Genomic DNA, 72,089 nt, shown 5'->3' with positions numbered 1-72,089 from the left:
TGCGAGATTGGAGAAAGGTTGAGAAGAGATCGTGAGAGGAAATGACAGCGTCGTGAAAACGAGGCGGGCTGTGAACGGAGAGAAGCAGAAATGCTCCTACACCACCACATAATTACTATTCGGACAGTGATTCCGAGTAGGCCGTTCCTATTGAATCAATATCCAAGGATTTTCTTTTGTATTTTTGTTTCCCTTATAAAAAATCATAATGCTGTGCGACAAAGGGCCCAGTTCACGAGTGGCAGCCGCGTTTAAACAGGGAGCCCTTCACAGACAACTTTAACACGCGCAACGTAGTTGGGCGCACATGGCTAGTGTAATATATAAAAGGCTTTCTTTGATTTCTAAAAACTTTTGCTTCCATTGCCTATGTGAGCAAGAATCTCGTCTACATTAGCCAGGGCTAAAAGTTCTGTTTTTATATCTACCATATCACAACACACATAGTCAGTTGTTTCTTTTACTGTTAATAAATCCTGACTAAAACTAAATGTTTTGGTTTTCTTTAATACTTATACCTGTCATTTTAAACTTCAAATTGTGAAAGTTTGTTCACTAAAATTCATTTTCACAACACACTTTAAAATGGGAGATTTCAAAGAAATGTCTTGATGAGCATCATCTGGCCTCATCAGACTATTCCTTTTTTGCTTCTTCTTTGGAACAATTACAGTACTTTGAATTCCATTACATGCTAAATATAACAATATTTGTAATACTTCGTATTAGTTTAAGCATGCTTTTGTAAGTTTAAAACTTGGAGAAATTTGATTGGTCTTTATTTGCTTCAAAGAAATTGATTTTCTGTTCAAGTGGAAATTAGGAGTTGAGCCCACTCGAAGAATTGAGTTTGGTGTGGTAGTGGTGGTGTGAACATTTTTTTAAAGAAGGCCTGGGGCCTATTATCAGATTAACTGAATTTTGGATAACAGACAACATGGCCTGCATTTCTTATGCAAATTCAACACACAAAATATAACGATACAATCATACTGTATGGAAAAAGGGCACCTTTGGTATTTCTTCAGTATTCTAACTTTTACAGACACTAGATCCATTCATTCTTTACTACACTTACCTTAGTCCTCGTCACCAAAATTCCCAAGTCATACATGAAAACCTTCTGCGTCTCAGACAGGAAGCCAGTCTACAAGTATATCATAACTCTAGGAATTATACTCAGGGTCTTTCTATCCAAAGGGGACTTATTTCTTCAAGTTTCTCATATCAGAGCACATATCTCTATGCTGTAAAGCTTAATCACTTTGAAAAGATGTAAGTAGAGGGCAACAGGTAGGAATCAGGGTGGCTCCTATAATAAAAGAGAATTGGAAAATAACACACATATGTTGTGATTTGGACAATGTGGACAGAACATTTGAAAAGTAAAAAAAGAAAATGCTTAACCAAAAATATTCTTGGAACATCAGTCTGCTACTAGTTCCAGTAACAGTAACATAAATTTTAGCATTTAGTCAAAATGTTATTTGCTTTCTTTTAACCAACAATTTATTAAGGCTAATGTGGCATTCTTCATTGTTAACAAAAATGTATTTTTGTCAGCCCTTACTAAAAAAGTTTGATCATTCATAAATAATTCACTAAGTAAAATAGACAGGTGGGTAAATGTCATATTTTCCTTTATGTACTCTATTACTTTATGTGAATAATTTTCTGACAGGCTGAATAAATAGTTTAATCATTTGTAGCAATTAGTGTATTTAAGGCACATTATTTCCATTTCTGCTTTGAGATTCTTTGTGGTTGACTATTAAGGAAGGCAAGTGTGGTGTTTGAAGCATTAGGTCCTTTTAACTATATACAAATGTATTTTTCAGTATTGTTATTTGTAAAAGTGATATCAGTCTATCTTTTAAATACAAACTTTATCACTCATATTATATTGGTGACCTTTTATATTTTTAAAAAATGCTAAAGGTAACACTATTACTCATTTAATAGCTTTTATGTTAATAGAAAATTCCAATGCTATTGATGTTTTGTGTGTAATCGAGAAATTAAACTTCCAAGTGAGGGTGGTTTTCCAACTTAATTTTAGCTTTGTCAACTGTCTAAAGCATGCTGTTAGGTTAATTGTTCTTACTTCTTCGCCTCTAGGGTTTAGTCCTTCATTGAACTCACTGATATTACTAGATCCACCATGACCTTCTTTTAGATGAAGCTGTGACTGAAAATTGATGAGTAAACTTTAAATTACTACTGAACTGCTAGCATGAAATCTCTAGCTTTAGTCATTTGTGATTTTTATTGAGGTATATTTATAACTAGTTGTAGACAGTATTTGAATATTTTGGTATAAATGAAATTATAATTTGTAGCAAATATTTGTTATCAGTTACCATGTTATTTTTTTCATTAAATGAAAATCTAAATACAGTTTGAGCATCCCTAATCTGTAATGCCTGGAACCAGAAAAATTTCAGATTTGGGCTATTATTGGATTTTAGAATATTTGCATTTCCTTGAGATATGTTGGGGAATATGACCCAAGATTAAACAGAAAATGTATTTATTTTCCAGACATTATACACACACATTACCTAAAGATGTACCTCATGTTATACAACAGATTTGTGCACAGTAGCATCAGCAGAATACCTGTATCAGCTTGCAACTTCAGCAATAAAAACAATAGGCATTCAGTTTCTATGATGTTGTGCTTTGATTAAAAGATTACTGAACACAGAGAATAAGCAAAAAACACACTGAGTAATGCATGTCAGTCTGGCAGTGACACAGTGTAAGAGCTCCACATGGGCAAGTGTGGTCAGGTGTAGAAGTTTTCATTTTTGGTGTCATGTTGGAACTCAAAACGTTTTGGATTTTAGAATTTTGGACTAGGGATGTTAAACCTGTAAGAGGCAGAGCATTACAGTACATAATTTATTTCAGTTTTGCTTGCATATCTATATGCATGGAGAGCAATGAAGTGTAATCAGTAGTGAACATTCCGTTGAGTGTAAGTTACTCTTCATTCAGGCAACCAGGTAAAATCCTTGGTTAACCACTCTAGGAATTTACAAGAACTTTGCTTTTCTTGGTTAATAAAATTACATTAGCGAAAAGCAGTTGTCAAGTGCTGAATTCATTGTATTTATTTCTTGTCTCATATAATGCACTTGAAACAAAGGTATATTCGAGTCAAAAACAGGCCTGTTTATCTGATGTTGAAAAACAACACAATTAAATGCAAAGCAGCAAGGAAATGAAGATATACTGTAAACAACTACATTTATGTTATTACAAAAAACTTCAGTGAACCGAGTTTCTACAAAATGTGTCCAGGGCTCTACATGACCCAGTTACCCCAGCTTATCCCCTGCTTTGCTACCATTATAACCTCCCACTCTTTTTGGTTTTGGCAAATAGCATCTACAGTATAAAAGATGTGTATGATTGGGTCTGGTGGTACATTTTTTTTCCATGGGTTGGATCCATGGGAGGAACAGAAAGAACAGTTTTCAAAAAAGTGAATATTTTCTTTTCTTTGTGTATTATCATTTTATGTGTGAGAGCCTCTTAAAGAGCCCCTGTCAATAAACTGGCTAAGTGTTGCACATAGAAAATGGTACCTAAGATGTCTTATACCTGAAAGCAATGCACATTGCCTAGTTCAGTGCTATCCTTAGCACATCTGATAATAACGTCAGCATGGTACACCATAAGCATCAGTACATAAATTGAGAGAAAGAGAAAGACATTAGTGAAATTGCCTAAAATCATAATGGAAACAGTGTGACGTGTCACTCAGTGGCTTCCTGATACTTGAATAAGACACAGAATGACATAGAAAAACCTGCTTTCAAATACAGGTAATGTGATCTTGATCTTTATGGACAATTAGCATGAATTTCATTACAAAATAATGCTTATCTTTTTAAAGATTAAGATTAACGCTAGCACCAACAGAAAGGCAGCTACTGTTGTCATGTAGAAGATACATGAAACTAGCAATAAGAACCTTAACATGAAGTATTCACGGTGAACTATTTATTAACCTTCCATATGAAGAATATAATATTGGGTTTGCAATACTGTAAACATACATTTTCAATATAAATTGATGACCAAAATAAGGAACTAAGGACTTACTCTTTATGTGCTCTAATCTGAAAGACACTGCATGAACAATGCAACTCTTAGACAAATGTAAATAGCAATTTCTTTAAAACACACCACTTCACAAAGCAACTTGAAAATGCTTGTTTGTACTTCTTCTCTCCTCTGTTTATGGTTCTCTATACTTTTAGTTATCATATCAGACATAAAGCTGTTGAATTTATGCTAGCTTGTTTTCATTTAACCTTGAGATTTACCGTTGTAATCATCTTGGGATTAACCTTAAAATTTTCTCATCAATTTACTAACATTTTACTATAATAACATGGTCTTAAAATCTTTACAAATCATCCCATTCTCATTGGCAGTGGGAATTTGTTTGGCTTTGCCAACATGTAATTTTATATTAATATCACTCTCTTTGTGACAGGAATTCCACTGTCTGTGTCCATATTATCTACTTTGTTGGCACAATTGCCTAAAACAGTGAGGTGCAACAATGATTCAGGTCACCTCAAAAAAGTGGGAAAGTTTTTAAATATTGTGTTAAAATATTCCAAGTTTATCTTTCTACACTTTGTTTTTGAAAATGTTGAAATATTTTATCATTATGCTGGTAATGGCTATTTGTTTCTTGTGTCATGGCCATTTTGTGCTTATCATTGCATGGATACAGCCATGTTGTGTAGAGTTATGTCCAATGAGGATCACTTAACACAGATGTCGCTTCATCCTGCCTATATAAAGTGATGGTGCTTCTACCATCTGAATATTTATTATATTTTTTACATTGATATTTTATGTGTTCCTATAATAAAAGATACATGTTAAATAATTATGAACTACTCACACATATTTAGTACAAATTGTGAGGCATGTAAAGGCTCACAGTGTTCCAGTTTATATAACAGCTACTGGTAAGTGACATTACGTGTTGTAGCCACTGGCAGTAATCATAGAAGCAGTAATTTAAGCATTTTTGACCAATAGCTTGTGAATTACACAAGATGTTGTGCACTGAATTCATGTTTCTTCTGGAGACATTTCCTAATGACCATCGACAACAAAGTGATAATAAGTAATTGTTGAGGACGTTAATTCATGATCTTCTCAAGTTTCAATTGAAAGTTAAGTTGGAAGCATCAGAACATGTTCTGCTACATTAATGGACAGTTAAAATGTTGTCTGTGGGGCCTGAAGTTTTAAAACCAATAGGAAGAAGCTGTGGCAGTAGATGGAGCTCTAACCTGGTGGCTCTGGAGCAAGAGTACAGCTGTAACTGATCTGTGGCACTATTTTTGGTGATTGCCTGCAAGTGACAATTGGAAAGAATTTAAAACTTCTACATGTCCGAAGTTATAATTTTCACACTATTGAATAAAGGATTCGTATTTTTAAATACCTTTTTACAGTTTTTCTTTTAATTTAAACATAATATTTTTATATTTTAATGAAATTATCTCCAGCATTTTATGTTTTGCTTATCTCTGTATGTTTCATAGCCATTTTTTGTGTTTTTGAGCAGCTATGGCAATAGCATAGCTTTGCAGGCATGTGATCACCATGCACATATCAGTGTGACATCACATCCAAATTCCTGTTTACTGTGCTGGTGCAAAGCTGTTTGTCCAAGTTTGTGGGCAAACTCAGAATCTTCCTAGCAATAAGTGAACAATGACTCCTTGCAATCATTTCTGTCAGCTACAGTTCTGTTTATCAATTAGCTAATGAAGTGACTCAAGCATGGCTTTAAATTTTGTTTTAAACCTTCATCCTCTGGTCAACCTCACTACTAAACTGGCCATTTCTTACTGGCCTAGTGCATTATGGGCCAAATATTATGATCAAAGTTGTGGTGAAGGCTTAGCAGGTGAAGGGGAAAGAAGCCAGAGTCCACTGAAAGGAGGCGAGAGAAAGTGTGCTTTCAAGCAGCTGTTAGATAGGTAGGTGAGTTATTTCATTTAGCAGTTTTTTGAGCACTAAACTTTATCTCTTACAAGTTTTGGCCCTCTTGGATTCATTTTGTTATGTCTGAACTGGACACAGCAGTGTATCCAATACGACACAATTAGCTGCAGGCAGCATAGTCGAGCTAATGTTTTCCTTATCGACAAAACAAAAAACAATCAAAGTCATAATAGGTTTATTTTCACAAGAAAATATTGTATCTTTTAGCCAAATTAAACCTTTAACCAGAATCAGAAGTCAAAGTAAAGTTAATTTAAAACCAAAAATGCTCTTAATGAAGCTTTTTAATTTGCTTAAATAGAAGTCTCATGAAATCTTTCTTTAAGATATTTTAAATTAAAGTTGAGATACTTGCTGTACTCTAGTGGCCATCTTATTTGCAGTATCATGTCTTCCACCATGTCACAGCATCATAATAATAATCCATCCATTTTCCAACCCACTGAATCCAAACACAGGGTCACGGGGGTCTGCTGGAGCCAATCCCAGCCAACACAGGAACCAATCCCAAGCAGGGTGCCAACCCACCGCAGGACACACACAAACACCAATTTAGAATTGGCCAATCCACCTGACCGGCATGTCTTTGGACTGAGGGAGGAAACCCATACAGACACGGGGAAACATGCAAACTCCACGCAGGGAGGACCCAGGAAGTGAACCCAGGTCTCCCAACTGAAAGGCAGCAGCGCTACCACTGCGCCACCGTGCCGCCCATCATAATAATCAGATACACAAAATGAAGGTACCCATACAAGAATCACACTAAATAGCAATGTGATGATAATAATAATAATAACATTAATGTTGTTTATATAGCATATTTGTAACCTACTCAAAGTGTTTTAGTTAAACAGCAGGGAACCTGTTAAACCACAGCGACCAATGTGTAGCACCCACTTGGATGATGCAACAGCAGCCATTCTTGCACCAGTATGCACACTTTCCACATATTAGTAATTAGGAGGAGAAGGGTTGAGAGAGATAGTTAGTCAATAAGGAACAGGGGATGATTATGCAATGCAGAATGACTAGGCTGTGGTAAACAAATTAGCAGGATGCACTACTTTTTTTCAAAAGATGACCACAAATCTTTTATGACTGCAGAGAGTTAGTATCTCATTTAAAGGATGAGCACAATGTCCCTGTTACCAAATGGGGGCTTTAGTATCCACACTTAGACCACAGAGTAAGTGCCCTCTGATGGCTTCACCAACACCTCTTCCGACAGCAACCCAAACTTCTAAAAAATGTTCTTCCTCAAAGTATCATCCCAGGCCTAAACACACTTAGCTTCAGGAGGATAACTTGTTCAGAAGTGTGGGCGGTATGGCTGAAACAATGACAAATATAAAATATATATTGGAATATCATAACATATATATACTGCATATATATGAAGATATATAGAAAATGAAAGCAGAAATACATTATATTTCAAAAACAAAACCGAAAGAAGAACACTACCTAATGCCTTCATAACACATTATGGATAAGTACAGCTGCTACAAAAGTTCTCCATCCAGTTACTGTACATGGTATATTGCTTATTTAAACAGAATTTAGGAATTAAATACAAGCAACTGTTTATTTTAATGGCAGTTTATGTTATTTGTAAAATAACTGCATTATATTATTAAGTATTTCTTTCTACTACTGTTATTTTACAATGGAATAAAAATACACTTCACAAAGTACTTTGAAATTCTCAGCAAAGCAATATTAGCACAAAATAAAGTTATGCATTTAGTTTGGCTTCTATGCTTGTTTCCAGGAAGGGCTATAATCAGGCATAGAAAATCTTTACTGATTTTTCTTGACATACAGCATTATGGATTAGTGGGAAAGCTAACTTGCTTTGATACATCTTGTTATTTTCAGTATGATCTACAGCAGCAAGAGAAACTCCTTGCAATCCACATTCTCTGTAAATCCACCAAAGAATTCTTTGAAGTAGTGAAGAAATGCAAACATAGTGGTATTGTAAATAGTATTTAGCATCTCTATCCTAAAACCAGCAATGTTATAATATTCATAATTTTCACAGCAAAACTCTCATTTATGTTGATGTTAAAAAGTATTTCTCTCAGAGCCTAAAATCAAACTACACAGACAGCCATGAAGAAATTATTATGTAACCAAAGTCAGAAGCATTGGAAAAGTAGGTTAATCAAAGAAATATTACATCTTTGAGGAAGATGAAAAGATTGAACAGAATCAAAATAATGTGCTTCTAAGGCATTTAAATTGCTTTAAATGTGTACTTTTCAACCATCAAGGTCCTTGAAGAGAGTTTGAGGTGCACCTTGAAAGCTGAAAGCCTATTTTATGGCAAATGTGCTTTATTCCAAAATTGTGTGGGTAGGTGGCTGAAACAGAATGACAGGTGCAAGTATTTACCGGTTTCTATTCAATTAAATTGCACTGTGATCTGTTTAAAATCTTTCAGTTAATTAGGCCAGATCAAGGCATATAGCAAATGGCAAACTTAGTGATATAATTTCAGATCCACATAAATTTAAGAATTCATAATCTCATAAATACTGTGTGTGCACACATTTAGTGTCCCAACCCCTTCCTTTATGGGTAAAAAATAGTACAATTTAATTCTGCTGCAACTAAAGAAAACTGCGGCTTAACATATTTCATAAGCATTATAATCATTAATCTCAGGATTGCCAAGCTTTGTTAGGCTGCATGGCCTGTTTTTGTCAAAAGTTCCTATAATGTTCTATTTGATGGCCAATTTCATAGTGGACTTCTGTTAATCCAGAATAATAATGAGCAAACCTCGTGGAGCTCTCTTTGCCATGAGTTTGGCGAAATTATGGAAATGTTTGGAGACTTCACCAAACTCCATAAAATGCAGAGAAGAAGAAGCTGAACTAGTCTTAAAAGGATTATAAGGGTAAATTGTTCTTTTAAGTGTCCCCCGAGAGCTTGGGAAACAATGTTGGACCAATTATTGTGGCCAAAAATGTGATCTGAGCTGCAAGGCAGAAGTGCCAACCACTGAACCACCCTGCCTCAAAAAAGAAAAGACACGGACAGAATACAATAAATCAATACTGCCCCCATTACCTCCCCTTGTTGAAATAAGCTTGTTTGGTATATTGAGAGTAAGGGGTCCCACTTTATGAAATGAGCACACTTAGGAAAAGGGAAACATACTGCACAGCACTGTCCTTCGCTTAGGTTACCCACTGTAACACACTCGTGAGCCAACAACACCAACCCGCGACCCAGTGGTTGACTTAAATGTACCCCTCAATTAAAATTACTGCAGATTTTTGTTTTTTCCATCTGGGAATCTGACTGGAGTACTGATTGGGTTGTGATGGCAGCAATCTTACAATATGCCTGTGTGAAAGTCCTGCAAATGACTGCTACAGCTGTGTGATAACAGGCTGGCCTTAGAAAGCATCATGAGTGCTGGGAAAAAAAATGTTCACCTAAGTGGGCCCATAGTGAATTTCCAGGAAAATATTCTGCGAACAAGGCCACCTGTGAACACTCCATATTCACTGTGAAAAATACTCAGATCAACAGTAATGGCAATAATGGATTCAATGAGGTTATCAGAAATAAACTTGATGCACTAGGATTAAAAGTTAAGATGGAAGTAAAAAACTTAGGGGTAACCATTGACTGTAATCTGAATTTTAAATTGCATATTCATCAGACCACTAGGACAGCATTTTTTCACTTAAGAAACATAGCAAAAGTTAGACCTCTTATATCATTGAAAGATGCTGAGAAATTAATTCACGCTTTTGTTTTCAGTAGACTAGATTACTGTAACGCACTCCTCTCAGGACTACCCAAAAAAGACATAAATCACTTGCAACGAGTGCAGAATGCAGCTGCTAGAATCCTAACTGGGAAAAGAAAATCCGAACACATTTCTCCAGTTTTGATGTCACTACACTGGTTGCCTGTGTCATTCAGGATTGACTTTAAAATACTGCTTATGGTTTATAAAGCCTTAAATAATCTTGCTCCATCTTATATATCTGAATGCCTGACACATTATATTCCAAATCGTAACCTTAGATCTTCAAATGAGTGTCTCCTTATAATTCCAAAAGCTAAACTTAAAAGAAGTGGTGAGGCAGCCTTCTGCTGTTATGCATCTAAAATCTGGAATAGCCTGCCAATAGGAATTCGCCAGGCAAATACAGTAGAGCACTTTAAAACACTGCTGAAAACACATTACTTTAACATGGCTTTCTCCTAACTTCACTTTAACTTAATACTGATACTTTGTATGCTCAATTCATCATAATAACTATTCACAGTGGCTCTAAAATCCGTACTGACCCCAACTCTCTCTTCTGTTTCTTTTTCCGGTTTCTTTGTGGTGACGGCCTGCACCACCACCACCTACTCAAAGCATCATGATGCACCAACATTGATGGACTGAAAGCCAGAAGTCTACGTGACCATCATCATCAGGTCCTTCCATGAAAACCCTAAATACAAAGAGGACTATTTGACTTATGTTAGGTAGATTGCCCAGAGGGGACTGGGCGGTCTCGTGGTCTGGAACCCCTACAGATTTTATTTTTTTCTCCAGCTTTTGGAGTTTTTTTTTTTTTCTGTCCACCCTGGCCATCGGACCTTACTTATTCTATGTTAATTAATGTTGACTTATGTTTATTTTTTATTGTGTCTTCTATTTTTCTATTCATTTTGTAAAGCACTTTGAGCTACATTTTTTGTATGAATATGTGCTATATAAATAAATGTTGATTGATTGATTGAACAGTAATCCAAAACAAGGACATATGATGTAGAAACAACTTTATACAACTGAAGAAATCCAGTTCTTTTACCATGTATTAAAAAACTCTGAATTAGTATATAAGTAATCCATATATGATTTTTTTCCCTAGACTTGCTTAAATTAGTTTAAAATAGTATCCAATGTGCATGAAACCTGCTGATTGCAACAAAGTATTCAGCAGCATGAAGGAATTGCCCTTTCATGTGTGTATAATCCAACAAAAAATGATTATCTGAGCCATAATTGACCCTTCTTTCTGTGAGTTTTGAAGATTGTATAAAAATTTGCCAAGTCTCTGTTTACAAACAGGAAAGGAAAGTACTTCTTGTATAGCATCCTTTACTATATTCATCACTGTTTCTGAGACCATTTGATCAACATCACATCTGAAAGTAAAAAGTTTGACCGTGTATTTTTTTTTCTTTCAAGATTTTTCTCATTTTTGTTTTAATCACCTTTAAACCACACTGTTTTGCAAGTTCCTCTAGGGCAACAGATATTTCCAATGTGATTCCATCCTAACTGATATAACAAAAATATTATGAAAGGATTAAGTGGAATAAAAATAAGAACACATGCTTTTTAGAATGTTGATATCAATATTGGCAATTGTAGGAGATGAACACCATTGCCTAGAGAGCTTATTAGTATTACACACATTGCCCTATGTGTAGCAATTCTTATACTATTTTTAGTTCAGTATAAATTCTAGATAGTCTGTTGAATGATTAGCCTTTTTATTAACAATGCAATGATCAGTGTCCATGGAAATACTTAACTCTTTACCTAATAATTTGTCAGCAATGGATGGCTGTAGGGAGAGCAAGACCTGCTATTACAGTACATCTGGAAGACATTAAAGGAGGCAATGTAGAGTTCAGAAATGAAATATATGGTTATATAAAATCCTAATCATGTTATCAGATACAGACTAACAAATAAAGTGTTGAGTGACTCTTTTCCTCAATTCCAGGTCACTCTTTATCTGTCGAAATTTTGCTACTTTTGTTACAATGATATAATTGGAATACTGAACCAAAATAAGATTTAGAAAATATAAAGTACATCGAAACACAGGTGGAGACAGTCCAAATTACAATGAAATGCCTTAATCAATTATAAAAAAATCAATTATAAATAATCTTTTATTTTTAAATTGAGACAAAAACCTGTGGTCAAGTGTTTGTTTAGATTACCTCTGATGTGATTATTTGGTGTGTGGTGGGTACTGAGTTTGTGTGTCCAGCAGTGATGAGCAAACACTACAGAATTTGCTTCCCTGTGAGTTTGGCAAAATCACAGAAATGTTCAGGAACTTCACAGAACTACATGAACCGCAATATAAGTCAACGGAGGAAGGGGAAGGTGGAACTGAACAAGGTTTGAGTGGATTATAATGGTGCAATTTTTTTTAGTGTCTCTTAGGACAAAGTTGCATCTGCCAACTATGCTAGGATGACTATTGTGGCCAAAAATTTTATCTGAGCTGTGAGACAGCAGTGTTAATTACTGTACCACTGTGCATCAAACAACAAAAGACACAGATGGAAAGATAACCACATACAAAGTACAACAAATGGTCACAAACTAGCAATAAGTAAAAAACAAAGCCTGAATATATCATTGCACCAGTGTTGGAGCACACTTTGGTCATGCTACAAAGTGGTGGCGTGTGACTGGCTTGTTCCATTGTTTGAAGTCAGTGCCCCAGTTGTAGCAATAACCTTGCTTTTACTTCTGAACCATTTGTGCACTTTGAATTTTTTTCCATGAAGAAGTTAGAAATGCTTTGTAAATAAAAATAAATCTTTTGTTATTATTATTATTTCTAAGTTTCTCATTCTGACTTGAGGAGGACACCTTTAAGGCTTATTTTGACTCGTAAGGGCAGCACATAGCTAATTTTATACACAAATTAGCCATGCAGTGCTGTGCTCTCAGCAAACAGCGTTCAGTTTTATATATCTGGTGGCAGTACGCATAATATTCCCAAGGTTCAAATACTGGATTTTTTTTTTTTATGCATGCTGGTGCATATCTGGCTGAATACTTTTGTGACATCATGAATGTCTGCAGCAGATCATGCAGCAATCTTATAGTAAGCATGTAATTATATGCATAGTTGCTACAGGTTTGTGATATCACGCTGTCCTTGGTGGCTTAGAAAAAAATTGTTCATCTAAGGGCTCATTTATACTTCACGCTCAGAACTCGTATGCGTCCGCATCATGGCTGCCACGCGTTCCCAGCGTTCATTTTACGCGTCCTCTGAGCAGGTCCTCAGAAATTAACGCGACACGTGCGCGAGTTGCAGTACCAGCAAAAAGTCGGGGGGCGCAGTGTGCTAAAAGTCGGAAAGTGACGTCAGAGTCTCTGTTTACTATCTACATGTGACAGCAAGCCTCTATGGAGATCCTTCGGGGATAGATGTGCGCACTTTGCTGTTTGATGAATGGCTCAAATACAGCGCTATACATTATGTAGCCGATGTGAAGTTGCAAAAAAAATAAAAAATAGACGGCACAAAAGATGGTATGTGAGACTTTTAAAATGTGTCGTGTCATTTATATATGTCTTTTTTATGTTTTAATTTTTGCAACTTAACAACAGCAACATAACGTATAGCGTTATATTTGAGCCACTGAGAAAAAAATAAAGGGCACGGTGAAAACGTGTATTTTGTGATTAAAGTGGAAATTTCGGCTTTAATCTCGAAATGTCCACTTTAACCTCGTAGTTTTCTTTATCATTAAAGCAGACGGTTGTAAACATCATCCCAGTTTTTAATCGCTACAAGCTTCTTGGACCTGACAGCAGGTAAAGTAAAACAATAAAAAATAGATGGCACAAAAGATGGTATGTGAGACTTTTAAAATGTATTGTGTCATTACGATGGGGAATATGTGACGCTTGAATATAAAAGCACCACGAATGCATCTGTATGTCGGCATTTTGCTTCAGCAGCAGAAAGCAGCAATAGATCGTCAAACAGAACAAATTAAATGTATGATATTCCAACTCTCTGCACATTTAGAATCTTTAGATTTATACTTGATAACACTTTCATGATGAAATGCATTAAAATGTGTATGTTACATTTTACATATAATTTCGTTTAAATAATGAATACTGTTAATAAATACACACATGGGGGAATAATTACACACACGGGGGTGTCACGGTGGCGGAGCGATAGCACTGCTGTCTCACAGGGAGTTATATTGCTGGTATTTCCTGCTTGTATTCCACACTGTGCTCCGGTTTCCTTCCAAAGATATGCAGATTTGGGGATTTTGTGCCGCTAAAATGACGCTAGTGTATGTGTGTGCTTGTATTCACCTTGCGATGAGCTGAGGCCTCGTCAAGGGACTGTTTCTCACTCGTGCCCAATGCTTCCTGGAATGGACACATACATCCCTGGATTTATGGATTTAATCAATAAATATCCTTTTCAGAGATACTGCGGTAAGGTGTTATCGGAATTTAATAGGTGTTTTAGGCAATTCACAACACAGAGAAGCCGAACATGTTCTCACCGCGATAATATCTCGCACTGCCACCTGGTGAATTCCTCCAGATTTACGTAAAGTACGCGCGCAAGTATAAACACTACAACGCTTGCGTAGCAGGAGCGTCCGCTGCAGCATGCGTCGCGTCTCGTGAAGTATAACTCTGGTCTTAGACATCCTCACAGTGAAATTTCCAGGAAAATATTCAGCGAGCAAGGTCAGCATATTCACTGCAAAAAACGCTTTGGTGAATTTTGCTGATAAACACTAGAGTCAAGGGAATTCTAAGTTTCCTTTCCTTGTGTATCTCTTTATATTACTGACAGACTTCACCCTCCTTCCTTATTTATTGTCAGAGTGCAGATTGTTTCATGCAGGTGTCTACTTCTGCTGCACCGAATTATAACAGTACTAGCCGCAGTACCTGTGGTGCCTTTCTCACCTCCAGTTCGGTTTTATACTTTCTATTTTTGAAGGCAACTCTCTCAGTGTGTGTCTTTACTCCTCCTCCTGCATCTCACACTCGTCTCTTTTGTCATATCACCGTAGCCAAACTGACCAATCAGATTTTCCTGAGGGAATGGACACACAGAGCTAGTTAAGGTTTAGATTGATAGATTGAGAAGAGCAGGGGTGTATGGTCAGTAATTGTGCGAGTGAGGAGTTGTGGGCTCTACATTTCTATTGTTTGAATACTCACACCCCCTTTTAGTTTTTGTAGCCATCCCCAGATCTGTGTCTCAACACTATCCTGTCTCTAAGCTCTGCAGGCAATTCCACCAACTTCATGGCTTGGTTTTTGCTATGATACAATATTATCAATTGTGGGACCTTATATAGACAGGTGTGCGTCTTTCCTGATGATATGCAATGAATTGAATTGACCATAATTGCCACTGCAAAAGGTCTGAATATTTGTGTTTATGTTATATTCCAATTTTTATCTTTAATAATTTTGAAAAAACTGAGTGTTGCTTGATGAGGGAAGTTAATTCATTTAAATGATTTTAATACAATACTGCAAAAAAGCAAAATTTGACAAAGGTGAAGGAGTCTAAATACTTTCTGAATCCACTGTATACTTTTTAATTGGAATTCTACCTAGCAAGCTTTTATTTTCCAGTTTGCAATTTTTGGTCTGAATTCAGAAATTATAAAACTTGGACTGCTACATTTTTATTGCTACAAAAAATTATTATGTATGTCATGTGAGTATAATTCTGTGTTTTTGTTATCTTGTTTTTTCAGATTTTCATCATCATTATCATCATCATGATTTATTCTTCTCTTCAGTTGTTCTGGCTATTTCATCCAATTAGCAAGCAAGCTATTGGGGTTTGACAGTGGAGCAGCTGTAGCCTTTCAGCATTTGATACTGTTAGCAATGATGTCTACTCCCACTTGTCATTAATTGTCATTATTAGGTTACAATTAACTAAGCAAACTCCACAGAAGCATTAGAATTCAAAAAGGAAAATGACAAAAGAGAGTCAAACATTTGAAGCTATGTCAAAATACTGTCAAAATACAAATATTTCTAGATTTTGTATAAATGTAGTAGTTAAACAGAGAGATTAAAAGGTGATATAATGACTCACTGATTGTGAAATGTCTTGAAACAAAAAACATGCAGCAACACGGGCTTTGGGCTTGAACTTGAGAACAACTACAAACATAGAATTGAGGCTCTCTGAGTATCACTAAAGTTTTCTATTACTGTTATTATGTAGATGCATCAGAGTACTGGCTCATTATTAAGCATTTATCATCAAGGACTAAATAAAATAGTTAAAATGAATAAAATACTGTTTTAAAATGGTTTTTATAATTGGATGCTTAATATTACCATCTTGAGAGTATGATAGTGAATATAACCATTTCTAATTTGTACAAATCCTATAATCAATAAGAAACTGTGTGTCTTTTTGTGTTTAAGGAATGTAACCAATAAAGTTCCATAGTAAGATAACACTACAACAATTAGTTAACCAATTAAAAGGTTGCTGAAGTAAACTGAGAATGAACACCTAGAATGTTCTAGAATTATTATTTTAATTTTCAAGTACTATAACTATAACAGTCTTGTTTTATACAATGCGTTTAAAACTAGGTGTTTTGTTGTGCATGCTATGTATTTTTCATATTTTGCTGATATTTGGGGAAGGCACATGAGTAACCTTTGCACTGAAGAAATATAATCATATTACTAATAGTTGTCTATTTTTGAAATTATTTAAAAACTACTACCAGTATTAATGAAATAATTGCAAATTTCTTGCACATTTAGTTTAAATAGGTTGCAGACTGGACTGTCCACATGCAGCTTACGCAGTCAGACTACAGAAAATACTTTCATTGCAGAAATACTCTCATAGAAGTTCTGGCTATAATTGTCAGGACTGTCAATGTTAGCTGTCATACATGGTATTTGATGAGCAGATTTCAGCAACAATAACCATCAATAAAAAAATCATTAAAATTCTGGTCTTTCAGTAAATGGTCTCTAATATCATACTGATGTACATTTTTCTTTACTATGATATATACAGTATATGCCAATAAAGTTAAAAAAGAAAATTGGAAATCTAAAACATTCCATAACTGAAAGAGTTATTATTATAATTATTAATATTAATAGTAGTATTGGTGGTAATATGGTAGATCAGTGATTTAATTATAAGTTTATGAAACTGTTTCTCCGCATTGATTTCTACACTAGCTCTAATAAAAATGCATGCAATGTCATTAGTAGTAAATATCACAGTTGCTGACCTTTTACTTCTTTTAAACAATTAGACATGTTTAGATTAACACATAAAACATATTATATTAGTTATAATTGAGTTTTGGTGAATTACAAATTTCCATAAAAGATTGTTTACATGTCAAAACATTTAAAACATTTTCACTAAACTAGCAAGACTTCACTATCTATAACTGCCATGCTATTGCAAAATGTAGCAGTAAAATAAATATTATTATTCATCACAAATGTTGTTGGTATACAGTGGTGTGAAAAACTATTTGCCCCCTTCCTGATTTCTTATTCTTTTGCATGTTTGTCACACAAAATGTTTCTGATCATCAAACACATTTAACCATTAGTCAAATATAACACAAGTAAACACAAAATGCAGTTTTTAAATGATGGTTTTTATTATTTAGGGAGAAAAAAAAAATCCAAAACTACATGGCCCTGTGTGAAAAAGTAATTGCCCCCTACACCTAATAACTGGTTGGGCCATCCTTAGCAGCAATAACTGCAATCAAGCGTTTGCGATAACTTGCAATGAGTCTTTTACAGTGCTCTGGAGGAATTTTGGCCCACTCATCTTTGCAGAATTGTTGTAATTCAGCTTTATTTGAGGGTTTTCTGGCATGAACCGCCTTTTTAAGGTCATGCCATAGCATCTCAATTGGATTCAGGTAAAGACTTTGACTAGGCCACTCCAAAGTCTTCATTTTGTTTTTATTCAGCCATTCAGAGGTGGATTTGCTGGTGTGTTTTGGGTCATTGTCCTGTGGCAGCACCCAAGATCGCTTCAGCTTGAGTTGACGAACAGATGGCCGGACATTCTCCTTCAGGATTTTTTGGTAGACAGTAGAATTCATGGTTCCATCTATCACAGCAAGCCTTCCAGGTCCTGAAGCAGCAAAACAACCCCAGACCATCACACTACCACCACCATATTTTACTGTTGGTATGATGTTCTTTTTCTGAAATGCTGTGTTCCTTTTACGCCAGATGTAACGGGACATTTGCCTTCCAAAAAGTTCAACTTTTGTCTCATCAGTCCACAAGGTATTTTCCCAAAAGTCTTGGCAATCATTGAGATGTTTCTTAGCTAAACTGAGACGAGCCCTAATGTTCTTTTTGCTTAACAGTGGTTTGCGTCTTGGAAATCTGCCATGCAGGCCGTTTTGCCCAGCCTCTTTCTTATGGTGGAGTCGTGAACACTGACCTTAATTGAGGCAAGTGAGGCCTGCAGTTCTTTAGACGTTGTGCTGGGGTCTTTTGTGACCTCTCGGATGAGTCGTCTCTGCGCTCTTGGGGTAATTTTGGTCGGCCGGCCACTCCTGGGAAGGTTCACCACTGTTCCATGTTTTTGCCATTTGTGGATAATGGCTCTCACTGTGGTTCGCTGGAGTCCCAAAGCTTTAGAAATGGCTTTATAACCTTTACCAGACTGATAGATCTCAATTACTTCTGTTCTTATTTGTTCCTGAATTTCTTTGGATCTTGGCATGATGTCTAGCTTTTGAGGTGCTTTTGGTCTACTTCTCTGTGTCAGGCAGCTCCTATTTAAGTGATTTCTTGATTGAAACAGGTGTGGCAGTAATCAGGCCTGGGGGTGGCTACGGAAATTGAACTCAGGTGTGATACACCACAGTTAGGTTATTTTTAACAAGGGGCAATTACTTTTCACACAGGGCCATGTAGGTTTGGATTTTTTTTCTCCCTAAATAATTAAAACCATCATTTAAAAACTGCATTTTGTGTTTACCTGTGTTATATTTGACTAATGGTTAAATGTGTTTGATGATCAGAAACATTTTGTGTGACAAACATGCAAAAGAATAAGAAATCAGGAAGGGGGCAAATAGTTTTTCACACCACTGTATATTTTAATCTGAGATAAATTACTTCAACCTGGGGTCTATTCAAAAAGATAGATTAGATAAACCTTTATTTGAAAACTAATATTGGCTTGCTTTAGTGCAGTTTCACACCAATGGATTAGCCGGTGTCAGAACAACAGATTTCAGATGGCTAACACAATCCAAGATATGTTGATCTGGATTAAATGCATTTATTGCAAAATTTACCTGCCCTAATAAATCGAGCACTGAACAGTTAATCAACCATTGACTAAAAGAGAGAAACAGCACAAATAGCCTTCATGCCAGAAAGAGTTGCTTATGACAGTGCATGAAGATTATTGGTATATTCTCCAAAAAAGGGACAATGCAGCAGCAGCTGCCAAAGAAAGAGAGATGATGTGGAGCAACTGACAGAGTGAATGTGTAATCCAGTTAATCATCTGAAATCCGGGTAAACTTTATGTATTAAATTATTGTACAGTGCAAAATGTACCCCAGACAATATTAACTACTTTAAACGTTATTTTCCCTCAAGTAAGCATTGTAGTACTTTTTTGCAATATTCATGATGTGAAAAATGTCTAACACCCATGACTTTAAGTATTCAGCATATATGGATTTGTTCAAGTCGTTACTGTAAGAGATGTTGAACGTTATTTTGCCTGCATTTAAATTGTCCTGTAATTACCATACATGCCTAAACAGACAAAATATTAATTTCTTTCATGTACAAATTCAAAAAGAACACACAGAACAGCATCCTGTTCAAATATTTGGCCTCAACATTTGTAATTATGTGTGTGGCATCTCATCCACTAATCAGCCATGATATTAAAAGCACCTGCTGAATATTGTGTAGGTCCACCTTGTGCCACCAAAACAGCTTTGAACTGTTAAGGCATTGACTCCACAAGATCTCTGAAGGTGTCCTGTGGTATATTGCACCAAGGAGTCAGCAGCAGATCCTTTAAGTTCTGTAAGCTGCGAGATGAGACCTCCATGGATCGGACTTGTTTTTCCAGCACATCACAGAGATACTGAATAAAAAAAGACTTCTGGAATTTGAAGGCCAAGTCAACACCTTCAGTTCTTTGTCATGTTCTCAAATCATTTAGTTTCTGTAGTTTAGAAGGGCCCATTATCCTGCTGATAGTTGTCACTGCCATCAAGGAATATCTTTGACATGAAAGGGTGTATGTGGTCTGTAACAATCTTTATGGAGGTGGTACATGTCAAAGTAACATCCACATGAATGCCAGGACCCAAGTTTCCCCCACAGAACATTGCCCAGAGCATCACACTGCCACAAGCTTGCATTCTTCATATAGTGCACCTTGCTGCCATCTCTTTTCCAGGTAAATCACACACACACACACACACACACACACGCCGTCCACATGATCTAAAAGAAAATGTGATTCATTAGATCACCTTTTTCAATTGCTCCATAGTTCAGTTCTGATGTTTATGTGCCCATTGTAGGACCTTTTGGTGGTGGACACAGGGTCAAGATGGGCACTCTGACCAGTGTTTAGCTATGCAGCCCCATACGCAGGAAGCTTCAATGCAGTGTGTGTTCTGACACTTTTCTCTCATGGTCAGCAGTAAGTTTTTCAGCAATTTGTGCTACAGTATCTCTTCTGTGTAATTGGACCAGACAGGCTATCCTTCGCTCCCCTTGCACATCAATGAGTCTTGGGTGCCCTTTACTCAGTTGCCGGTTAAGTGGTTGTCCTTCCCTGGATCAGTTTTGGTAGTTGGTAACCACTACATACTGAGAACACCTCACAAGGCCATTATGCCATTATGGAGATAACTTTACCCAGTTGTCTACCCGTCACAGTTTGGCATTGTCAAAGTCACTCAAATATTTATACATTTGTGCTGCTTCTAATATATTATCCTTAAGGACTGATCATTTACTTGCTACCTAATATAACCCACCCCTTAACAGACAGGTGTCATTGTAACCAGATGTTATTCTCTTCATCTGTCAGTAGTTTTAAGGTTGAGGTTGACTGGTATTTTATCTTCAGAATGTAATAGAAGAAACATTATTAATTATACTCAGTATTTGATATAAATAATTCTGCTTCATTCATGAAAGTAGTTAATCAACTAAACAAAAACAAAACATTGCAGAAATAATACTGTTGTCTTATTCCTTTAGAAATCTCTAAATTGAACCTGCATTAAAAAGCATATCAGTATAGCTATTAGCAGTTGAGGAGTGCCTCTAGAAATGTTTCTTTAAAAGGTAAGGGACTCCACAGAAGGATAATGTTCTTCATGACTTTGAAACTGACCATTTTTGTAATCTCTTTACCAACATCTGTTGCATCTCCAATCCTTTAAAGAAAGAAGCTCTTTATGAGAAAAAAAGGACAGGACACATTTATGATTTTGTGATGTTAGCTCAAAGCCATGATGTGTGACACTGAATATGTCATGTTAGAAGACTGCTCAAATATATTAAAGCCTCAGATATAAAGCAGTAATATTCATACAGAGCTGTCTGACCAGAGTCTAATTAAGTTTCTTTGGGCATAATTTGGCAAAGGAGTTGTACGTTTAGGTCAATTGTATGTTCAGGAAGGGGTATGACATTTTCAACATTTCTTTAGCTTTTCCTGCTTCTTAAACAGTGCAGCTGGGATCATCATTTCTGATAGGCAATTTACAACTTTTAATCCTATGATTGAATGCTCTGCCCCTTAATTATTGAGGCTTCAAGGCATTACTTCTTCACATTAAATTTGCTGTTTTGCAGGTTAGTTTCTGAGCATTGGTTTCCCCAGTAACTGAGCTGTATTTCATCAAATCTTTCTTATTAGAACAGGCAATGCCCTAATCCATTCCAGAAAGAATGATTTGCAAATTATCACTATCTTTAGCATCACAGATCTCATCATTCTGGCTTACTTTATTCCAGAAGCACAGGTGTGGCTAAATCTTGGTTTTCTGGAATGAAATACTCCAATTTCCATGAATCCTACCTTATTTTAACAGGATTTCAGACTAATCCTGCTTTCTGGTACAGACCTATGATATATCAGGATATGAGAGCCCCTCTTTTGCCAAAAAAACATTAGTGTTCAGAGGCTCAGTGGATTAAAGCCGAGGTAAACCAAAAGAGAGACGCACATACAGGTTTGGGCTTTTGTGACAAAAGGTGGCTTGTTGTATGTAGCACAGTTTAATTCGGTGAGTGAAACACCAAAGAAGACTGCCATGGAAGACATTTTAAATACTTCGGTGTTAACATCAGTTAGTTTAAATAGTTTGTTTAAGTAAATTGAGGCACTTTGATGTTTATCAGTTTGCTTGCTGATCCTTCCTTGTTAGGAGTTTTGACTTTCACAGTGGAAGGAAAAGATTAGCAGAATGTGATCTTGACCTTCTAACGTCTATTTCTAGTTACTCTTTTCACTAAATGTCTTATTATTTTGAAGAATTTGTTGGTTATGATCCCTCCTTTGGTATTTTTAATTTACTTTAACAGCTACTTAAGTTACTACTTAAAATATATAAATAATAAATCCTCCATTAAAAAATAATAATAATAAAATTACTTTTTCCAGCCAACTAGGCGGCAACAAAGTGAAAATGATAGGGATATTTGATGGAAAATACAGTTGCTTCTTATTCTTTCAGGATATGGAGATGTTTTGGCACTTTTAGCATCATTTTTTACAGCTCCTTTTCTTTTTTCCAGTTTCATATTTACTTTGTTCAGTCATTTTGTCTGTGTAGCACTGTGCTTTGGTGTCACTGAACATGTCACAGACAGTGCATTGGAATGATGTGAAATCCATTTTATATAAAGCAGGTAGCAAACAGAGTTATCATATAAAATCACATACAGTGTGTAAAATGTTCTTTAAGGAAAGATTCTGTTTTGCTGAAAAAAAAAGAAAAAAGTGGTTGCTTTATTTGCAGTAAATACTTTAGAAGATTAGAGAGTAGTTTCTCAGTGTTGTGATTCTCATTATTTTTGGATTATTTTATACTCATACTTGCATGTATTAGTATTTATTTTTTAGTTTACTCATTTTTAGCTTGGCTTTTGACTTTTGCTTTGTCTTCCTGCTTACAAATTTTTTTTGAGCTCAGGCTTTGTTTGCTAGTAATTCTGGGTAACTGAATCACTGCTATAAGTTTAGAGCAATAACTTGACTTTCCCAAAGTAAAAAATCTCATTTCTTTTCCTGATTTGATTCTTCACCAATAATTTTTCAAGTTCAGGCTTCCTGCCAGTCTGTTCTTAACACTCAAAAGTCTAGGAGTTGAAGGAGATATGCATAGCTGCAAGAGAACACTAGCTTGCACAGTTGTGTGTCAAGAGTGAAAAACAACAAAAAAGTACTATTAGTGTTAGAATGAGGTACTCTAACAGAAAGGAAATCTCCAGGGCTTGAAATTACAGACAAATGGGAAAAAACGTTTTAGTAGTTAAAGTAAACAAAAGAATGTATTGTGGGGAAAAGAGGAAAATGAAAACCCTTCTGAACGGAACCCGGGCACAGACAGGCAGACATGTTGTTTTTCACCCAGCACACGTTTATTTACAATACTATTATTTACAAAGTCCAAGTGCACACAAAAACCCGCCAGTCCTGGCCAAACAACACCTTGCCTTTCTTCGGGTCGCCTCCACTCTCGCTCCTTCTGCCTTGTCCTGCTTCCACCCAACTCCAGCATCGAATGAAGGGAGGTAGCCCCTTTTATCCACACCTGGATGTGCTCCAGGTGCTCCCCGGCAATCTCCCGCTGACACACACCAATGTGGCAGAAGTGCTAGCTGTTCTCCCGGAAGCCCTCTGGGTGTCCCTGCTTCTCTTCTCCCCAGCACTTCCTGGTGTGGTGGAAGTGCTGAGGTCCAGGGTTCCCAAGGCATTGGGGCGCCCCCTGGCGGTGACCATGGGCCCCTACAGGTTTGGGCTTCCAAGCCCTCTACCCGTGGCCCCCAAAAGCAACCAGGGTGGCGGCCCCCACGTGATCCAGGGTGGGCGTAGACCCTCTTCTGGTCCTTCAGGGTGCCCCTGGCATCCCTGACACCCTTTTAATTTAGGAAAGATGACTAAGAAAAAAATATGTTGTTCCTTAATTAAGAAAAATAAGTGTGTAAAGCAGAACCCAAAAACTCTGAAATCAAGATCATATAAAACTAGGACTACTATCTTTTAAGCAAATAAGGCAATTCAACTTTTTCTGTCTGGCTTTCTTAGTAACCTAACTGATTAAGATTAGTGGGAATTCTGTCATACTTAAGACCATAACTTTAAAATGCATTAAATGGTTCAAAATTCAGTATGTCCCCATTTTAACAGTTTTGGTCCTCCCTTTATGAGTACTGCATATGGAACTTTTAAGAAAAGCTTTATCATCTCTGGCTATCATTTTGACTTTCCCCTACTATGAGATTTAGTCTGCTATAACACAGATGTCTTTATTAGAATATCTTACTGCTTTTCACCCTAGCTGATTGCTCTTAAATAACCACATTTGTTTCCCTAATTAAAACCTTTTGGTCCTGAACAATTTGCTGGTTATGAGTACGACATTGAAGCTCTAATTATAATTTTTGTCTAATTATGATTTTTTTCCTTGCCTAAGCTGCATAAACTGTGCAAAATAAAATGAAATAATCTAGCAAAATTTTTAATTTAAAATACTTTTTTGCAGAAGCAATTATATCAGCTTAAAGTATGATTCTTCTTTTGTTTAGTATCATTGAATTAGATTTTCATTACTGGAATTTTATGTGGTTTTCTGTTATCAACTCTTAAATTCATTTAACAGACCATGACTTAATTTTTGTTTACCCCAAAAAAGAATTACGTAAGGACTAAACCTTCAACAAGTTTTTTTTGGTAGGAGATTGGAACAAGATACAGTATGTAAGAGCCAATCTTAGAAAATTAATGTTAAATTCAAATCTAATTTCAATAGAATATCAGTTCCACTTAGTTACTTAGATTATGGTATAGTCTTTTGCCCTCTGTGAGTTAACATAAAATAGAACTTCCTTAGCTATGTATATCTGTAAAACTGAGTGTTAATTAACTTAGTTAAGGAAATTGTCTTACTGCTAGCATGGACTATTAGATAGTTTGCAAATACGATACTGGCTTATTGTTTTCTGACCTTCTTCATCCTGGCGTTGTGTCCCGCTTGATCGCAGGGTCCGCTCTCTTGCAACATCGTCTCCATTTGGCTCGGTCTAAAGCGTCTTCTGGGGTGACATTGGCGATTTTCATGTCTTCGCTGATCCGGTCCATCCACCGCTTCTTTGGTCTTCCTCGTGGTCGTCGTCCTGCGGGGTCGAGCCGCATTGCCGTTCGCGCCACCGAGTTCTGGTCACTTCGGGTGACATGCCCGTACCACCGCAGCCTTGCCTCTCGCATCTTTTCTATAATTGGCGCTATGCCCATTCGCCTTTGGATGTCGGCGTTCATGATACAGTCCCATCTTGTTAGGCCCAGGCTCCAGCGAAGCATACGCATCTCCATGGTGCTTAGGGCTTGTTCGTGCTTCGCAGAGGCTGGCCAGCACTCTGATCCATATAGGGCAACTGGGCGGACCACTGATTTGTAGATTTTTGACTTCAGGCTGTCCGGCATGTGGCGGTCGCAGAGCACGCCAGTGACTTGGCGCCACTTGGCCCATGCGGCGTTGATTCTTGTGCGGACGTCGGGTGACAGGTCACCGTCGTGGCTGATGACAGCGCCAAGGTACTTGAATTCGGTAGTCTTCTTCAGGTCTTCCTCCCCGATCTTGATGGTACCATCGGTTTGCAGGCCACATTCCATGTATTCGGTCTTTTTAATATTCAACTTCATGCCGTTGGTGTCTAACCGGTCCTTCCACCGTTGGGCCTGTTGCTGTAGGGCTTCGCGTGTCTCGTCCGAGAGGAAGCCGTCGTCCGCATACAGCAGCGTCCATGGGTGGGGGGTCTGGAGGTCCGCCGTTGCTGTGTCCATACACAAAATGAACAGGAGCGGCGATAGCGCTGATCCCTGGTGCACCCACATTGATGGCGAAGGGCGGTGATGTTCCCACTGGGCACCTGACCATGCTGGTGACGTTGCGGTACAGGAGCTTGACCCAGTTGACGTATGCTTCTGGTACACCGTGCGCTCGTAACGCATGCCAGATGAGGTCATGAGGCACTCTATCAAACGCTTTCTCCAGGTCCAGGAAGGCCATATGGACACCTTTGTTCTTTTCTCGATGTTTCTCCAGTAGAAGGCGGGCGGCATGGATTGCATCGGTTGTTCCACAGCCTTTGACAAAGCCGCATTGATTTGGCGTGATGGTGACGATATGGCGGGCGGGCGTCCAAGATCCGCTCGAATATCTTCATTGTGTGGCATAGGAGGCGGATTGGGCGATAGTTGGAGCACTCGGCCACGTCGCCTTTGCCTTTCCAAATGGGCACTGTTATGCTGGTGGTCCAGGCCTTGGGGACTTCGCCTCCTCTGACGATTTGGTTGAAGAGGTCGCATAGCGTCGCGGCTCCACGTTGCCCAAGCAGCTTCCACACTTCAGCAGGAATGTCATCAGGTCCGTCGCCTTCCGTTCTTCATCTTCTTGACAGCAGTTGTGACTTCTGCGATGGTAATTGGCGGGACGGGGCCAGAGACGGGGTCGGCACTGCTGATCGGCGGGTGTGGGAATTCTTCATTGCTCACTCTGGAGTAGTAATCGCTCCAACGCTGGAGGATGGCGGGCGGGTCCCGTAAGACTAGGTGTTGGTCGTCCTTGATATGCTTGACCTGGCCGATATCCTGGGCGAACGATGGCGCATATTGGCAAGGCGATAGATCTTGTTCGCCCCTCCAGGCGTGTCCAACTCCTCGTAGAGCTTGCTATAGTGAGCCGCTTTCGCTTTTGCGACAGCACTCTTCGCCATCAACTTGGATGTTCTGTATTGTTGGTAGTCTTCATCGTCTCTGGACTGGAGCCACTTCTTCAGGGCTTTCTTCTTCGCTTTGATGGGTTCTTGCACTTCTTCGTTCCACCACCATGTTTGTTTATCGATGAATTTTCTTCCCGGTTTCGTCCGTCCAAGGGTTGCGGACGCAGCTTCGGAGATCTGGCTGGAGATGGCATCCCAGGTGTCCGCTACTGGCTGGTCAGGGTCCACGTCCATGCGGGCGAGCTCTTTTGTAAGCTCTTGCTTCCACTCGCCGAGTCTCCACCATTTGATCTTTTCGGCGGTTGTTGTTCGTACCATTCGACGCTGGCCAAGGGCTAGGTGTAGGTCCATGACTAGCAGCCGGTGTTGGGGGGCGACGTTTGTTGATGGGATCACTTTTACGCCACGGACCAAGTTGAAGTGACACCTCGAAAGAGCCAGTAGTCGATCTGGGTGTCTCGGCCGCCGCTGGAGTATGTTATCTGATGCATTTGCTTCTTTTGAAGAAAGTGTTGACTATGGCGAAATCATGGGCCTCTGCGCAGTCCAGCGCTCGTGTGCCATCGTCGTTACGGGCTCCTCGTCCTTGGCCCCCATGGACCCGTTCGTATCCGGTTCGCTCTTGACCCACGTGGCCGTTGAGGTCGCCACCGACAGCTACGTGTTCTTCGGGGGCAAATGATCGTAGGTGGGCGTCGAGGCTTTCCCAGAATCGGTCTTTCTCGTCGGGGCAATTGGTTTGGGGCGCGTAGCACGATACAACTCGGAGCACGGCTGAGCCAGTGTCGATCTTGAGTGACATGAGGCGGTCTGAGACTCGGCTGACTTCTCGACGTTGTCTTGTAGCTTCTGGCAGATCACGATTCCCACGCCGTTTTGTGCTTGTGCGCCGTTGTAATACAGTTTGAAGCCTTCGCCGATGTCTCTGGCTTTTGATCCTTTCCATTTCGTCTCTTGAATACAGGCGATGTCGACACGACGGGTCTTGAGTGCGTCGGCCAACTCGCGGCTTCTTCCGGTCATGGTGCCGATGTTGAGGGTCCCACACCGTAATCGTAGTCGTGGTCGGACTTGCTTCTTTAGCCTGTCCCGTCCTTGGGCAGGTAGCCTTCGCCCACTTCTCCGTCGCAGGCGAGGCGGGCGCGTCGCCTGCAGGGGCGCCCTAGCATCATCGTCCAAATGTTGAGCCGTTGTTGCATATGATGCACTGAGGGGGTCCGTCGATCGGCGCGCTCCGCCTGGCGTCGGCGACCCTCACCGTTGGCCAACTTCCCATGGGGTCGTTGTTTCCAGCCGGCACCGCGAGGAGGTGGTGATGGGATTTTGCCAGCCGGCTTATTGTTTTCTGACCATTCTTCACATAATATGACTGTATGACCAAACTTAGAGAGAAATGAAACAAGATAAATAAGCCTTAAACAGAACTTTCTTTGAACAAGGACTTTTCTTTATAGTATCATTTTTTCTCTATTTGTGTGTAAGCTGTTTTAAAATGAAGATATTTGGATTGTGAAATTATTTGAAAATGTGGCACTCTATTGCCCGAACTTTCCTATGAAGCAAGGTAAAAGCTGCAGAACTTTGGTAATTATGGACAAACACAGCTACAAGACATATTATATTGCAGCTTGAAAAAACCTTAAACTGTACTACTTCTTTTGAATACTTGTACTTTCATAACATAATTCCTCTGTTTCAGCACAATTCTATTCATAGAATTTCTGGCAGCTTCTGTCCCAAATGAGGATAAAGGATTGTGTCAAAAGAAGATGAGAGCTGCAGAATTGTTTTAGCAGAACATGTGCAAACCACTAGGGCCAGCAGAGTGGCATATGCCATGCTGCGTTCGTTCTTCAGACAAGGCAATTGGTTTTTTTCACCTCCTGCATGCCACTCATAGCTTTATATACTTGTTGTACAAAATGACTCTCATCGGTAGGAAAAAGGAAAAGGCTGGAATAAGAGGCACCATTGGGTCAGTTGATTGTGTCTTTGTTTAAACAGAGCCACTGCAGTGGGATGTATTTAATCACCATAGTGAAAAATATAAACGGAGTCAACAACCCATTTCATTCCAGGCCATTTTTCTCTATAATGATCTAGTTCATTAGGTCATTCTCTTTCTTTACATAACTGGACTTTCTTCATTGTCAAACACCTCTGACAATGCATTGCTTAAACCAAATTGCAAGGTAATGATCTACATAATAAATTATTTAAAAAAACTGTGATTTCTTAAGATGGCAGGCAAGGAGAGAAAATGTTTTAATATCAGTGTATACCTTTTTCTAAATTTGATCCAGACAATAATGCCAGCTTCCGCGTCCTTATATTAAATCCAGTCTGACAGTAGCTCATCCATCCATCCATTATCCAACCTGCTATATCCTAACTACAGGGTCACAGGGGTCTGCTGGAGAATATCCCAGCCAACACAGGGTGTAAGGCAGGAAACAAACCACGGGCAGGGAGCCAGCCCACTGCAGGACAGTAGCTCATCTGATCATAAATCCAAAAAAAGTAATTGGGAATGTCAGAAATTCTATATTATGGACACTCAACTGGTAATGGAATAATCAAACCAAAAATACACAAACCTGCCTAAGTACTATTATTTCCCCGGGCTGAAACAGCATCATCTTTGACTGATTTAACACTACTTGTAAGTGTGTGATTTGGGTATGCCAGTATTTAATGATGACATATTTAGTGTGAAGTTTTAAAATCTGATCCGTCAAACACAGAAATGTGGGAGGTGTCATATGAATCCCAAAAGATAATCTCAGGGATTCATACAATCCATTAAAATTTTTGTTTTCATTTTTTTTTTTTTAATTTTAAAAAATTTTAGAAAATCATTAAAGATTTGCTTTAAAATACACATTTTTCATAGGTCAATAGAGCAGCATTCGTCAATATCCTTTTTTTACATCTTAATTGGACTCTCTGAATTTTTAACAATATTACAAAACTTAGTTTACAGTCAGATATAGTCTTCAGAGACTTCAGTTACTCAAACATTAAGTGGGATAACCTTGCAACAGTATGTTAAAAGAGTGATTCTCAGGTTCAGTCCTGGGCTCTCTTGTGGCTGTAGTTTTTTCTTTCAACCAGTTTCTCAGTCAGTCAATCATTGCTACTGTGAAAGTTAGCCTGGACACAGACAGACACAGACTCTAGATGTTCAAAACACACACGTTTATTTTCTGCATAACAACACGGCCACAACAACTCGTTCTTTTTTACTTCTCTTTCTATTGCCGCCTCCATTCCTCTCTCGCAAGCTCTGTCCTCTTCCACCCAACTCCAGCTCTTTGAATGGATTGAGGCGGCCCCTTTTATAATGCACCTGGATGTGCTCCAGGTGCTCCCTGATGATCTCCCTGCAGCACTTCCTGGTGTGGCGGAAGTGCTGCATGTGCACCCAGAAGCACTCCGGGTGTACCTGCTTCCTGGTTCGGCAGCACTTCCTGGTGTGGTGGAAATGCAGCGGCCCAAGGCTCCTTATTCCTTTGGAAGCCCCCTGGTGATGGCCACGGATCCCCACAGGATTGAGCCTTCCAGTTCCGTGGCTCCCGCACAATCCAGGATCGTGGCCCTCATATGCCCTGGGGAGGGAAATGCCTCTCTCCCAGTCCCCTGCTTCTGCAGTCCACCCGGTGGGGAAAGATCCCCGTCCATCCATCACACTACTTTTAATTGATTTAATTAGCTGAACTTTGTTTTCCTTTTATTTTGTATCTAGAAAAGTGTGGTAGTGTGAGATTTACATTTATGGACATTTTGACATATTTTTTTTGTGTGTTATGTTAAATGCTTACTTTTAATTTTGATTTTCTGTGGAGGTTCAATTCCTAATTTTATCTAAGCACTGACAATAATTGATGAACAGAGCAGACACCAGGGGAAATGATACTAAGGGGAGCAACTATTTCAGTGTTACCCATTTGTGTGCTTTTTAGTAAATACTTGTCTAAATAACAGGAACATTAAAACTTAAAACATATATTTAAACAGGTTAAAAAAACTTACATATAGTCTAAATGTTTTACTTTGTTAAAAAAACAGTAATTTCCGGATGAATGCAAAAATCAGGAACTGGGAAATAATCCATCCATCATCCAACCAGCTATATCCCAACTACAGGGTCACGGGGGTCTGCTGTAGCCAATCCCAGCCAACACAGGGCAGGAAACAAACCCCGGGCAGGGCGCCAGCCCATTGCAGGGCACACACACACCCCCACCAAGCACACACTAGGGACAATTTAGAATTGCCAATGCACCTAACCTGCATGTCTTTGGGCTGTGGGAGGAAACCCACGCAGACACAGGGAGAACATGCAAACTCCACACAGGGAGGACCCGGGAAGCGAACCCTGGTCTCTGGGTTGGGGGTTGGAGTTATTATTCTTTCTGCCCTTTGAATGGAAGATTGAGGCAAGAGGAACTATGATGTCATTTCCACTTGCGCCAGCAAAACGGCTCTTCCTGTCAGGAGCATATTTAAAAATCCCACCACCTGAAGGAGTCAATTCATCCTTGTCTCCTGTCTGAAGAAAATACTATGTTGCAGAACTGGCTGATGATTATCCTAGAGTGCTTAAGGAGGCCACTGGATATATCTATAAACTAGTGACACATATTTTTCAAATAATCACCCTAGTGGAAACTAGCAAGACTTATCACATTTGATTAACAATGCATGATCAAACTTATTCAAGTAACTGTAGGAAAGTAAGCATAATGGGGAAATTAATGGAAGCAAATAATAAAGAAAAGATCAAAAATCCTATGGGAATAACAAATATGTTAGTGAGCAGTCAGTATGAGTTCAGACCTGTGGAGATTGTGTTTCACTAATATGCTGGAAGCAAAAAATATACAATAAGTGACGTTTGCATGATATTATTTATCTTGATTTCCAGAAAGGGTTTGATGAAGCTCCTCTGGAGAAGCTAGAGGTCAAACTAAAAGAAGTGGGAATTCAAAATGTAATTTGCAAAAGGGTACAAAAGTGGCTCAAACATTGGAAGAAAAGTGTTATGGTCTAAGAACATTTTTCTGACTTAGGTGTTATTAAAATTGGTGTCTCTGAGGATACAGTTCTTTTTAATATATGAACTGCATAAGAATATAAATAACAAGCTGGTTAAGCTTAGGTAGAATCATGGATAATGTAAAATCAGTCAAATTGATGCAGAGAGATCCGGACAGAATGCAAGATAGGCATATTTTTTGGAAAATGAAATTTAATGTAAATGAATGTATTGTATTAAATGTAGAAAGTACAAATGTTAGATTGAAAATGCAATGGGAGGTTCAAAACATGACCTAACAATCCTAGTGAACTTGTCACTTTCAGCATCTATTATATAGCCTAATGGGTAGAGGACATGTCATGGGAGGTTACAATTAAGCTATATAACACACTTGTGTGGCCTTGTGTGGAGTACTGTGTGCAGAAAAAAGCACATACTGTAGCAGAGCTAGTGAAAGTAGAGAAAAGAATGAGTTATGAGTACAGAGAAGGAGCCGAACCTTATTAGCTTAAGCAAATGGAGATAAACAGGTGATATGATTGAATTGTTTAAAATTATGAAGGGAACCATTACAATGGATCCAGACTATTACATTTAAAAAAAAAACCTTCAGCAAGAATACTGCAAGACAGCTAAAAATATTTCTCACAAACTTTTGAAAGTTTTTCTTTATATAGAAAATCATAGACCCATGGAATAAGTTACCAAGTAGTGTGGTAGGCAGTAAGATTTTGGGGATTTTCGAAATATGTCATTTTGGAGTTTATAATATGTCATTTGGGTGAACTGAATTAACAAACCTTCTGGTCTGAATGTACTGCTGTCATCAAAATTTATGTTCTGTGGTCAAGGGATTTATGTTGCATGGGTTTTTCCAAAAGCTCAATAATGCATGGCTTGGGGTAACAGTTAAATCTGGAAACTTTATTTAATCTTCTGAAATCAACATGGACATGTATACTCCCATTATACTTTGGGCAATAATAATTCAAGTGACAGAACCTGCTTTGTGACTCACTGATGACACCAAGCTTAGATTTTATTTCACCTCTTTGTAAATGGCAGCCATACAGGCCTCTGTGATACTTTATGGTTTCATCTGACTTTTTAAAATTGTTTTAATGGTTCAGTAATTATCCTATTGTTCAGCCAGGAGTTTCTTAAAAGAAATACTTTATAAACATTTTCTTTCTTTGCAACATCTTGAACCCTGAAGTCTCCTTCATGCCTATAAAAAGGGAGGAGAAAAAGTGTGTTTTGTAGCCATTTTCTATGCAGGTGGTATAGACCCCATTGGACACACTTGACAAGGATATGGACATCAGCCTTGTGAAGACTCATTGTTGAAGAGTATTGTATTCTAGGGTTGAGTTTACAGTGATACGCTAAACTCTGTTGATAAACAAGAACTTCAACATCAGCTCTAACTAAAACTTTAGATTCATCTGTCAGCTACAGAAGTGCATGCCTTGAGTCTGAGAGTTTAGCAAGGTATTCACTCTAAACTGCTACATCCCTGAGTGGCCATCTGAAATGTTTGAAAGAAGTAGAGCTCTTGTCAGTGAAAGTCATTTTCTGAATCATGCGGGTAGCGGGTATAATGCAGTAGAATGCATTCATTTTGTCTAGCTGATGAACTTCCACTCACTAAGCAAGACAGAAAAACAGAAGTCTTCAAAGACGCGTCCTGTTCTTGAGGCTGTTCCATGACTGAATGAGTATCCTTTAAAGATTATATTTCTACTAGTAATCTGGAGATTCAGCTAATGAAAATTTCCAGTTAGATTGTTTTTTTTTAACCAGTTCTATCAACAAAGGTTATACCATTTTATGGTCCATATGAGAACAAGAACTGCAAAGCTGTGTTATTAGAAGATAAAAACTACAAACTACAGAGCTGTATTAGCAGAAAATACACAAATTGAACTACCACGACTGAGATAATGCTTAGCTTCTACAAATTAAGGCAACCACTGCTTTGTTCTCAGCATGTTGTTGCACATTTGCTGCAATACTTAGCTCTTCAGAAGATCCAAAAACAGGCAGATTTGAAAGAAAAATCTAAACTTGCATATAACAAAAATATTATACAACTCAGCACTGACATGACATAAGGGCCAATGCAGTGAAAGGCTGATTACTTCCATATAACACTTTTATTAAAAATCTGTACACCATCTGGTTATGTAAATGTTTATGTGAATATACTGCATAATGGGCGCATTTTATATGTCCTATGGTGCTGCCTAAATTTGCAGCCCTCCTACAGCATCTGAGCACATACAAAGTTCAGAGCACAACAGAAGCAAGATGTCATCCAAAAAAATTTTAATTCCTGCTAACTTACTTGTAGGTGCCTAAGGGTTATACAAAATTGTGGTAGAAAAGTCAAAATTCGCAGTCTATGTCAGAGCCAGTAGACAAGAAGATAGAGACGTTTCAGAGTTTAGAGTTTTAAAGCACAATGTGTATTAGTTATATTTATTATTTGCCTGATCTTATCATCAATTACAAATCAGAGCAAACATTAAGTTCTTAAGTTGCTGGTCTACTTAAGATTCCAAGGCTTAATTAAATAATAGTTGGAGCCTTTAGTTACAAGGTCCTGAAATTGTGGAATGATCTGCCTGCCAGTCTCAGCTTTTAAATCCAGGCTGAAGGCTCATTACTTTAGTCTAGCATGGCCTGACTAAGGCTGCTGATTAATTGTGCATAATGCATCTTTGTTTGTTTAGTCATTTATAAAAAATAAAAGTAATATAGTAATTATGAATCATTATGAAAAACACCTCTTTTCTATTTCTAGCCTAGGTATCTTGGTGCCACTGCTGTACTGCCAAGCTGTTCCCTTGCCCATGGAAAAGTCACCTGAGATTCTGCAGCCTTGAAATTATCAGATGGGAAGATTCTATCATCAGATTGGTTTTCTCAGCACAGAGCCTACTATAGAATGCCCAAGAGAAGGTGGGCGCCCAGTTGGTCAGGTTTCTACAATTGTGACTTTGTCTAACTTTGTCTTTGCCTTTCTCTCTTTCAATTCCTTTTCTGTGTTGTCATCTGACCATAATTCAATAATTAATTAATGGACATAAATTGTTGGTTTCCATTTATGTTAATTAGTTTCAAACTACTTTGTAACTTAAAAAGTTCAAAGTCTGACCTATGCACGTCAATTTATGGCTCTATGTTGATTCTTTGCATTTTAGTTCTTCCACCAGTGATGGTCAGATCTTTTCTTTCAATTTTTACAGAAATGATTATTTAGTTTCACACTGACTTTTCAAAGCTCCCACACTTTTCACTTTTATTATGGAGCAAAACATGACTGTTTCAAGTTTGAAACGCATGAAGCTGAATATTTGGAATTCACTCAAAACCTAATCAGGTTTTAATACTAATGAATGCAAATCCTTCATAAAATTTCAAAAAATCTGTATATTTATTCTTGAGTTAAAGTGTCATCAAAGTTTTTAGCACAGATACACAGTCACACAGAAATATATCTTTCCAAAAATGCCCAAAACACGTTCTAGGGATAGCGAAGTATGTTCTTCCACTGAAAATCAGTACTCAGTTTTTCACTGAAAAATATCTCAAAACACCCAAAAATGGCAAATGAGCAGAAGAACTTGATTAAAACCCTCAAAACCCACACAGTAAACAGATGTAAACTGTATACCAGAGCACAGAATATCAGAATAAATTATAAAAAATGTGAGTGATTAATTCATAGAAAAAAATGTCAGATTTTCAGTTTAAAAATAATATTGCCTCTGGCATGTTTCAATAAATGTTGATTCTTTCCAAACTCATTAACCTATGTTTATCCTGCAGGTGTCTTGAGAAATGCTGTCACTTTTCTCTCAAAAAAAGAACAATTGGGGAGATATGTGAGTTTGTTTTGCATGTTTTGGCATTTGATTATTGATTAAATGCCACAATATTGGTTCTGCCTCACAAAAAGATAAGCTGAAATCTTGCTTGTTAGAATTTACACTGCACTCCGGTACAGGTTAAATGCAGAAACATTTTGTGATATAACACGTAACTGCGGGCAGCACAATGGCACAGTGATAATGCTGCAAACTTGCATTAAGGGGGCCAGGGTTTACCTCCTGGATGTTCCCTGTGTGGGGTTTGCATGTTCCCCTCGTGTCTTTGTGGGTTTTTTCCGGGTGGTACGGTGTCCTCCAACTGTCCAAAGACATGCGGGTTAGGTGAATTGGCAATGATGGATTGACCCTGTTGTGTGTTTGGTGTGTGTTTCTGTGTCTGTGTGTTTGCTCTGCGATGGACTGGCACGCTGTCCAGGTTTTGTTGCTGCCTGGCACCCTATGATAGCTGGTTAGACACCAGCACCCACTGCAATGCTGGTGTGGATTAAGCGGATTAGAAAATGACATGACATGTGACTGCTGAACATTCTCTAATAAAGCTGATCAATTTCTCAACTAAAAAAATTATTATTATGAATTGAATGTAGACTCCTTATGAAAATCAGATTTTTTTGTGCAGCAGGACTTATTGCAAATTGTGGTATGGCAATTTTTTTTAATCACCATATGGAGTAGAGATATTAGTAAAATGAATTTAATTCCCTAATGAAAAGGAAAGCAGGGGCTATAAAATATTAACATACAGTACAGCCTCATTGGACAAGCAAACATAATGCACACATTTTCAAACTTTTTTTTGTCCAACAGATAGTACTAAGAAAACATAAGGCACTTACATAATTTCATTTATCTTTACACTGGTAGACTGATGGAGAATTAAATAATTAAATTATTGTATTCTCAATTATAATTAAAAGCAAAAATACACTTTTAAAGGTGTAATTGATTGCTATACCTTAATGAGCATTCAGCTACTTAAAAACTCTGCCACCAGAAATATATATATATATATATATATATATATATATATATATATATATACATACACAAAAAGAATATATATATATTAAGGTAACACTTAATTATCTCAGTCTAACACCAAGTCAATTAAGCTTCACAGGTGTCAGTCTGTCTAGTTAAGAATGGTTTTGCAGGTGGTGGCCACAGATAATAGCTCTCTTCTTACCCTTCCTGATTGATTCTTCTCTAGTTTTGCATTTTGCTAGTGTCCTTGTCACTAATGGTAGCTTCACCTACAGGTTGTACAGGTAGTCCTGCTCCTCCAGAATGGCACATCCATATGTGCTGTCACAAGAATGTTTGCTGTGTCCCCCAGCACAGTCTCAAGAGCGCAGAGGAGATAAAACGAGATGGGCATCAACCCAGCAGCAGGGTCGGTATCTGCTTCTTTGTGTGAGGAAGAACAGGAGGAGCACTGCCAGAACCCTACATAATGAACTCCAAATGGCTAATGGTGTGCATGTTTCTGACCAAACTCTGTCATGCCTGACGTCCTCTAATGGGAACTGTGCTCTTAGCCTATCTCCGTGCACCTCAAATGGCATTTGCCAGAGAATACCACAATTGGCAGCCTCACCATTGGTGCCCTGTTCTCTTCACAGTTGAGAGGGGGGTCAACACTGAGCACAAGTGACATATTTTGTTCATTTTGTTCCCAAATAATTGCACAGTATTACTCAGTAAAGATTTTCCACTTGAATATTTTGATCATTGGGATCCGATGTTTGATTTAAGTGTTCTTTTGAGCAGTGCATAGACACAAGTGAAAAGTTTTTAGAACACTCACATTGTTACTGTTTTTATTGAAATTTAAGCAATTCATCTCCAGTAACCCAAAAGTACAGATGATAATCTTTTACTGATTGAGACCCTGCCCTTTGTACACACTGCCCATTACTACTATTGTTTGAATTATTCAGTGAGGTCTTCAGATGAGCCCTGCTGCTGTCACTTGCAGCCTCTAGCAGAGTACCAAGAAGATGATCAAATTTGACTATAGAGGATTTAAGTCATAACAAAGTTTCAGTAGGTCAAACAATGGAAGGATCATTACAAAGCCTCAAGGGTTTAGAGTAGAGCCCTGGTGCATCCACCTAACCCCTCCTTCCCCCAAGCTAGTGTCCTACCAAGAAACTAACCCCATTTTTCCAATATGATCAAAGATTCAGTGTTTTCTGTATCTGTAGGATTTTTCAGGAACATAACCCTTGCATGATCGAGAGTTGACTTACTCTAATAAAAATATGTCATTGTATAGTATATTGGCATTGCTGTACTGTAGAGATTAGAGAAAAGGGTCTTGTACTAGAACTGTAACATTTTTTTCTTTCATCCTCTGGCAACACACCTCCATTCCTCCCAAAGGACATGGATCTTCATATTCTTCCTTTTCCCCCACTGGTCTGTTGTCACAAAAAACAATCCTAAACCAACAAATAGCAGTAATATAGTTAAACTCCTACTATGAGAGTGAGTGGGAGAGAGGACAATGTAATGTAGCTTATTCATACCATTCTTTTTTTTATTTCTCTTTCTGTTCAGCAGAGGTAACAGCAATGAAGGAGGACCAGACTGGTATTACAACTATTGGGGTTTGGTTTGATCTTTTGATTATTTTATGGTATATACAGAAATGGCGTATTAAGAGATGAGGGGCCTCATGTATAAACGGTGTATTCACACAAAAATGTTGCATATGCCCATTCCCTTGCACACTTTATGATGTATATAAACTAAACTTGGCGTAAAGCCACACACATATTCACAGTAGCCCCCTTCCTTGTGTACGCACATTTCTGCTCAGTTTTGAAAACTGGCATCACCCAGCGTCAAAGCAGTGGTATTGATTCTGTGTCATTTACCATTTTTTCATTTATTAAATACAACGTACACCGAAATTAATTGCATATCATTTACAAATTTAATTCACATGATTGTAATCATTCTGTAACAATATAATGGTGCATGGAATGGCCAAACTATTCCAACAACCATAGCTGCTTTAGTGTTGTTACTCTCAGTGCACCACTAAGAGTATTTTAACCCACTGTATCTGAGTGTGAAATAACAGCTGTAAAGTTGTTGATTGGAAAGCTCTACGGTGGGATATGTCAAGAGTGCAGAGGATTGTTAAGTAGGCAACAGTTTAAAACACAAAATGACATTTCCAAATACACATGATTTAAGAAACAGTTTCTTGCAGAATAAGTTGCAGAAAATGACTTTTATTTTGACTGAAGTATGGAAAGTATTGCCAAGGATGCCATTCATTTTGATTAGATTCAATTTATAAATCTCAATACTGAAAGGAAACATGGGAGAGCCAAAACTTTTAAAAAGACTATTTTTGTGTAAAAATACTGTCTTGGGGAGAACAAAAAATTAATATTGGTGCATTACATTTTATCAAAACATCTTTAATATTAACAACAACAACATTTATTTATATAGCACATTTTCATAAAAATGATGTAACTCAAAGTGCTTTATATGATCAAGAAAGAGAAAAAAGACAAAATAAATAAGAAATAGAATTAGGGAACACTAATTAACATAAAATAAAAGTAAAGTCCGATGGCCAGGGAGAACAGAAAAAAAACAAACAAAAAAAACAAACTCCAGACAGCTGGAGAAAAAAAATAAAATCTGCAGGGGTTCCTAGGCCACAAGTCTTTATTATTAAAGATTAGTCTACTGGTAATGTATAACTTTTATACTTTTTGCCAATATGCTGAAATGATTGAAAGAAATGCTTTGCAGAGCTCAAGAGTGAACGATCTACAGAGAGAAATGATGTTTCTTTTTTACAGGTTAATATGAATTTTCTGTTTAAACTTCACAGTGTAGATGTGTAATAGAATTTTGTGAAGTGAAACGTTTTTTAAAAGCATAATATAGGGTGGTCCAGATCTAATTATGCAATTTTCATTACGCTATAACTTATTAAGTTTATTACATAGAGAATTCACAAAAAATATTTTTGTTGCCGAAAGATGGCAACACCTGCCCTGCATTCCAAAATGGTGGGGAGACGGTTGTCAGTAGAACAGCGTGTGCGATATGTTCGCCTTTTCATAATTGCATAATTAGATCTGGACCACCCTATAGTTTAGGATAGTAGAATAGTAAGTAATTGAACATGGTGTTTGAATTTATCATTTAACATATGTAAACATATTTTCAAAATAATTTAAAGATGAATAAACTTTAATGATTGTGACAAGGACACACATCACAATTATGCAGTTGAATGTCAGGAGCTCTTTTCTGTTGCTTGATTTCCATTTTTACTGGCAATCTTAATTTATAGTTTTCCAATCACATCAGTATCCATTGATTGTAACACTAAGATTTCAAAATATTTGTTGTTTTTGAAGAGGATCAAGATTTATTTAATTGATGGCTGTAATATACGATGAGTTTGAAGAAAATGTTTACTGCAGCTACTATGGCAATATAGAACTGACAGAAAATGCATTGCTCTGTTTGACCTTTTACATGAAATGAAAATAAATCTTCGAGAAAGAAAAAAAACATTAGGCTAGAAAAAGTGATTGCTAATAAATTCTGGATGTGTTAAGTCTGTATCAATTAGAATAGAATTTCACTTGGCACAATCCTGATACAAAATGTGACAGAGGTGGAGTACTTCTGTACAGTTCCCAGACTTTTGTCATGCATTGTGTTAGAATAAAAAAAAGAAACTTTTGTTTTCCCCTATTATGCAGTTAAATCTATGGGAAAACTCAAGGGAGTATGGCGCAGCTGCAAGCTTTCCAGATATTCAAGATCACCTTGACTGCAGTTCCAATGCTGACCTTCCCCAGGTTTAATATACAAATCATTTTAGACACTGATGCCAGCGATGCTGGATTAAGCACAGCAGATTCTAAAGAAATCAATCTTCAATTAGGAGGGAATAACAAGAGTGAAGGAACTTTTAGCATTAGTTTATACTAGTAACATATTTTAGGTAAAAGCTATTCCTGGTTCAAAAAGGGTTTACTGATTCTAATATATTCTGAAATAATAAGAGCTTTAGGGATAGCAGAAGGAATGGCTGCTGAGCACTTACAAAAGTATAGGTTTATAATTTAATTTTGGCCACAGTCTCGACACAGAAATACTGATTTATTGTCCACTCACCTTTATACCTTGTGACTTTATGTGTTTGCCATGAATGAGTTGTTCCAAGGGATTTCTAGTGAATATGTCCAAAAGGCAGAGGAGCAATTAAAGGTCTCGTCACAATTAAGCGAAACACTAAACATTGATATGTAACACTTTGCCTCAACTACATCAGAAGAAAAACAATCTTCAATGGTCTAAGTATGGAGTCAATTTCATCTTTCGTTTCTGCTGTTTAAGATTGTCATAATCTTTGCCCCAAACAAGTCAAGGAATTCTTATGTGGTTTGGAAATGTAACATCTTCGTCAGTTTAATTGTACAAAAATTGCAATTTTCTGTTCTAAAGTCAATGAAAAGGCACATTTTACTCTTCTATTTACTGATGCATAGGTTAAGCTGTGTCCTGTAATAGCTTTCAATATCTATATAGGGTGCCAGAAAACTAGAAGCGCTAAAAATGTGAAAGATTAATAGATACTTAGTAAAATAACTGTTGTTTAAATGAACATTTCCCTAATGCACCAAGGTGCACATCTGTTCATCTGCATTCTTGTTAGTTTCAGCAAATCATGTTGATTGTAGCTGTTAAAATTGGTATCAAAAATTGCACCTTGCAATAATGCATGTTAATGATCTGTATTTTGCTGTTAATGCCTTTGAGTATTGTCATAATTAGAAAAATAAGAAATACCATACCTAACGGTACTGTGGTAACATACTGTAGCTCTACACTAAATCAGCTATATTAAATCTTATTTTTTGTTTGCCTTTTCTTTTGGCTTTTTCCTTTTATGCATATTCATGAATTATCGTTAAGCATGGACTGTGTTCTTGTTAAGATTTATGTATCTTATTGCAGAAAACCCACTGGATTTTTTCGTCAGAAACACCTTTTAAATAGTGGCCCATGTTAATATTGTCACTGCTTTTGTCTGCTCTGCATGGTATCCTTGTGTCTATGCACTGTTCATGGTATCTTTATGCCCTTGTTGATTACTTCAGATGACATATGTGGAAGAGATGTGGTTTAATTTACAAACAAAACTGGTGACTCTGAACTGGCCTAGTATGAGTGAAATTACCAGTAATTTTGTCCTGTGTTGAACAGACATCCCATGCCAGCTTGTTTTATGTCTGCATTATAGTCATCCTGGGATAAACTTTATTTCCTTTGTGACACTACACGTGGAGTGATCTACTAGTTAAATTACAGCTTCAAAGATATTAGATTCAAGGTTTAATGGTTGGTGATGTTTTCGGGTGTTCAAGGATGAGTGCTAAAGGTTAAATAGTTTTTCTGACCATGCAGTGACTTGACTTATATTTTATGTAAGCCCATATTTGTATTAACTCAGAACTGCTTTTATCCCATGTTTGATTATTTTTATCTATTGCCTTAGCTTATACATTAATGTATGACAAGTAATGCTGTAGCAAACCTAAGTCTCTTTCTGTGGTTTGTACTAGCAAAAGCTACCTATGAAACATTGTTTCAAAATTAGCTTTTCCATCAGTTTTTAAAATCATTTTGTTCTTTCAGAGAAATGACACTTGATAAAAGATAAATGTTGACGTATGTGTGAACTTATAAAAGCAGCCTGCTCAATGAAATAATCTTACACACATCTTAGGAGTTGTATCGTGGCCCTAGCAGGGCGTCGGGCATTTGTGTGTATCTAGCAATAAAACCTTGCTTCAGACTGATCAATGCTTAAAGTGTTTAATTTTTAAACAGGGAATAATTTTAACTGCCTCAACAGTTTGACGTGAGAGGTGGGATTAAAGACTGCTAGTCTCAGACCTGGTCCTGGGCTGATTGGGGGAAAGAAATTAAAACACTGGTGTAAACAGTTAAGGTCAGGGAAAGCCATTTTGCAAAATTTACCTCTTTCCTTTTCTAATTCTTGCTAACAGCCTGGGGTGGAACTATTGACAGCCAGTCCTTGAATCCTGTAGTAAGTGAGTAAATATCCAAAAGTGATTGATTGTCTGGATGGATAATGTTTTTTTGCTATAAATCTATGCTTGGTAAAATGGGCAATACGGCTGGATGATCAGCATCACTGTTGCCCAGTTTAGGTCACCTGGCATTTAATATGTTGACTGATTTTAGTAGTAATGTTAATAAGGTTAGCTTGTTGTCTTCTGTTTTTATTATGGTTCTCCTGGGATAAACTTTATTTTCTGTGTGACACTATGGATTGATCTGGTTAAACTATTGCACGAAAGATATTAGGTTCAAGCCCTGCTTCTGGCTTCCTAAATAAGGCACTTCAATGAAAAAAGTGCGTACATAAATATTATATGTATTTTATATGTTACATGTAATATATATATATATATATATATATGTGTGTATAGTAGTGTGTTTCCCCCTGTTAGCGTCTCTCGCCAACCCCCCTGGACTGAGCTATGTGCCAGCCACTTCGCGCCTCTGTATATATATATATATATAAAATCCTAAGCCTAAAAGTGCAACGATTTTATATGACTTTTTATGTCACATTTTTTGTCATGCTTTAAATCTGGCTTATTTTAAAACCTACATACTGTATATATGTTTGGTATCATTCTTTTCAGAATTTATCAAACTTTAATGTGATGTTGTTAGATTTGCATTTTCTTATTCTGTTTTGAAATTATAAACTAAAAAATATCAAGAACTCATGTCCCACGAGATGAGACTTTGTGGCAAGAGATTTAACCACGCCCGGGGCCAGAAATAAAAGACAAAGAGTAGGACAGTTGCTGTACAGGCTTCTATGTATTCAAAGTGCTGCACAAGATGCAGATCACACAGCACGGCAGCAACAGCAATCCAGCAGCTGATAGAGCAAAGAGGAGGTAGAAAATAAACTATTTGTTTCCCAAGAGGGAGTTTCGAAGGAGCAACAATGTCTCCAAGGGGTATATATATATATATATATATATATATATATATATATATATATATATATATATATATATATATATATATAGTGAGAAGAGAGCAAACACAAAATGTTTTGGGGCACCTTGCGGCCAACTCCCTATGATTAAACAAGATGGAAAATGAAAAAAAGAAAATGTGTGCTAATAGCGCAACTTCAGGCTGACTGTAGAAGATGATGTTTACTTGATTTATGAGGGTTTCTGGGAGGAAGAGGTGGGTGCAGGTGGATGGACTCCTGGAAGTGACATCAGTGTTCCTTTCTGCAGAGGGTGGAGAAGAGAGATTGTTACTGTGCAGTGCCACATAATGTCTCATTTCTCATTTGAGAATTAGAATCACTCAGGCCCTTAACCTCTTTCCAAAGTGCACATGTGTGGCATATATATATATATATATATATATAGTGGTGGACAGCCGAGACTGTTGTCTGGCTCGGACACCTCCATGCTGAGAGAACCGGGGGAGCAAGCATGGCCAGAACATTACCTCCCCCGGAGCACTAGATGGCGTCATTCCTGGGTTGCAACGGTGCCTGGGACCTCTGCCAGGGGATGCTGCAGCAACTACTGAGCCCTTATGGGCAGTTCTTCTGCCACACCCTAAAGTGCTGCTGGAGGTAGATCATCAAACACATGGACCACTTCCAGGTGCCTTATATATGGGGCCAGCAGACACTACTTGGTGAGACAAAGTCAGGAGAAGGGAGACGAAGCTTGCCAAGGTAAGTGGAGGAGTACAAAAAGAGAAGAAATGAAGAAGAATTTGTTTGGTATTGTGTCTTATTGAACTCTGCTTGGGACTGTATTTGACTTGTGGGAACAGGGAAAAAGAAAAGAAAATAAAACCCGTATGTTTTCCCAAGTGTGTTTCCTGCATCTGTCTGTGTCGGATTGGGCGGCTGGTTCGCCCCCTACTGGTGTCATAATAAATATACACAGTGATCCCCTGCTATATCGCGGTTCAGCTTTCGCGCCCACACTACATCGCAGATTTATTAATATTAGTATTATTACTAGCGGGCTCTGCCCCCTGCTCGCTTCGCTGGCTCACCCCCGGGTTTGGTTTACCGGATAAACAATTTAAAGATATTGTTACTTTTATGGGAATTGTTACATATGCATTATTTTCATTTTTATTTAAAACTTTTGTAAAAACAATATTTGTCCTTTATTTCCTGCCCCGGGCGTGGTTAAATCTCTCGCGGGGCTTATAACACTGATCTCGTTGTGAAGGGGGGAGTCTGAACGCATGCTAAAAAGATGTGATCGGTTCAGCTGATGTCTTGCTGCTGCTGCTGGCCAGCCGTGTGTTGTGCTTGTCGCGCTTTGTGTCAATCACTTAAAAGTCGGTACAGCAGCTGTCCTTTTGCCACTTTGCGTCTCTGCTGCTAGCGTTCTGAAGGAGGAGGAGGAGGAGTTGGAGGGGGGGTTTGTGAGGGCTGAACACACACTGGCTTGCTGCAGCAGGCAAGCTGCTTGTTCTGCTTGTCGTTGTTTTAAGAGCTGGGAGCAGCTGAAGTTTGTCTGCCAAAAGCATTCCAACAACTGCTAGGTTATATGTCAGTAAGCTTGTTTTAAATTGTCTGAAAGTAGGGCATGATGTGCAAAGGTCACCATCTCACGGGGTTTGCTTCCTAAGGTTGTATTGTATAGTCTTTTGTGTCTTTCCGAGATGATCTGGTCTCAATTGATTAGTTCATCCCAAAGGGGAGGTGCGTTATGGTCCTGCTACTTCGTGTCTTTCCCACTCGCGTCGTGAAGGGGAGGGGGGGGCTGAACGCACGCTAAGCAGAAGTGGACAGATCAGCTACTGGCTTTGCTCTGCTTCTGTCAAGATGCCTGTTCTGCTTGTCACTCTGCACGTTGATCATTTAAAAGCCTGTACAGCAGCTGTACTTCTGTTTCACTGCCTTGTCTTGCGTGACCGTTAAAATGTCTCTCGCGGGATGTCAGATTGTCTTCTGAGAAGATCAAGACTCGTCTCCCTGGTTTCCACCCCAAGATTTTTTTTAGAATAGAGAGATGTTACTCATATCCTTAGCCCGACATCCACATATCATATGTGTTTACAAAGTGTGTTTTAATAAGTTAACATGTGTTTAAAGCGTGTGGAAGGGGTATTTTGAGGCTTAAACTATTTAAAAAATGTTTATTTATATGGTCTTTCTATATCGCGGATTTTCACCTATCGCTGATCGGTCTGGAAAGTAACTTCCGCGATAGGCGGAGAATTACTGTATATATAGAGTAACAGAATGGACGCTTGGTGGCACTGTTGCCCACCTTTTCCCAACAGACAGATGCAAGACATAGGTTAAAAGCACTAAGAAGCCTTTTAATTATTTCCTTCCTGTGAAATAGTGCCTCCAAAGCACCACAGTCACGATAAACACTACAATAAATCAGTAATAATTCATAATTTCTCCTCCACACCTCCCAGCAAGCTCTGTCCTCTACCTCCCAACTCTGGCTCGCTTGCTGGGTCTCCACCAGTCCTTTATACAGTCCTTGAACCAGAAGTGCTTCTGTCCTTTGGCCCATGTGACTTGCTAGCACTTCTCAGATGGAGAATTGGCTTTTTCTTCAGCCCAGAAGTACTTCAGGGCTTCCAACCTCGTGACTTAGGAGTATTTGCAGGCTATGGATGAGGAATGGCTTTTCCGGTCCTCTCACAGCTCCTCCTGGTGGCACCCATGGTACCCAAGAGGGCTGAGAAACCACACTCCAAGTCTCAGGATGCCCTGCAGGAATCCAGGGTACCGTTACATTCCAGGGGAGCTGCCATCTAGCGTTTTGGGGGAGGCAGTGTCCTGGAAAAGCTGCCTTCCCCAACCTTCCATCTCAGGGGCATATACACACACACATATACAAACAAACAAAGCCATTTGCAGCAATCTCAATCTGATTTAAAAACTTAATCAACAGCAGGTTTTTTGTCTACGTACCTGTTTAAGGAGATAAATGGACCTAATTGTCTTTTCTCTAACATTGAATCTTGAGTAATCTCTCCTGTGGCATTAGACTACCATATGCTGTTCGAAATGCACTGTTAAGTCATGATTATTTCCAGAGTGCCAAATCTATAAATAACCTTACCCAATGGTTAACATACTGCAGATCTTTATTAATGCTGTCAAGATTGGATTTAGATGAAAGAAAACACACAAGTAGTCATGCATTCAAAAGAATGAAGCTGGTGACAGAAAATCATGGTTTGATTCAAACTATAGCACAACTTGCATTAAAAGCTCAAAGACCAGTCCTACATGTTGTAGATTTATCTGAAAAGCATTTTTGGTTACATAAAAAAGTACATGACTTAAAAGTGTTTTAAAAAAAAACTGTTACTCCGATAAAATTGTTTTTGCATTCTCTTATACTTTTTTAACATAATGAGGAACAAATAACTTCAGACTTTCAGGATTAAAAATACCTGGACTCTCAACCCTGAAGTCATACTAAAGATCCTTTCCACTTTCTGAAGTATCTGAATAAGAGGACATGGTTTAATTTGTTTTTCTTAACTGGCAGTGTCCTCAAGTGGACGAAAATTTGGCATGGTTGTTGAAATTAAGCCAGTCTAGTTAAGAGCAGGTTTCATTAGTCTGGGCAAAAACTGTCCTCACCATTATAGTACAGGGTGAGTATTCCTAATCCAAAATGCCTGGAACTAGAAATATTTCAGACTTCATATATTTTCAGATTATGGAATATTTGAATATACAGTACATAATGAAATAGTTTGAGGACACTTGTAATCAAGTAGGGAAATGCAGTCAAACCAGCTAAATGACAACTTACACATATAATAATTCATATCACAGACCCATTATTACAATGTGTACTGTTGAGACAAATATATTAAAACTCAAAAGTGATGAAAACAATGTATAGACTCTATTGTAGTTCCCTTTTAAGAGGACCAATTCTGTGTATTTGCACTGAAGATCTTTTTTGTTTTTTCATTAGTTTATATCTGCTACCTCTTGTCACTTCTCTGGGAAAAGGCCGACAGATCATAAATATTTTAGCCAAGCTTCACTCAAAGAGGACCGCTATGCTGGAAGCCAACTGATGAGACAACACATTCAGTTTTCATATTGTGTGGGTTGGAGAGCCCCAAACCCCACACCCAATAATACCCAACACATTCAAATAATGAATTTTTTAAATACATCATGCAAACAAACAGTGAAACACATCCCAAAAACCATATAAACAATAAAGCTTTTTTGTCTCTTATCTGCCTCCAGTTGAGTGTTGCCTGGTGCCACCTGACTTTGACTCGATCTAAGTGAGGCAATTGGCTCTCTTTTAAAATTGACCCAGAAAATGCTCTTGGCTTCCTGTCTCAGTCCTCAGTATAACTTCCGGGGTTATACACACACCAGAGCATCCCTCCCCAGACAGTGCCCTCTTGCAGTTCCCAAAGACCCCGACAGTGTTGTGTCTCCAGATTCCAACTCCCATGCCACCTTGCAAGTGTCCTAAAGTGGTCCAGCCATGAGAAACACTACCACCTGTTGTGTGGGAGAATGAGCTGGTGGGCTTGTTTACCTGCTCCTTCCATTATGGCCTACTGGTTGGGCATAAATCCTTCCTTTATCCTGATCAGGATGTCTGTCCTTCCTTCCTGGTACCTATGATGCTCTTGGGAAAATAAATCTACTCTATATGTATAAAATCCTAAGCCTAAAAGTGCAATGATTTTATGTCATGTTTTTATGTCACTTTTTTGTCACACTTTAAATCAGGCTTATTTTAAAACCTACATATAGATGTTTGGTATCATTCTTTCAAGAATTTATTGAACTGTAATGTGATGTTAGATTTTCAGATTCTTATTCTATTTGTTTTCTATTATATTCTATTTATTCTATTGGTTTTTAATATCAAGAAAGTCATGGTTTTTAATTTTAATAATTCATTATTATTTCAATAATTGATTTTAATAATTTAATTCAATAAATTACATTATTTTTGATCGAGTAAACTTTCTTTCAAAGGAACAAACTAACTAAAAAAATATCTATTCATAACACCAATGTTTAGATTTAGGTGATTTAGTTAGCTGTGACTCATTGCATACCACTTTAGTTTTCACATGATTGTTCCTGTTATTTAAATGAGTAATTTTTTTTAAAAAGTTTTTTTATCTATAAGAATGTCAGTTAAAACGAATGGATCGTTTATTTTGTCTCTTATAAATACTCATTGAGCATAGTGGACCTCAGTATAACGGGAATTCTCCAATCGGTAAAAGAGTAAATATTTTATTATCATTTCATTATTTTTACTCCGTTAAATATTGATTAATTTTTCTTTTACATATTTATAGAATTTCGTGAAGTGGGGTGGCCAATCAAGCCGCAACTGGGAGTTGGGTGCCGAAGGGGGCTTGGCCCCTCAGTTAACAACATAAAAAGAAGTACAACGGTGTCCAGTTTTCATACTGTAATTGGAGCAATTTACTGAACTCATATTGCAGTAATGATACCTAGCAATAATAAAGCTGCTTCTGTTAACCGTTAGCAGTGACATTCTATTAACACACAAGTCATCTGCAATGTCGATATTTGTTTTGAGGAGCATTCATATACACACATTTACAAGATGATTGTAATTTATAACGGTAACTTGCACATAAATGTGCACACACTGTGTCATATTAATCTTTTTTTGGCAAACACATATTTTAACACTCAAATCCTAGCAAAGGTTTTATAAATGAGACCCCTGATGTGGCATCACATCACAAGACCCCCCTTGAGGCATCCTATTTTTTTTCTTTCTTTTTTTATTGGTTCCACACAGCACTTTTTAACTGCCATACAGGTGTTATCATTTGGTTATCCTGTTGCGTATCATCTGTTTTGAATTGTGACATTGCAGAGGACCCTCACCACCCCCTCCACAGTAGTCAACCAAGTGGGTGCTTCATAACTCTCAATGCTACATGGAGGACCAGATCCCCCATAATCAAAAATGAATAAATCAATTTTTAATATGTTGTTGGTCATATGCTATCAGCAGTTCAAAAAACAAAATAAATGAAAGGCAATAAAAAGCGTTATGCCAGCGTTCAAACAATTTAAGATTGTGGAGCATTTCAGATTTTGGAATATTTAGATTAAGGATATTTAACCTGTAAACCAAAAGATTACTATAGCCTCAAGGCCTAGATAAGCAGATTCCAAAACAGTTCAAGTGATATATATTGTGTTATTGGTGGCTACCCTGATTGTATCAGTTCCAATTCAATAACAGTATTAAATATGACCACACTGCATACCCCACATGGTCATACACAACTAGTTTTTCCATGCCAGACAAGACTTGCAATGAATGTAGTTTACACATAACACCAGATGTCGTAATGTAGGGTTAAATCTAACTTTGGTCACTTTCATGGTGGAGTCTGTATACTCCCTCCGTGTCTGCCAAGTTTTTCGGTGGGTATTCAGGTTTATTGTGGTGGACCAGCATCCTGTCAATAGATGATTTTTAAATTGTGCACAATTATGCTTGGATGGTCTCCCTGTTTGTGGCCCCATAATGTAATGTCCGGGCTCAGGAAATGGATGATTGACTTAATATGAAAAAACGAGGAGGTGTGCACCATGTCAATCACAAGTCACTTTCCTTCTAGCCTCAAATGAATAATCTCACTTGTATCAGTCAGAAAAAAAAATTAAGACTTGAGCAACCTAGACTGCAAAGTTAAAGTCTGTTCATCTAGTATCGAAAGCTGCAGAAACTTATTCATTTAGGATTCAAGTCAGACGGCACTTCCTGATGCTAAGAATTGTGGCAATCTGGAACAAACTACCGAGCCATGTAGTTAAAGCAGAACTCTTTGACAACTGTTATGGAGTATCTGGATGACATATTGGGGCAGCTAAACAAATAAACTTGATGGACTTGGTTTGTCAGATTTCTTATATTCTTATGTACTTATGATGTGTGGAGTTGATTAAGGAGTTTAATACATTAAGATTGTTCGACAACTCTTCTAATTGAAAATGCAAAATGTTTAGTTTAGAGGTTGTCAAAAATAAAGTGGCCTTCGAGCTTACAAACATGCATTCTTCATGGACTATAGCTTGAACCTGTGATAGGATTAGATTTTTTATCCAGAGTCTGAAAACTTTGTTTCAGGGACATTTTGCAATGTGCTAATATAGAAGAAACTACTGGCACATCAACAATGCTTTGCTTTATTAAGCAGTGGATTACCAGAAAAGGTTAACTGTCATTGTACTTTTTGGATTAAAGAATGAAAAATACATTTTGCTGAGAATATACTAATGTAGGTGGAAACTTTACAGGTTTAGAGCAAAAACAACTTAATTGAGATTTTAATGGACCGTCATTTGAAACTAGCAATTATAAACCTTGAGACTGTACATTAGAGAATGAATTTATTTCCATAGAAACACAGAACAGACAAGAAAAAATGAGCATTTGTAAACACTCAAACACTAAAAACAGTTTAGGAGTAAAATTTGATATTTTGAATTTAAAATACACTGGTTTCCATCATACCATGAGTTTAACACTAAAGCATAATCACTAGATGTCTTCAATTTCAAAGCGGGCAGAATGTAACTGTATAAAGGAAAATCTAAGAAATAACTTGAGTCTGCAAAGCAAAAGTGGGGTATGTGTTCCATATGGAATTCCAGTCTTGCAGTATATAATGTCAACACATTTTTGCATGCAAATTGAATTTTGAAAGTCTTGGGGGGCCTGCATGTCCCCTTATGTGAGATTAGGAAGGAATCATTCCCAATATTTTGGTGGAATTTGCTAGTGCTCCATATGAGTGTTGCTGAAACCCCAGAAAATTTCTCTTGCACTTTCCATTGCTTAGAGGGGAAACAGGGCCTCTTTTAGATACATATGAATGTTCTGCCAAAGGCTGTTGATGACTAGAGGATCCATACACCTTGCAGGTTTAAGCCCTATATTGACTATGCTTAAGAAACACAAGCACTTATAGGTGCATTATTTAAATGAAAGAATTCTGCTGCATCAACTTTATAGATGCTGCTGAGAATTTTTAAGATTTTTGTGTATTTGTCCATGCAGCCTTCCCTGCTCAAGATTAAAGATGCCAATTGTCTTAGCCTGGTGTGGAACTAGCCTTTTAGTCCTGGGATACACTTGGTTCCTCTTCTCTGCACAGCATCTACTGCTACTGTGTGTGTCTGCAGTGTGGCGACCAGACTTGGATATTGTACACTAGATGCACTCTAATTAGAGCATTATAGAGTCTGACCATAACGTTTACTTTCTGTTCAGTAATTTTAACAATATAACCTAACATTTGCCCTTTTAATTGTTTCTTCATTTTGCCTAAACTGTGAGAATGTAATTTCCAGAGGTTGCTTCCTATAATACGGTGTTGCTCATCTTGTTTTGTAATTAATGTTTTCCTGCATCTACTACTTTGCAATTTTCCCCATTAGAGTGCAGTTTCCAAGTATTTGCCCAATTTTGAAGTTTGCCAAAAGATCTTTTTGATTTGCTTCCGGATTATCTACTATAACCACCAATTAAAGTGTCATCAACAAAATCCAGTTTTGTTTTGTTGATACCAGTGGCTTTTAATTTCAAAGTTAATCTGTGTCATGGAACTTATCAAAGGCTTGTTGTAGGTATGAATAAATTATGTCACATGCTTTGTTTTTGGTCTACTACTCCACTTGTGTATTCAAAAAAGTATGACAGATTAGTTTGAGAGAACCTCTCTCTTGTAAACTTCTTCTGGCAGTTATTTAGTACTAGTAGGTGTAGCCAGTGCTGCCCAGGTGGAATAAAAGTGTAGTTGCAGATGCTAAATAAAATTCCTCAACAGGAAAAAGTTTGGAGCAAAACATAACTTGTAGTTTCACCCTATTCAATTATGGAATCTGTATGAAAGTTCTCAAGGATTGGTTCAATGTTCTGCATCTGCATACCAGAGAAACACCTATTTGTCTTTATTTACTGTGTATTTCCCTTGATTTACCCCTCTGCTCCATAGTTCAAATGGGATTAAAGTGTATATTTCAGACTTCAATTTAAGAGTATTTGCATACACTTTGGTCATACTATATAGAAATAACAACACTTTTTTTACATTGTTCCACCATTTCTGGGCACTATAATATTTAGCAGGTATATTAAAGCAGTCATACTTAGTACTTTGTCACATATCCCTTGCTTGCAATGACTGCTTGAAGTCTGCGATTCAAAGACTTTACCCATTGCTGAGTATCTTCTCTGGTGATTCTCTGCCAAGCCTCTAATGCAACTGTCCTCAGCTATTGTTTATTTCGGGGGCTTTTCTCCTCAGCATATGGAAGGCATGCTCAGTTGGATTTAAATCTGGTGACCAGCCAGGCTTGGTCATTTAAGAATTTTCCATTTTTTAACTTTGAAAAAGTCCTGTGTTGCCTTAGCAGTATATTTGGGATCATTATCTTGTAGGATGAAGTACCATCCAATGAGTTAGAAGGCATTTACTGGAATTTCAGCAAAAAATTCATTGTGCAACTGCTGTCAGCAATTCCATCATCAATGAAGATAAGTGTGCCATTACCTATGGCAGCCAAACATATCCAAGTTGTAAAGCCCACAAAGTTTAACAAATGAGGTGGTATGCTTTCAATCTTGGGCAGTTTGTTTTCATCTCCACATTTTGCTCTTGCCATCATCTGTCTAGAAGATCTTTTTATCCAGAATTCTGCAGACTCTATTAAGTACATTTTCGTAAACTGTAATCTGGCTATCTTGTTTTTGTGGCTAACTAGTGGTTTGCATCTTGCAGTGCGGCCTCTGTATTTCTGATGATAGTTGTCTCTGACACATACACACCTGCCTCCTAAAGGCTGTTTCTGATCTGTGGGACTGGCATTTTGGGCTTTTTCTTTACCATAGTGAGGATTCTTCTGTCATCAGCAGCGGAGATCTTCCTTGGTCAAGCAGTCCATTTGAAATTACTAAGCTCACCAGTGAATTCTTTCTTCTTAATGATATTCCAGTCAGGTGACTTAGGTAATCCTAAAGTTGATGTCTCTAATGGTTTTATACTTGTTTTATAACCTCATGATAGCAACATTGACTTTCATTGGCACAGTTCTTGTCCTCATGTTGAACAATGGCAACTATAGACTCCAAAGTGTAGAAACAAGCTGAGGTATCTTATGGCTGCACTAATGAAGCAATGTAACATACCTGAGTAATCACAAACACCTGTATCACCAATTGTCCAATACATTATGGTGCCCTGAAATGGGGGGACCATGTAGAAAAAATGTTGTCATTTCTACGTGGTGTGACCAAATTATATGCAAATACCGTTAAATTAAAATCTGTAATGTGCACTTTATTGAAGTGTGAATTGTTTGACTTGTAATTTTAAACTGTGGAGTAGAGGAGTAAATCAAGGAAAAATATGTGTTTGTCCTAAACTTTATGCAGGAATTTATTTTAGAAAAACTTTCGTGACAATATTCTAATTTATTTCTGATTATAGTTTCTATAATTTTGCATGGTATGGGAGGTTGTCCATTTTGTCTCCCATCTTCTGACTTGGAGTCAGTTTTGTAACTTTCTTGTCATCAGGAACTTATCCATCTTGGGTGACTCTCAGAATGTATTTAATAAATACTCATCATTTTTTATAATTTTCTCTACACTACTGGAAAAATCTTATCTGGCCCAGTTTAATTGCTTTCAATATATCAGCCTACATTGGGTTAAAAGTTAATAAGTAAATGCATATTTCTTTGTTCATATTGTTTTTTCTGTGTTCATTATATGTGTTCATTTGTTGCATTATTGTGTTTGATTTAACTACACAGTGCATACTTCCATCCTCCTCTTCTTCTCCCTGCTTGTTATAATGTGTAGCACACATGACTGATATTTTTAAGAATGCATTACATAAATAAATTCAATTGAATTAAACTGAATGGCACTGTTGGTAGTTTGTAACATTGCAGACAAAGAGCTGTGTCAAACCAACTAATTAAATACAAAGTTAAATTAACAGCGGGGACTGACCTCGAATCAAGAAAGAGGTTGGCACAAAAACTATAAGCCTTCCGGGAGCTTAGTTTTGAGACCCTGTCTATATACACTTTTATTTGTAATTGTTATAAAACGTCATTGCTTTTTTCTTTGTCCATGTTCTTCGTGAATGAGAGGTTTATATATACTTATATAATATACATAAAGTGTGTGTATGTAACAGAGTAGTCTGTTTAGACAACTCTTTCTGACATAAATGTAAGAATGAAGAAAGTTGGTTTCTGCCAAAAGAAATAAATTTCTTTTTTAAAAGAGCAATTAGACTGCCATCTTTCAACGGCAGTGCCTGCTGTAATTGTATTCATCAAATGCAAGCAATTTTCATTTCCTTTTTGTGAAACAGAAATTAAGTTTCCCCATGCAAAATAAAGGGATGTAAATTCATGTTGTGGCCTGTTAGATGCTATTCAATGAACCTTAAAACCACATTACGTATATCATCACATTACCATAGATTGTGCAGCATTGATTAACTGAAAGGAGTTCTGATGATTATTTTTTTTAAAGAAGTATGCTGATTTACATAAAAAGTGCTTGCAAAACAAGATATATACTAAATTGATGAAATGAAAGTTTTACTCTTTCTGTAAACTTTAAAAAATACACCCGAAAATGGCATTACATTGTAACAGCAAATGTTGCAAAAAGCAAATCTTTATGTTGGTAACATTATACTGTACAATAATTTGAAATATTCTAAATTATTTCATATAGTTATTGATTAATTATACAATGTTACAATGCTGTCCTTCTGCTGTCCGTGGTTATTTTAAGAGCAGTAATTAAATGTAGCTATTCAAATGAAGGCATAGGTCCTTTGTTTTTTTTTCACATAATATAATAAATATAATATTAATTACAATAAATATACTGCTGTATTTTGGAAATTATATGAAATGCAACCTTCTTTTTAATTCTGGTATATCTACTACACATGTAACTTATTCCAATGCTTACAGTCCTAAATAGTTGGCATAGCACCTTAGAAAAGCAAACATGGCTATCAGGTTAAACAGCAATAAGATTATAAGCAGAAGGTCATACATTTCTTGCTGTAACAGGACTCAAGAACTCTCTCATGATTGATCAGCAAATTAGACCTGCTTAAAAATAAAAGTCTATCATCTTCCAACTTTGAGATACAAAGTTAATTATTATCCTAGTACCTATATTAGTTTAGGCCGAGCATCACTAGTACAGTGTGCCCTCCACAGCAATTTGGTTAATGTGCTCTGTAACTTGCCATGGCATTTTGTCATACGGATGGAAACAGAATAGAAAAAGAAAAAGACTGGGACTGAGGTTGAATTCATCCACCAGCACTGTCACGCAGCACATTAATAGCAAAAGTCAGCCGAGGCAGTCGAGTAATCCACTATCCCCTATGACTTTCTAATCTTGTAATCTGACATCTTCAAGGCAATGAGATCCAGCAGCTATGGTTGAGAATCAGGAAACCTGTGTTGTCAGTTTAACAAGTTTTTGTGCTTTGAATAATTTTTTTAGCAGAGGAGAATTTTATGTTTTAAAGGTTTTTTTGGAACTTTATTTGTATATACTATTTAAAATTGTATGTTTTACATTTTTTTTTCATTTACATTATAACTGGCTCATATCACAATGTTGAAAGCCATTACTGGTTAAAATATGACAAAAATGGCTTCCTATCATATTTTGTTGCCTTCAAAGTAGAAAAATGTGTAGGGAAAGATATGAAAATGAAAAATTAGGAAAAAATCATTTAACGGTCATGTTTGGAATTAATTTTATAAAAGACCATTTTTAAAAGATGTATCATAAATATAAAGAAAATATGACAACCAGTGGCAAAACAGAAGTTGAAAAGATTGAGAATACAATGGCTATTTAGTAACTGCAAGAAGCAAACGCTACAAATACAAGCAGTACCCAATAATTACAACATGGGCTAAAAAATTTAAAATGTACAAAACCAATATGTACAAATAGAAAAGTCTGTCAAGTCTAGTAATGGAAAACAGTGAAAATGCAGTATGTAATGGTGTAACCAGATGATAAAGATGATAGAGTTACAAAATCAAAAATCCTGCTGAAACCAATAATGAAAATAAAAGGTACAAACTGGATGTGCATAAGCACCCTACACACTCCGATCAGAAAACAGGGAAATATGAAACAAATTAAATCACATGATATGGAAAATATGCAAAGAAATATAGAAGCCCAGGTTTATTTGATGGGTAACAGAAATGTAACAGAACACCAGAAGGTAATATTTCTTTACCCCCACTTCAAACCACTACCAATATATATTCGGCAATTTTAACTTCATTTTAACTTTTACTGCTAGTTTTTGTAATATAAAAAAATATTTTGGTTTCACATGGAAGAAAATTTCAAAAACCTAAAGTTTTCCTACTTTACAAAAATTACTGTATGTGAATTCAGATAAAAAGAGAAAGAAACACAACTCAGGTTACATAGGACTTCATGTAATAAGGATATAAATAACTGAAAACGTTTCCAAATCAGCACTATGACTGAGCCTGCCTCATGACATGACACTGAGGTTTTTTATGTTCGTTTTGACAACTAGGTTCTTCTAAAATTACTGAACATTGTTGACTCTGTATGTGCATTTTATTATTAATAATTATTAAAATTGTCTTTCCTAATTGTACAGTATATTCTTCTGTGGTAGTCTGACAGTCTCTAAATCTGTTCTATAAATTACCCAAACTAAGATTATTATAACACCAGCATCAACAATAAAGAGAGAGAGAGAGCAGTGTACAAGCTTGAGTGGAGTGTAACGTGCAGAAAGAGAGCACTCCCCTGTTGAGATTCTCTCCTTCACAAAACTGTATTGGCTTTCAAGTGTTCTTCCTAGATAGTCTCAGTACTGGAATGGATCATCTCAAAGAGGGAGGGAGCAAGAGGAAGCTGTTATCTCGGACCCCATGTGAACAGTGGGGGACTGGCGGTGTATGCGGAAGAGAAGGGTGGGGATGGGTTAGAAAGACAGAAGTTATGTAAGATGAAACAGCACAGCTAAAGATGAAGAACTGCTGTATAAATAAATGTCATATTAAAAACAACCAACTGCTAATCTTCTCTGGTTGTTAATATATTCCTGAGTTGAAAAATCCTGCTTGTTTAGCATTTTTCCAAATATTCACCAATAATACAGTATATATTTCTTTGCATCCCATTTCATACCATTTGCAAATTGCTCACATATCACCAGTGATATGGCACCACAGGTTGAGAATCGCTGGTCCAGATAGACAGCAGAAGCATTTTACTAAATGTTAAGACAATATATGAAATGATAATTATTTTAATCTGTAGCAGTTTAAACATATTCTTTCAGTCTTTTCTTATTTTTTCAAGCAACATAAACTTGTCTTCCATAAAACACAAAAAGGAAAAAAAATCAGTATCGAACAGGGGCCACAAGATGGCACAGATGTTAATGTTTCCTGTGTCTAAAGGACAAGATTTAAATCTCTGATGCTTGTGTGGACTCTAAAAATTCACACATTTTTTAAAGATAATTTGTTTTTCACCAAAGGTTAGGCTTCTGATTTTAAATGGCCTGACATGACTCAGTGTAGATCCTGCTGTGGATTGGCACTCCATCCTGGGTTGTGTCCTGCCAGGATTGTTTGTGGCATCCTGCAACCCAAAGCCATATTAAATGGCTATAGTAAATTAATATCATGAGCAAAAGAAATAAGGTTATTTGTACAATGATTTGAAAAACTTTTAATTAAACAGATAGCTTTGACTAATTTTCATAAGTTAAGACAAACGTCTGAAGTGTTTCACTAGAGTGCAAAATAACAAGGAGCCAGTATTGCCTATGAGTTGTACTAGAGAAAATGGTTTCAGAATTATACCAGTTCCTTACTTGACCTTGAACAAGCAAGAATCATGATATACTGTATATATAAAATGTTTTAGACTGAATACAATTTATAAAATAAGGAGAATGTTTTGGTAACAGGCCAATAAGAAAACTTTGTTCAACTGGAGTTGACTAGCTGACTGACTGACTTTGACAGGCGCATATTATTTCTGGGCCTCACAATCTTCTATAACTGGCAGCATAAAGATAAGTTCAAAATGGTAAAAGTAAAATTTGACTTTACATTGAAAGGAAAATTGAATGTAATCAGACTGCAATTCAACACTCAATGTCATTGCACTTTTAATTAAAAGAAATATTTCCCTAGGGCAAAATCATTTTGTCAAAATATATTCAGGACTTTTATGGATAGGATTTTGAAAAATGTACATTTGTGTTAACTGACACAAGTGACTAACAAATTCAATGTGTTAATTACAGGAAAACTACAGGCAAATATTTCAGGCTTATGCCTTCTCTTTGCAAGAAGCCACCAAAAGACCACAACTGTGTGTGTGAAATCCTAATTATACTGTAAATATATTGCTTTTTTAAGAGCTTTCCACTCATAGTTTTGCTGTTAACCGAAATGCTAATTACTGCTGAATTCTTTTTAGCTTGTTACAGGATATTTACTGTACATTTTAAGAGGAATGTTGTTAAGTTTCTTGTTTCTTAATTGGAAGGCTCCAAATATGTGCATTTTTTTAATATCTTTTCAATGATAAAGTATTTTTAAAACAGAAGATTTTTTTAGTACACCTTATGCATTATATTTAAAGTACTATCACTGTATTGTTCATCCATCCATTATCCAACCCGCTACATCCTAACTACAGGGTCACTGGGGTCTGCCAGAGCCAATCCCAGCCAACACAGGGCGCAAGGCAGGAAACAAACCCCGGGCAGGGCACCAGCCCACCGCAGGGCGTGCACACACACAAACACCCACACACCAAGCACACACTAGGGACAATTTAGGATCACCAATGCACCTAACCTGCATGTCTATGGACTGTGGGAGGAAACCGGAGCACCCAGAGGAAACCCACGCAGACACGGGGAGAACATGCAAACTCCACGCAGGGAGGACCTGGGAAGTGAACTCGGGTCTCCTAACTGCAAGGCAGCAGCGCTACCCACTATGCCACCCTCACTGTATTGTAAAATCTAAAATAATGGCATATAGTTATGCGCTGGAAAAGTTTTGCCAGTTTAACATTTTAAAATAAATATCCCCCCACTCAATGTGGCGACAGACTGGAAGTAATTGTATTTTTTTTTTCCTGTTTTAGTAATATTTCTTTCAATTTATATTTAAAAAAATCATAGTTTTGTCAACTGTTTACACATAAATTGTTGTTGTTTCATTGTTTTGTTTTTTTGGTAGAATTATCCTTAATAAAAATGTCTCTTGAGGTGTGTTTAAGTGGCCAAGTGAACAGCTAAAGCCATTCAACAACAATTTTTCATTATAAGTTATAATTAAATTGTATTGATTTTTATTGAATTTAATATGGACACCATGGTGACATAATATAGCTAATGCTATCACCTAATGGACCCCGCATCCAAATCTTTATCTGTGTGAAGCCTTCATATTCTCTATGTGTCTGCTACATCAACATAGACAAGCTTGTCAGGTTTAGTAGTGATTCCAGATTGGTGCCTTGTGAGTGTGGGTGTGTGTGTTTGGGCATAACAATGCACTTGCATCTTGTCGAGAACAGTTTCCTGACTTGTACTCATTGCCTCTGGGATACAATCTAGCCCCACTGGGACCCTAAATATGATTAAACAGGTGAAAAAATTTTATTTTGTAAGTAGAATTGAACTGAAAATTATCATTTGTAATATACTGTACTGTTGAGAATAATTTAAGGTTAATGAAAGCACAGCTATATGTTGACTGCCAAGAAAACACTAGATTTTAAGATGCTCTGTCCCCACTTTATATTTTCCTAATTAAACCATTTTAATTTCCAAACATGATCCTCTTTGTACAAAGAACAATATTTACTGTATTTATATTTTTCATCTGATATACTGTATTCACTTTCTAAACCTTGCTTAGTCCATTAAAGAATTATGGGAAGCCGAGGCTGTCCTGGCAGTACTGAATGTAAGACAGGAAATAGCCATGGATGAGACACCAGTCCAACAGGTTGAACGCTCATGTACACATCTACAGTCACTATAAATTAGTGCTTGAAAATACATGAATTTGGTAGCACATGTTTATGCTCTTGGGTTAGCTGTATAATTACATCTTAATTAGTGTCTGTTACAGTTACATGGATATAATATTATAACAATTATAACAATAAACCGTTTTGCTTCCACATCCCAAAGATGTGAAGTTTAGGTTAATTGGTGGTTCTAAATTGGCACTGTGTGAGTTTGGGATGTGTGTGAATGGGCCCTTTAATGGACGACCTCATGCTGTCAGAATAAAATATATATATATATATATATATATATATATATATATATATATATATACTTGCACAAAGTACAATCTCTTTAAACTCACAAGATCTTATTCTGCTTACTTTGGCTTTCTGCAGCAAACCGAAATCTTTAGAATCTTTATGGCTAGGGAAAACAAAGAATGAAAAACTTAGGAATTAGTAATAATAATAATAAGCTGTAAGAAATACTTCTCACAGTGTTACATTCAGTTTAGACAGTCTTCCAACAGCTTTCATTGCTGGAACTGTAGTTAAATTATTAGGGTACATATATATATATATATATATATATATATATATATATATTATATATATATATATATATATATATATATATATATATATATGCCTTGGCACTGGAGGAAAATATAAGCAAATAATAAACATACTTGAAATAATAATAATAATAATAATAATACATTTTAGTTATATTGTAAGGATAGTCAGAGCTTTTTTATCCAACAACAAGTGCAACGTAAACAACAACCACGGACACAGTGGGGAATAAAGCTGATTCCTCACCCATATTAAGCAAAATTAGAATTGCTTATTCATGCCACTGTAATGTGGGAGACAACTAAAGTACCCAGAGAAAATTCACACATACTATAGGAGAACATACAAGTTCAACTGTGACAGTGAGTGGAAAAATCAAACTCAGAACCATGGAATTTTGAGGTAGGAGTACTAACTGTGCTACCATGCCATCCCCAGAGTATTAGTATTTAGGTGAGTCCAGCAAAGAGACACAGGCCATTGAGTGTGAGTTAATGGGGTATCACAAAGATATAGAACACTAACTTTCAAAGAAATTATTTAATTATAAATAACAGAAGCAGTGCTGCACCTAACCAAACTGGGGCCCTAACCAGAATCTTCTACTACTACTACTATATAAAATACCACTACTAATAACATTAAACAATAATATCATTAAAAAAACTGCTACTACTACTGAACATGTTTAATAAATTAACTTAATGTGGTAAATACAGAGTCAAACTGAAGCTGACTTTTTAGATATTTAAAAAATTAACATGAATGTTACCTACTTTATCTAAACATTTTGAATTTATCTAAACATTTTGCCCTTCTAATAACATCATTTAGCATTAACTAAATCAATAGTGTTAGCTACCAATAAAATTAACCAACAGTTGAAATTAATCTGAGCTAATTGCTCTTTTTATATGTCAAAATTGTTTGCCTGGTGCTTTTCCAAAATTCGCCCAATAACTAACTAGTAAGCAAGACAGCCTGTGTATTGATGAAATTTACAAACGTTTCCCCAATGCAATAACACTCAGAGCACTTCATATGTCAATTAATGGAAGCAGCAAATAATCCACAACCTTGTGTCAGCTAGAAACTGTAACATCAGATAATACAGTATATGTTAAGCACAATGGCTTACATGTCTTACAGTAAAAAAAAAATTAAATACATTAGCCGAGAAACTATAAACTTAATATCTTAATATTTTTAAAATCTTAATGCTGAAAAGAAAGGCAATTCATACTATATAATGATATAATACTCCTCACAAGAGTATAATAAGATTCTAATTTGTATGCTTGCATGTCTCCCAGAGGCTAGTGACAATAGTGTTATATCAACAGCAATGAATGAATGAAAATCAGAATCACTTTATTGCTAGCATGTGAAACATACTGGCATTGACTTATAGGTGGATAGGTGCAAACATGAAATACAAGACATTACCAACACAAAACACACAATTACAAGCCACCATTAACTTAAAACTGTGCAAACCACTACACAACTCCAACAATTTCTTGAACAAAACATTTCCAAACTTCAATAAATTAACTCAATAATGAGAAAAACTATACAAAATAATAGATTTAAATAGTACAATTTGAGCAAATATATGTATTTATGAAAACACAAACAGCACAGTTACCATTTATATGTTTCAAAACCAATTAGGTGAAACTCTTTGTAAGTTTGCTTAAGATCTGAATACTTTTAGGAAAGAAGCTGCAGAGATAGCATGTAGTATGGGTCATGACAGATCTTGTCAAACACGTGCGATTAGGAGGCAGTTAAAGGGCTTGAGTAAGTGTAATACTACATCAGACCAGGGGGTGGTGGAGTGTGTTGACTGTCTCTCTCAGTTCCTTGGAGACCATTCCTGGGAAATCCTGCCAGGTCCCAGCACTTCTGGTTTGTGGGACCTCTGATGATGTTACTTCCGGTTGTGGGACCTCTGATGATGTCACTTCCGTTTCTAGCATAGATGACATCATTTCCTCCACCAGCCCTTAATACCGCCATGTTACCTGCACATATTCAGTTCTGTTTTGGACTCAGTCTTGTAAACTACTCAATCAATTTTCAACCTTTTGCAGCCAGGATCTTAATATATCGGTAGCTGTCCCAAACCTTTTTGACTGTCTAGAGTCTTTTGTGACAACCTGTACCTGCTCTGTGATAGCAATTTAATGAACAGATGGCTGCTGGGATAGGTGGAATCAGCTGCAATCTTTCCAGCTCTCATTTTCGTTCTGGCAATGAACAGATTTTTTAATGTTGGAAGACAACAGCCAGTGCTGAACAAATCACCCACTGCAACTGAGTCTTAAAAAGTGAGGAGGCAGAAGGAAACCAAACGGTGATAAAGGTAGTCACAATACTCTCAATGATGGTTGAGTAAAAATTTGACACTATCCGCCTTGATATGCTAAGCTTCTTTAGCTGGTGAAGGAAGAACAATCTCTGCCTGGGTTTCTTGATGATAGAGGTAATGTGCTTGTTCCATTATTATGTATTAGTGAAAGTAGTCTCCAGGAATTTGATCAATTGAACCACAGACACAGACTGACAATTAATTTACAAGGTGGACACATAGTGATTTGTTGGCGGAAATCAATCCTCATTTCCACTGTCTTAATAGCATTGATTTCCAAGTTGTTACAAGAACACCATTCCACAAGATGACTCATGTGTCATTATTGGAAATAAGACTTACTACAGTTGTGTCATCAGCAAACTTTATGATTTTTACAGATTTGTCTATAGATCTACTGTCATTTGTATAAAGTGAAAATATGATGGGTGGAAGAGCACAGCCTTGAGGGCAGCCTATGCTAATTGAAAATGGATTTGACAGATGAAGGACCAGTCTCACATACTGCTTCCTGCCTATCAAGAAACTCCACTGGCAGACACCATAAGGTAATCCTAACTGGAGTATTTTATTCTGAACCAACTTCCAGAATAATGGAAGTACTAGTACAAGTGAAGGATGAGCAAAAATCCACAAACAAGACCCTCACATAGGTGTTAGGTAAACCGAGGTGCTGAAGAATGTTGTTGGGGCATAAATTAACTGCATCCCACTGAGCGATTTACCCTGTATATGAACTGAAGTGGATCATGGAGAAGGGTCAGTGATGGACTTTAGGTAAAAAAGCATGAGACCTTTTAATACATTTATAACCACTGAGGTTAAAGCCACTTGTCTATAGTCATTGAGTTCAGAGATTTTATCTTTCTGGGGAATTGGAATGATAGTGGCTACTTTAAAGCAGGCTGGAACTTTGTCCAGCTGCAGGGAAGTGTTGAAAACAGGTATTAACCAATCTGTACAATGTCTAACAGTACCAAGTGAAATTCCATCAGGGTCAGCTGCTTTCCTAAAATTCTGTTTCCCAAACAGTTTTTGTGCCTATACTAGCATTAAAGAAAGTATAGGGTGCAGTGAGGAGGAGTGACTGGGGGGATGGGAAATTGAAGAAAGTGAACCAAAATTCCAATGGGGTGGGAGGGGTGGTGACACTGAAATGATTGTGAGAGGACAAGAGGGGGTAACTTAATATACAAGACAGAGGATAAGAGTCCAAGCAAGGGTGCATGTTCTTGTCAAGCCGGCAATAAAATTCATTTAGCTGTTTAGCCAAAATGGGGAAGGATAAGGCATGGAAACACTTCTGCCTATAACTTGTAAGCTTTTTCAGAGAACTCTACATGGCCTTTATATTATTTCTAAAGCTTTCTTCAGCTGATCTTTGTAAGAGGCTTTTGTAGCTCTCAGATATTTATTATACTGCCATCTTGCAGATCAATATTCATCCTTGTTTCCAGACCTGTATGCCTGGTCCTTGGCAGATCAAAGAAACCTCAGCTGCCTGGTGAACCATGGCTTGTCATTACTGTATCTCAGAATGGTCTTTTTAGGGAGACACACTCCTTCACAGAAGGAGATGTAAGATGTTACAATGTAAGCATATTTGTCTATGCTGCTACACTAACCTTCCATGGTTGTCCAGTCCGTGGAGCCAAAACAGTCCCTTAGACTTGCAACAGCCTCACAAGTCCTTCTGCGTCTAATAATTCTGGTGGACTTTGACGATTCCAGTTTTAATTTATATCTAGGAACAAGTATAATCATGGTATGGTCAGAATTACCAAGGTGTGCATGGGAGAAATGGGAAAATGCCCCTTAATATTGGTGTAAAAGTGATCTAGTGTTCTGCCCTCATATGTGTGGTAGTTGATCAATTGGTGGAATCTGGGCAGATTATATTTCATGTTACTGTGGTTAAAATCCCCCATAATGAAAATGACAGTACTGAGAAATTTATTTTCCAAATGATTAAAGTTATCAGCTAGCAACTGTTATGCCAACTCAGCATTTGCATCAGGAGGAATGTACATACCAACCAGTATTACAGAATGAAATTCCCAGGGTAGATAGAATGGCTTACAATGAATGACAAGAACTTCTAAGTCAGCAGAAGAAAATTATGTAATTTTGGGCACATCCCTGCACCAGATGTTGTTTATAAACATGCATATGCCACCACCTCATGATTTGCCACAAAGTCCACTGTTAAGGTACGCTCTGAATGACTGATATCTTGCCATTTGAACAATATTGTCCTTTAAGTCTGTATTAGGCCACCTTTCAATAAAATAGAATACAACTTTTAAAAGAATTTAAAACAACATTAACACTTTATTTCTTGCCCAAAATTACAGAAGAAATATCTCAATGGGCTTTAACAGGCTCTATTTTTGACAGCCTCACAGACTTGACCCCCTAAAAAGACAAGAAAAAGCTCACAAAAAACCTTTGTATGGAGAAAAGAAATCTTGGGAATGGCAGGGTGCCAGACAACATACAGTATAAATTAAGAAAACACACACACCCAACAGGTCCACTAATGCAGTTTTCAGTATTATTTTGTAGTGTTTACTAAAACTGAAAATTCAAAAATTCATCTTTCATCTTTTAATAGTGAAAAATACTAGCACCGTGTCTATTTTCATAAAAATTGCCAGAAGAAAAACTCAGACACAGGTCTATTTAGCTGGTGAAAGAACTCAAATCATATAAATCAACATGGTGACAATGCTAGAATGACCAGCCTGTCCCCTAACATGTCCCATCAAATTACTAGGAAATAGCAGACTTGCACACATGTGATCGGAATTGGCTTTTATTACATGGCTGAGTTCTACAGACATATGCATTGTTTCAAAGAGGTGGAAAAAGACTCTTTATATTTTTCATACAAGTGTGAATGTATACAGCATATGAACAGGATTGCCTCAGTTATCATGGTAAATACTATAAACATGGTGAGTCTTCTGTCTTCTTGTCAGTAGTCAAGATGTACGAGGTGAGACACAACAATAACCAGATGGTAAAAAAAAAATATATTTATTGATAAATTACAGCATTCTAAACTTTGCCACCTTCTATTTACTCCCGATCCCGATCTCTACAATGCTCCATATGTATCTTCCATTGATTGAAACAGTGCTGGGAGTCTTCTTGCTTGAGGCTTTTGAACAGGCTTGACATTTTTGTCTTCACTTCATCCATTGAAGAAAAATGTGTTCCCTTTATGTCACTTTTGATTTTTGGAAACAAGTAAAAATCACAGGGAGCTAAGTCAGGCGAATAGGGAGGATGATCGAGGACAGGAAAATTTTTGTCAGTCAAAAACTGCTTTACTGATAAAGAGGGCATGTAGGAAGGGATATAGTTCTATCATTCATATCTGGCCAACCTCCAGATGGTTTTCCAGGAAAGCCCCAAGCTCAGTCCAGTTATTTTTGTGTCTCACCTCTTGTTTTGCTCACGTTAGGTCATCAGTGAAGGTGACTTTGAAAGAATCCACCTATACTGGTGGATTGACAGTGCTCCCTGTAAGCAAACTTGAGGTCATGCAAATTATTTTGAATACTGCACTTAATATACATATACTGGCATTAGTTTCTAAAATAATTTCATACAATGATAGTGAGGACTACCAGTTTGTAATCATTAGATATTTAACATATCAATATGTGTTTTTCTATAACTGTAGCAGATGTTTGTTTCTTACTACACAAATGATGGATAATTTTGTATCTAATGGTCTCTTCACCATTCTAAACCATGAAAAAATGTGCAGAGAATGTAATGGAACCAGGCTGTCATTGAGTCCTGAACCCCAACAAAAGCACACCAGCACAGTCCCAGGTTCACATAATGGAAGGTTTATTACAAAATACTTCCAAAAAGTAGCACAAGCACAAACACAGGTCCTCTTTCTCTCTTTCCACAATACTCTCTTCATACTACCGCAAGGCTCCCCTCCGGTTGAGAGTTGCTCCGTGTCCTCCCAGTTCCCACTTTTATTAAGGACCCGGGAGTACTTCCAGTGCCAGTGCTACTGCCCTTCTGTCATACAGAAGTCCCACTTATTAAGAAGCACATCTTCCTGTAGCACTCCCTTGTGGCACCCACATCTTCATCTTCCAGTGAGCTATCTGTGCATCAACTAAGGCCATCACTTCCACGTCCATCACGTCTGGAAGCTTTCTATCTCCTGGCTGGGATGCCTGTCTGCCTGTTTGGATCCTCCCATCCAAGAAGAAAGAACCATCCTCTCTTCTGGACAGGATGCCAACCCCTGTGGCATTTACATATCACCCGCTCAAACAAGACCTACAGGGTGCAGCGTTCTGTCCCACGAGGGGGTAAGTGCAGTGCATAGGTGGGCATCTGGAGTTTTTATGTCCATAGCTTGACCTCTGCAAAATAAACAAAAAGAATCCATGGGGGCACTTGACAGTCTTAATTGTCCCTGAAGTGGCTATCATATGCGGCAGTACTGCGTAGGACAATGCCTCCTCTTATAACATATAAAACACCATCCTCAACAATCTCCAAAACAGGTGGGGAACTAGATAAGCCCCACCCTGTCCTTTCCACTATACCCCCGTGAATCCCCTTGATTGGACAAGTCATCTCCCAACGTAAGCAACGTAAGCAAGCATGGAAGGCGACACAAACTTATGTGGTATAGGCTGCCAGCTCTGATTGGCCTGTTCCTAGTTTTTCAAGCACTTCATTCCCAATTGACAAGAGCTATATTAAACTAATGACTTTGTGGAATAATATTGTTTATATTAGAATCTACATCCTTATCACAGAAGTAACTTACTACTAATATTGTCTTTAGCTACTGCTATACTGTCAAAATAATCTTTTCCAACCTTAATCTCTTTTTCATCAATCCATGTACTTACCTGAAATGGAAATTCACAAAGATATTTTTCAACTGCACTACATACATTTACATTTTGCATCACATACAAGTACTCTTTAGATTAAACATGCTATCAATTGTTTTGTACAACATATTCATGTTTTAAATATGGAAGTATGGGAGTCAATGGGAGTATTAACTAGAATTAAGTGGAAAGGAATTCACAGATCATCAAAAGTTACCCTTTTTCTTACAAAAAAGCAATCCAGCTTAATTTTGCATAGCACCCCAAGACAAGTATACTGTAGAGATATTGTACACTGTATATATTTTCGAATTGGAAGCAGAGGCAGGTAAAGTGACTTGCTCAGGATCACATAATGGGCCAGAGACAGACACTGAACTAGCAAGCTTGGAATTTGAAATCCTTTGCCTCAGCCACTACACCATGAAATAAAGAAAGGAAGGATGAACACAGGGAGACCTCAAAAAGTATTAAACAGCAAGACAAAAAAAAAAAAAAACACAACATACCCCACTGAACTAATTTTACCCACATTTTTTTGTGTTTCTCATCTAGGGTAGCTCATCTTTTTGACCATTACACCCTACCAAATATTGTCTTTTTCATTATGTGTCTTTTTCCTTTGGCTTTGTATTTTCTTTCCTAATTATTAAGTGCTGAAACACTTTCAGAAATAAAAAGAAGACCTGTACATATTCACCTTCTTTGAGCCTGGATGCACAACTGGCAAATTCTGAAAACAAAGGCAAATTTTCCTTTGACATAAGAAATATATTTAGTAAAATAATCCTTCCTTATAAAGACTAAATATGAGATATGGAATACTACTGCTTATGCCAGTGCTGAATGATAATACTTTGTAGTAAACAGGCAGTGAGTGACATAAACTGGTTTGTCTGATATAACTAATGACACCACAATTCCATACCTTAAGCAGCTTAGGCTATGCAGTCTTTTGTTTTATGTCTAAATTAATTGGCTCAAACCTAGATGTTAACTAACCACACAAACAACTTATTATCATGTTTTCCGTAATATAACTTATTAACTTTACCTGTGATGCAGTAGAATAATCAAATAATCTGATTAGCATCTGCTTTTATGTTGTATGCACAATGCCCTCATGAAAATGAACAACTTCTCAGCTCTGCTAGCCATGTATGAATACAAAGCACTTCATTTTCAGCTCCTGGCGTAAAACTGGCTTTAGGCTAAGCCTTCACCAGAAAAATATTTATTGCAAATACGATTTAATTTCTTACTTTAATCTGTTACTGAACATATTCAATACTTTTTCTTGATAGCAAAACCTTCACAGAGACAATTTAACAGTTTATCTGTCATGCAGTTACAAGCTTAAGCTGAGTTATGCTCGCAACTCACGGCTTTTGAAAATCTCCCCTTTTAGCCCAATAAGATTATACAATAGTTAACCATAACAAAACCTAATGATAGATTTGTGGCTGTTTTATACACACCATCTCAATTCAATTTTATAGGAAAAAGCATGACTGTCTTTAATGTATCAGTGTAAATGTATCAACAATTCTAAACTGTACAAATATTAGAATTTTTGATTAAGCAGCTTTGAAATTATTTGGCACACTGGTGAAGTGATTAGCACTGCTCCCTTACATTTGAGTTTAAATTCCACTCTATTAAATGTTTGTGACATTTTCAGGGTTTTTTCCGTATCTACAGTATGTGTTTACTCCAGCTGCCACAGTTTCCTCCTGTGTTTCACTGATGTGCAAGTTATACTAATGGAAATGTTTAAACTGGTCCAGTAAGAGAGTGTTTGGTTGTAAGCATGCAAGTACAATGAAATGAATTGGCACCATATCCAGTGTTTATTTCTGCCTTGCATGTAGACTCCAACATTGAGAAACAGGTAGACTTGGAAAAATGTACAGATGGGTGAATGGGCAGCCAATGTTTGGCTCACTTGTAGAGTTAGCACGTTTAAGGGATTGCTCAACATTAAATGTACAAAGACAGCATCCTTCTTATCTGTGAGTTCACGCTTGTCGTCTTTAGAATATACAGTTTCTTAGCAGAGACACATTTTTATCCTACCTTGCTCCTTAGCACTATCTGTTTTCAATAATCTGATGACTCTCCCCAGTGTCAAAAATCATTCTGATTAATTTGTTTATAATACTACAACAACCATTATCAAATCAAGATGTTTAACTCATGTTTGAGAAATTAAATAGTGCAATCAGAATTAGCCTAAAGATACAAACACTCTGTTATGGAAATCTCTCTGGAGCATTACAACTACAGAATCTGTAATAAATATCTTTATTTAATTTGTTATCAGAAAACACTCTGTTTTGCTTAAATGTCAACAAGCATGTAGCCAAGGATATAATATAATTTGATTTGCTTAAAATAGCAGATGCACTCAAGAAATGTCATATGCTACATTTTTTACACAAGCCAGAATAAAAACACATTTTAGTAGGATATTCAGTGATTGATGAGTTGTACAAGGAAGCCATCGAGGAGATGAGTTAAATGAGCAGGCTTCTTGCCAGGTTGATATGTATGTGCTGTGAAGTCAACCCCGACACAGACAGGCAGGACACAAGTCTAGCATACACAACACACGGTTTATTTATACAAATTGCCTTCACAGCTTACAAGTCAAAGCACAGAGCACAACACTCCTCCTCAGGCTTTGTCTTCTTCCTCCCGACTCTTGCTTTTGAATGGTGCGGACTAGATCCCTTTGTAGGTCACCCGGAAGGACTCCAGATGCTCAACGAGCTTCTTCCAGCAGCACTTTCGGGTGTGACGCCAAAATGCTGCCAAAAAGGGACCTGTACAAGTCTGGGCCCCAGTAGGGCTAAGCTCCCATGCTCAAGACCCATGGCCCTGCTGAAAACTAAGGGGGCTGCCCTCTGTCCTGAAAATACTCTTTCCCCCGGTCCTTCCATGGTGGGGGCATCCTAGCCAGGTAAGGGCCCCGGTGGTACGCCTCATTACATACAGTAGACTATAGTGTTGTTAAAGTAACATTTCTGTTTTTTAATTTTGAAATACATACAGTATGTAATGAAAATAAGGGAATTTAGCCTGAACGTTATTGAAGTCATAGAATAACAAACTATGTTAATGTAATTTATATATATAAATAAATATGTGAGGAAATATTACTTTGTATTCATTGCTAATAGAGCACTACTCTTTGTATTATTATATACTGTACTCTATCTGTCATAATTTAT

The 72,089-nt window shown here is 37.2% G+C and overlaps 1 pseudogene; it reads right to left on the bottom strand.

Moving 5' to 3' along the window:
* Positions 1-27,344: 27,344 nt before the first annotated feature.
* Positions 27,345-53,636, bottom strand: LOC120532028 (annotated as a pseudogene).
* Between the last annotated feature and the right edge of the window lie 18,453 nt (positions 53,637-72,089).

Source organism: Polypterus senegalus, chromosome 7 (assembly GCF_016835505.1).
Source record: "Polypterus senegalus isolate Bchr_013 chromosome 7, ASM1683550v1, whole genome shotgun sequence".
Taxonomy (NCBI): Eukaryota; Metazoa; Chordata; class Cladistia; order Polypteriformes; family Polypteridae; genus Polypterus; species Polypterus senegalus.
This window is presented reverse-complemented; position numbering and strand designations above follow the sequence as displayed.